A 72,089-nucleotide genomic window follows, 5' to 3' on the forward strand; every position below is an offset into this window, starting at 1 on the left:
ATCGGGGGGCCCCGGCGGCCTACCTTACGAGGTAGGCTGCCCGGCTTTTACCCGTGAGCTGAGGCAGTTCCAGTGGCCGTCCCACTGCACGTTCAAGCCTGACGTCGGCGAGAAGTACACCGGCAAGACCCATCCGTCCGAGTTCCTTAGCATTTATACCATCGCGATGCAGGCCGCTGGGGCTCGCGACGACAAGGTGCTTGCCAACTACTTCCCGCTGGCGTTCAAGCCCAATGTAATGTCTTGGTTGATGCACTTGCCGGCGGACTCCATCTCTTCCTGGTCAGATCTGTGCCATGAGTTCGTTGGCGCCTTCACAGGAGGCCACCAAGCTCATGGCCAGGCCATGATCTGCATATCATTCCCCAGAAGGAAGGGGAGACCCTACGCAAGTACATCCAGAGATTCAGCCGGGTGCAGTACAACATCCCCGACGTTCATCCCGCCGCTGTGATTAGCGCGTTCCATCAGAACATGCACAATCGCAAGATGCGCGAGGAGCTGGCGATGACCAAGGTTAAGGATGTGGCCAAGCTCTATGTTCTGGCCGACAGGTGCGCCCGGGATGAAGAGGGAAGGAAGTACCCTAGCGAAGATGCCGACGCGGAAACCGACTCTACCGATGAGGACGCCGCCGCCCCGACAAAGAAGGGCCGGCGTCGCAACAGGAAACGCAAAGGCAAGGCTGTGCTTGCCGTTGAGGGATCTGACGATACCGGTGCTGGCAAGAAGGTCAAGGCAGATACCCCCGGCAAGGAGATTGCCAAGTGCGCCACCTGCCGGGCCTTGGCGGCTACCGACAAGCCAGGAAGCTCTGGCAAGCAATACTGCAAGATCCACCGCACCAAGGGCCACGATCTCCAGAACTGCCGACAAGTCGAGTTGCTTGCTGAGAAGCAAAAGGCTGAGTACGAAAGGCGGGACAAGGAGAAGGACCAGGATGGTGCTGAGGGATCCGGCAAGAAGCGTGGCGGCCAAGGAGGCCGCCCCGACAAGGACAACCAGCAAGAGAGGCCCGCCCGGGGCCGCGACAAGAAACAAGAAGACGACGATCACGACAAGGACGACGAGTCCGGTGAGAAAGGGTTCCAGAAGGCTACGGAGGCCATGTGCGTCGATGGCGGTGCCTCGCTGCATGCCTGTCACCGCCAACTCAAGCAGTGGGCGCGAGAGGTTACAGTAACAGAGCCGTCGTTCGACGCTCATAAGCCACTAAAGTGCTCCAGCACGCCCCTCATCTTTGACGCCGAGGACCACCGTGATCGCACTAACGTGGTCGGGTGTTTGCCGTTGTTGGTTTCGCCAACAATACACAACCTCAGGGTGAACAAGATGTTGGTTGACGGCGGGGCCGGCCTGAACCTGATCTCGCCTGTCGTGGTCAGAAGGTTGCAAATCCCTGATGGAGACCTCGAGGAAACGGGCACGTTTCAGGGGGGTCAATCTGGGGAGAAGTCAGCCAAAGGGAAAGGTCACACTGCCCGTGACATTTGGAGGAGAGTTGAACTACCGGACAGAGAGGATCGTCTTCGACGTGGCCGAGATCCCCTTGCCCTACGACGGGATCCTTGGCCGCCCGGCACTAGCCAAGTTTATGGAGGCATCACACTACGCCTACAACGTGCTAAAGATGCCCGGGCTATTGACCATCATCTCCGTCGCCTCTGACAAGAAGGACGCGCTGATCTGCGCCGACCAACTCTACCGGGAAGCAGTTGCAACAGCTGCCGTCAAGGCACCTGCTCCTACCGCCGAAGGCCCGGGAGGAAAGAAGGAGCCCGGCAAGACCTCTCGCACCCACTTCGGCAAGTGCACCTCCTCGGGGTGTTGTGCTACCGTTGAGGACATGCCAGAGAGCTTTGCCGACAAGATCAAGAGGTCCAGAGCTGAACCGCCGCAGACCAAGAAGGTGCCCGTCGCGGAGGACGGCACAGGAGGGGCCTTCATCATAGGCTCCGCCCTCAACAACAAATAGGAAGGTGAGCTCGTCACCTTCCTGCGGGCAAATGTCGACGTGTTTGCATGGCAAGCGTCCGACATCCCCGGTGTTCCCAGGGAGGTGATTGAGCACCACCTAGCTGTTTGCCCCCACATGCGGCCCGTTAAACAGAAGGTCGGAAAGCAGGCTCTGGAGAGGCAGGAGTTCATCACAAAGGAGATCAGGAAGTTAGAAGCGGCAGGTTTGGTGAGAGGGGTGCTCCATCCGACATGGTTGGCCAATTCGGTAGTGGTGCGCAAGGCGAATGGGAAGTGGAGGTTGTGTATTGATTGCACAGATATCAATAAGGCTTGTCCTAAGGACCCCTTCCCATTGCCGCGCATCGACCAGATTGTTGACTCCACGGCCGGGTGTGATCGGTTATCATTCCTTGATGCCTACTCAGGCTACCACCAAATCTTCATGACAAGAGAGGATGAAGAGAAGACAGCATTCGTCACCCCATGTGGTACGTATTGCTTTTTATGGATGCCTTTCGGGTTGAAGAGTGCTGGCTCAATGTTTGCAAGAGCGGTCCAAATTGGTTTTGAACCTCAGCTCCATAGAAATATGGAAGCCTACATGGATGACATAGTGGTCAAAACCAAGGACGGGCCGACTCTTGTGCAAGATCTAGAAGAGACATTTGCCAACCTGCGCAAGATCAACCTCAAGTTGAACCCTGAGAAGTGCGTCTTCGGCATCCCGTCCGGCTAGCTTCTCAGGTTCTTCGTGTCACAGCGCGGGATCGAGGCAAACCCAGACAAGATCAAGGCTATTGAGAAGATCGAGGTGCCCAAGCGGATCAAGGATGTGCGTCGGCTCACCGGCTGCGTTGCCGCCATGAGCCGGTTCATCTCCAAGTCCGCCGAGCGCGCCCTTCCCTTTTTGAAGATCTTGAAAATGGCGGGCCCAATAGAGTGGACCCCAGAAGCCGAGGCCGCACTGTAGGACCTGAAGAAATACCTTTCCTCCATGCCAATACTAGTTGTGCCTAAGCCACAAGAGCCGTTACTGCTGCATCTGGCGGCGACGAATCAAGTGGTCAGCGCTGCAGAATCAAGTGGTCAGCGCCGCACTAGTGGCATAGAGGGAGATCGATGAGGAGGCAGCAATGGCGGCAGGACCAGTGGATGGCAAGCCAAAGATTCCCCCAGCAGCGCCTGGTGCCGACAAGGCGCGGCCCCCGACAGAGTCTGGTGCCACCAAAGCGATGCCCGCGCGGTCAAGTGAAGTGGTGCCCAAGAAAAAGATGATGCAGCACCCGGTTTACTTTGTCCGCTCCCTCTTGCAGGGGGCTAGGTCAAGGTATTCCGGTGTGCAAAAACTACTCTTCGGCCTCCTTATGGCCTCGAGGAAGCTGCGTCACTACTTCCAGGCCCACGAGATCACTGTCATCACCCGCCTCCTGTTACAACGGATACTTCACAACCCGGACGCAACCGGAAGGATTATGGAATGGGCCTTGTAGTTGCCAAGCTTTGGCTTAAAGTTTGAGAGTACCTCGACAATTCAGAGCAGAGTCTTGGCGGAGTTCATCGTGGAATGGACCTTGACGCCTGACAAAGAAATCGAGGAGACTACTCTCCCCGGCAAGGAAGCAGACCGCAACTGGATCATGTACTTTGATGGAGCCTTCTCGCTGCAAGGCGCCGGTGCCGGTGTGCTGCTCGTCGCACCCACCGGAGAGCACCTCAAGTACGTAATCTAGATGCACTTCCCTAGGGAGATGTCCACCAATAACACCGCCGAGTACGAGGGATTGCTTGCCGGTCTCAGGATCGCGGCAGACCTCGGGGTTAAGAAGCTCATCGTCAGGGGTGACTCGCAGCTCGTTGTCAGGCAAGTTAACAAAGATTATCAAAGCCCACTGATTGAAGCATACGTAGATGAGGTGAACAAGCTGGAGGAACGCTTTGACGGTATCCAGGCAGAGCACGTCCCCCGAGCGGAGAACGACATCGCCGATTACTGATATGTCTCCAACGTATCTATAATTTTTGATTGCTCCATGCTATATTATCTACTGTTTTGGACTATATTGGGCTTTATTTTCCACTTTTATATTATTTTTAGGACTAACCTATAAACCGGAGGCCCAGCCCAGAATTGCTGTTTTTTTGCCTATTTTAGTGTTTCGAAGAAACGGAATATCAAACGGAGTCCAAACAGAATAAACCTTTCTGGAACGTGATTTTCTTCCTGAATATGACCCAGGAGACTTGGACCCTACGCCAAGGAAGCTTCGAGGTGGGCACGAGGTAGGGGGGCGCGCCCCCCACCCTCGTGGGCCCACCGAAGCTCCACCGATGTACTTCTTCCTCCTATATATACCTACGTACCCCCAAACGAATAGATACGGAGCCAAAAACCTAATTCCACCGCCGCAACTTTCTGTATCCATGAGATCCCATCTTGGGGCCTGTTCCGGAGCTCCGCCGAAGAGGGCCATCATCATGGAGGGCTTCTACATCATCATAGCCTCTCCAATGAAGTGTGACTAGTTTACCTCAGACCTTCGGGTCCATAGTTATTAGCTAGATGGCTTCTTCTCTCTTTTTGGATCTCAATACAAAGTTCTCCTCCTCTCTTGTAGAGATCTATTCGATGTAATCTTCTTCTTTTTGCGGTGTGTTTGTTGAGACCGATGAATTGTGGGTTTATGATCAAGTCTATCTATGAATAATATTTGAATCTTCTCTGAATTCTTTTATGTATGATTGGTTATCTTTGCAAGTCTCTTCGAATTATCAGTTTGATTTGGCCTACTAGATTGGTTTTTCTTGCCATGGGAGAAGTGCTTAGCTTTGGGTTCGATCTTGCGGTGTCCTTTCCCAATGACAGAAGGGGCAGCAAGGCATGTATTGCATCGTTGCCATCAAGGATAACAAGATGGGGTTTATTTCATATTGCATGAATTTATATCTCTACATCATGTCATCTTGCTTAAAGCGTTACTCTGTTTTTAACTTAATACTCTAGATGCATGCTGGATAGCGGACGATGAGTGGAGTAATAGTAGTAGTTGCAGAATCGTTTCGATCTACTTGACACGCACGTGATGCCTATATACATGATCATGCCTAGATATTCTCATAACTATGCTCAATTCTGTCAATTGCTCAACAGTAATTTGTTCACCCACCGTAGAATACTTATGATCTTGAGAGAAGCCACTAGTGAAACCTATGGCCCCCGGGTCTATTCTCATCATATCAATCTCCATCACTTTAATCTTGCTTTGCTTTTTACTTTGCCTTTTACTTTTCACTTTGCATCTCTATACCAAAAATACCAAAAATATTATCTCTATTAGATCTCACTCTCGTAAGTGACCGTGAAGGGATTGACAACCCCTAATCGCGTTGGTTGCGAGTAGCTATCATTTTGTGCAGGTACGAGGGACTTGAGCATGGCCTCCTACTAGATTGATACATTGGTTCTCAAAAACCGAGGGAAATACTTACGCTACTCTGCTGCATCATCCTTTCCTCTTCGGGGAAATCCAACGCAAGCTCAAGAGGTAGCAATTACCTGTCAAAGCGTGCCGCATTCAATCTACCTGTGGAACCAGGTACCTTTTTGCTCCGGTTAACTCAACCATCCGTCGATCCATCAGCAGGGCAGAGCAAGCGGAGAAAATCAGGTCCTGGCAAGTACTTTCCTACCGAGCCCTCGGGGCTGCCGGCAAGGGTACTACCGTGGACACTGAGCCTGCCCAAGAGCAACTGACTCCGGCGGGGCGTCAGGCCCTGGCCGTAGAGACAGCCGCTCCCATGGCGGAAGAGATGCCTTTGGTCCTTGCCGTCGAGCCTCAGGCTCCGGCATGGGCGCAGCATACCGTCCAATTCCTCCAAACAGGGGAGCTTCCTGAGGAGCAGGAAGAAGCGGAGAAAGTAGCCTGTCGGTCCGCCCTGTACCAGTTCGTCGATGACGTCCTGTACCGGAGAAGGCCGAACGGTGTGAAACTCAAGTGCATCCCCCGAGAGGCAGGACTGGAGCTGTTGGCAGAGATACATGGAGGCATATGTGGCTCCCACATAGGTTCAAGGGCCCTTGCCAGGAAGGCATTCTGGCAAGGTTTCGTCTGGCCCACCGCCCTCCAGGATGCGATGACACTAGTCACCAAGTATGAAGCATGTCAGTTCCATTCAAAGAAGCTTCATCAACCAGCTCAAGCCCTTCAAACAATCCCTCTCTCTTGGCCATTCTCGGTCTGGGGGCTCGATATACTGGGCCCTTTCCCCCGCTCTGCCGGGGGCTTTGAGTACTTGTACGTTGCAATCGGCAAGTTAACAAAGTGGCCAGAGGTGGAAGCAGTGAGGAAGGTGACTACTCAGTCAGCCGTCAAATTCTTCAAAAGGACTGATATGCCGTTTTGGTGTGCCAAACAGAGTCATCACCGACAACGGCACGCAGTTCACAAGCCACACCTTCATGTGGTACATCCGAGACCTCGGCAGCAAGGTCTATTTTGCTTCCGTGGCACATCCACGGAGCAACGGCCAAGCGGAGAGGGAAAATGCTGAAGTGTTGCGAGGCTTGAGAATGAAGACCTTTGACAAGCCGCACAAGAGTGGAAGGCGCTGGATTGATGAGTTGTCGGTGGTTCTTTGGTCGATCAGGACGATGCCAAATCGAGCCACCGGCCATACACCTTTTGCCCTAGTATATACGGGGCGGAAGCAGTTCTCCCCATGGAACTCATACACGGGTCACCTCGAGTGCTCGCTTATGACGAGCTTGAGCAAGAGCCGTTGCGCCAAGATGACGCGACGCTCCTTGAGGAAGATCGTCTTCGGGCGGCTGTGAGAGCGGCACGCTACCAGCAAGCCTTGCGCCGCTACCATAGCCGCAAGGTTCATGCCTGAAGCTTTGAGGAAGGCGACCTTGTTCTTCGGCGCGTTTAGTCGGCCAAGAATTCCAAGAAGTTGACGCCAAAGTGGGAAGGCCCTTATCGGGTAATATGAGTCACCAGGCCTGGCGCAGTCCGCCTGGAGAGCGAGGATGCCGTACCAGTGAGCAACTCCTGGAATATCAAGCATCTTCGCAAGTTTTACCCATAAGGCGCGGCTTGCCGGGCCTCCCGGCAAGCCACCTTTTGTACGAGCTTTGCCGACAAGGCATGTGACCATTTGTACAAAGCTAGGCGCAGACCCTGGCATAAATAAATGAAGCGCTGGCGCCCTAAGTTATAGTATGCATGATAGGTCGAGTCTCCTCCTTGGTTAGGGTTGATAGTGCTTAGCGGCGGCAAACCCCTAGCTTAGAGGTTGAGTGTGCGTCTCTCTGTTCTTCTCTGTCTTCTTTGGTTCGCAGGGCACATGAATATCCTTGCCGAGCTACTTTAGAAGAAAGGGGACGAACCGGCGTCCGGGCCCCGGCAAGCCAGTATTGCCGGGGGCTACAAGAGCAAAGATCCACCCGCGGCGAGCCAAGGTTGCCGGGGGCTGCAGATTCAGATAAGTTCTCTATCCCTTATCATGCGTTTCGTTATGGACTGAGGTATGTGAAACCTCGTTTTATCCTTAGGCTACCATGCTCCCCTCATTCCGGACCCTAGGACTCGTTTACTGGGACCGGGTTTGGTCGTAGTCGCGGCGGCAAGGAAATGAAACGATGAGCCTAAGCCCACCTCATCCCTGCCTCCGCCAAGGGTGTGAGAAAGGTCGAATTAAGTGGGGGGACGACAAGGCCTGTTGCCGGGCGAGAAAACGTTTATCTTAAAGGTAACAAGGATTTACTCCTTGTCGTGGGTTTTACCTGCGAATGAAAAACCTGGCAAACATCCCTTTTTCTTTAAAAAAACATCCCGTACAGGTACAGTTCATACGAAATGAAAAACATGAACAAGGGGATTACAAGTTCTAAAGTTAACAAAGGCCCGCAGGCTTACAAGCAAAAAAAGAGATAAGATGCCCGTAATCCCTTTCTTGTCCCTCTCCTCAGGAGGCAGGTCAAGGAGGCGAAAAGGGCAAAAGGGGCGCCTAGGCGAGCCACGAGCAGCAGAAGACACCGAGAGAACACCTCGGCGGCCGCCCATGGGCAGGCCGGTGATGACGGTGCTGGGAAAAGAGCTGGAAGACGAGGCGGCAGGACAGGCGGTACGCGATGAAGGCGTCGGTGCCCGCGTACTCTGAGTTGACGGCCTTGCCGCCCGCCCTCTTCCTCTTCCACAGCCTCCCAACGCCAGCCGCCAAAGGAGACGGCCCCGAGAGGTTCAAGGAGCTGGCCCCGCCCCCGGCAAACTCCTGCCGGAGGAGAGGCCAGGTGCAGATGTTGCTGCTGCCGCACCCGCCCAGGCGCGGGGCGTCCGACGCCTAGTCGGACTCATCCCCGCTATCCGCCCCACTGTCCTCCTCGTCACTTTCACTTGAGGAAGAGCTTCCATCATCGGAATCTCCATCGGAGGAGCTCTCCACGCAGCACTTCAGGCGAGTCCCGAACTCCCCGAAGACCTTGACAGAGAGTAGGCCGTCCTCCATTAATTTGAAGTAGAGGATGAGCCCCGCCGTCAGGTTGCAGATGCGAGCGAACGTCTTCCACCCACGATGGAGGTACATGAATCGAGGAGCCGGGAAGTACACGTCGACCCGTGTGCCCCCGTTCCCGCAACCCCTCATGTGCAATCTGAGGGATTGGGGCCGGTCCCGCTCCTTCTCCCGAGCAAACGGGGCGGGAAGACAAAGACGGCGATGCGGAGGCCGGCGCAGCCTAATGAAGAACTCGCGGGGCTGGTCTCCTACATGGCCTTCCATCGGGAAAGGCACCATGGGCGGGGGTGAAGCTGGCACGCTGCCCCGCCCTCCTCTTCCCCGAGCACCGAGACCTCTGCCCCGGCCTCGCCCACGGCCTCGCCCCCTCCCCCTTCCCCTCACGTCCGGCTCTGCCACCACGGGCGCAGGAGGAGGCGGGACGCGTTGTCGAGCGGCGACCCTCGCCGCCACCGTCGAAGGACCGGGATTCCCTTTCTCCATGATGAATGAGAGGGAGGAGCAGAAGCAAAGGGAGGTAGAAGATGGAAGAATGTGGGATGCCATCTCCCCTTCCCGCTCTTTATAAAGGAACGGGGTTGGGGCTCGGCCGCCTCGCTCGGCCAATCAAGACACGGGAGGCGTAGGGAACCAGGACCGACCCGCTGCCCCAACCAGCGGCGGCCCGGTTTCCCGCCTCCACCGTTTGCCACCCCGAGCGCATGAAAGACGCGTAGCAGACGTGTAGAACCGAGGGGACAGGTGAGGTGACCTCTCCCTACCCCGTGATCATGGGGAGTGGATGCCTTAAAGACCGCGCCCCGGCCCCATTCAGTAAATGAGTTGCGCCTCCACGCCTCCCTCCCTTTACGGGGAAGGTGCGAGCCGCCTCTTTACTGCGATGTGACGCATGTGTGTGAAAACGCCCCACGCATGCCGCCCACGTCACGCACCCCACCCTGCCATGCCGCACACGCGGGTCGTGGGAAGCACAGCGCGCGAAAAATCTTACCACGGTAAAAACCGCCCCGCCTGCCCGCGCACCATTTTGGGCCTGACCCAACAACGTGTTGCGCTTATGTGTGGCCCAGGCCCGGGGGCTCCTGTCGGTGTACCAAACTAGGGGCACATTTTTGCACCCCTTTACCTGTGCACGGGCAGTCAGAGCCGCGCCCGCGACCACACCAAGTAGGGCGAGGGAGGTGAGCCAAGGTAAGACCGAAGCCCAAGATGGTCAGAGCAACGCCAAGGCCAAGGCCACAAAGAGCAAAGGGACAAAGCAGGTTCCCCCGGTAGGAGACCCTTGCTGGGGGCAGCCCCGGCAAGACCCTTGCCGGGGCAGCTCGCCCCACGCCAACGGAGCGAGCCACCCTTGAGCCCACGGCCCCCAGCGCCATCATTAGCGTGGGGCCAGGGCTCGGAAAGGCACCTCTGTGGTGGCATGCAGATCTTTGTGAGGACATATTCAAGATCAGATGAGGATTAGAAGACGACGACTCTCGATAAGATCCTTGCCGAGGAAGGCCACCAGACCCCTGGCAAGATCCTTGCCGGGGACGACAGCGTGCCGCGGCAAGACCCTTGCCGGGCCACACGACAAGACTCGGCCACCCGGCAAGGCCCTCGCCAAGGACACCAGCGGGACCCCCGCCAAGCCCACGGCAGCCAAGTCTCCGCCGCCGTTTGCATGCAGCTGTCGACCCAACCAGCTGGGCAGGCACCTGCGTGGCAACATGCAGCCCTTCGTGGAGGCTCCACCACCGTGCCACCTCAGCTGCATGCCTGCCTACACGGCACCACATGCATCGCTGGCCAGGGCACGTGTCGAAGCTTGGAGGAGCGGCGAGGGACGGGACGGGCCTCGCCCCCGTCCCCGATAAAGTGAAGGGACACCTAAGCCTCGCATTAAATGCGCCTTGTCCTGTAATACGAGGGATAACCTCGTGCCACTGTAGACCTTTCCACCTCCTTTCTGCCACGGTGGCAGCCCCTTTTCCTATAAAAGGAGGCCCGAGGCGACCAGGAGAAGGATTCGGCTTTTTGGAGCTCATTACACTCCATAGCTAGCTCAAGAACTCATAGTACATCCACCAAAGCAGGACTAGGGTTTTACGCATCCTTGCGGCCCGAACCTGGATAACCGAATCGCGTGCTCTCTGCTAGACCCGCTCTTCTCTCAACCCCGCGCCCCGCAACCGCAGTAGGGATTCTTGTGATCCCATAGGTGTCATTTCCCACCGACAAATTCATTGAACGCTGCACCCCTCGAGGGCATTGAAAACATTCCTGTCGTTCGCAAATTCCAAGGCGTCTTTCTCGAAGAACTTCCAGGGATTCCCCCTGCTAGAGCTGTCGAATTCATCATCGACTTGAAACCAGGCACCACTCCTATAGCCAAACGACCCTACAAGATGCCGCCGCAAGAACTCATTGAGCTTAAGGAGGAAATCGACAAATCTCTTCGCAGTGGTTTCATTCGCCCAAGTTGCTCTCCTTGGGGAGCACCTTCTCTCTTTGTCAAGAAGAAGGATGGGACAAACTGATTGGTCCAAGATTATCGTCCTATTAACCAAGCTACCATTCAGAACAAATATCCTCTTCCACGGATCAATGATCTGTATGATCAACTGGCTGGTTCATCAGTGTTCTCTAAACTTGACTTGAGGTTGGGTTACCACCAGATCCGTGTTCGTGAAGAGGATATCCCAAAGACCGCCTTCGTGACTCAATATGGATCATACGAGTACACTGTCATGTCATTTGGCTTAACCAATGCTCCAGCCACCTTCTCTCGTCTGATGAACTATATATTCATGGATTATCTCGACAAGTTCGTCATGGTTTATCTGGATGATATCCTGGTATTTTCCAAGAACGAAGAAGAAGATGTTGAACATCTTCGTCTTGTGCTGGAAAAGCTACAAGAGCATCAACTATATGCCAAGTTCTCTAAATGTGAATTCTGGCTACCCGAAGTAACCTATCTTGGGCATGTCATCTCTAAGGATGGTATTGCCGTCATCCCTGAACGAGTCTAGGCTATTCTTGATTGGATTCCTACGAAGAACGTTAAGCAAGTCAGAAGTTTTCTCGGTCTCACCAGCTATTGCCGTTGATTCGTCGAGAACTTCTCCAAGATCGCCAGGCCTCTGACTAACCTGTTGCATAAGGGTGTCAAGTTCCAATGGACAGACAAATGTCAAGAAAGTTTCCAGGCACTCAAAGACAAGTTGACTTCTGCTCCAGTGCTTGATCCACCTGATACTAAGAAGGACTTCGTCATTTACTGCGACGCTTCCCGTCAAGGATTAGGCTGTGTCCTAATGCAAGAGCGCAAAGTGATTATATGCTTCTCGTCAATTACGCCCTCATGAAGAGAACTACCTAGTTCACGACCTCGAGCTTGCTACTGTCATTCATGCACTAAAGCAGTGGCGACATTACCTTCTCGGTAATCGTTGCGAGATTTTCACTGACCACCAAAGTCTGAAATATATCTTTACTCAGCCAGACCTAAACCTTCGTCAACAGAGATGGATGGAGATTGTTGCAGACTTTGACTTGGGTATTTCCTATACACCAGGCAAGGCTAATGTAATGTCTGATGCCTTGAGCCGCAAGTCTTACTGCAACCACCTCCAGGTTCACAAAGTTCAGCCCTCGCTTGTTGAAGAATTTAGAAAGCTGAACCTCCATATTGTTCCTCCTGGTGCACTCGCTCCCCCCTAAGGATTTTCGCAAGATGAACCTCCGTGTTGTTACCCAGGGTTCCCTCAATACCCTGGCTGTCAAACCAGATCTCTTGGACTCCATCAAGAGAATTCAGAAGTATGACTCTCAAGTTGAGAAGATTAAACGCTACCTTGCAGAAGGAAAGCCTCATTCTTCACTGTTGCTGATGATGGCACTTTGTACTTCAAAGGCCGCCTAGTGGTGCCATGTTCAGAGAAAAACCTGGATATGACACAGGAGGTTATGAAAGAAGCTCATGATACGCCTTTGTCTATTCATCTCGGTAGTACAAAGATGTACCAAGACATTCGTCAGAGATTCTAGTGGTCTAATATGAAGCAAGACATTGCTCGTTATGTTGCCGAGTGTGATGTTTGCCATCGTATCAAAGCAGAACATCAAAGGCCAGCTGGAACTCTGCAACCTATCTCTATTCCTGAATGGAAATGGGACCATGTCGAGATGGACTTCGTCACTGGATTTCCCAAATCGCGGAAAGGTAATGATGCAATTCTTGTCGTCATTGACCGGCTTTCTAAGGTTGCACATTTTCTAGCAGTCAAAGAAACGATCACTGCTAGTCAGCTGGCAACGCTCTATATGTCCAGGATTGTTTCACTCCACGGTATTCCATTGGTTATCAGCTCAGACCGTGGCAGCTTATTCACTTCAAGATTCTGGGCAAGTCTCCAAGAAGCTATGGGGACTCACTTATCTTTCAGTACTGCATTTCATCCTCAGTCGCAAGGGCAAGTTGAACATGTCAACCAAGTTCTCGAAGGCATGCTTCGAGCTTGTGTTATTTCCTTCGGCAAGAAATGGGAGGAATCTCTCCCGTATGCTGAGTTCTCTTATAATAATAGCTATCAAGCTAGTCTGAAGATGGCCCCCTTCGAAGTGTTATATGGACGAAAGTGCCGAACCCCTCTGAACTGGTCAGAAACTGGGGAACGTCCACTCTTTGGTTCGGATATTATCCAACATGCAGAAGAATAAGTCTGCATTATTCGTGAGAATCTCAAGACTGCTCAGTTATGTCAGAAGAGTCAGTATGACCATAAACATAAAGACATGGTCTATCAACCTGGCGAAAAGGCCTATCTTCGAGTTACACCAATGAAGGGTGCTCACCGCTTTGGGATCAAGGGCGAGCTAGCTCCTCGCTATATTGGCCCATTCACTATTCTGGAAAGGCGTGGAAAAGTGGCATATCAATTGGAGCTTCCGTCGAACCTTTCTCAGGTTCACGATGTGTTCCACGTGTCACAGCTCCGCCGCTGCTTCAAGGACCCAATCCGAGTAGTGGATCATGAAGTGCTCGAATTACAACAGGACCTCTCCTATAAAGAGCATCCAGTCCGCATTCTCGACCAAGCTGAACGCCGCACACGTCAGAAGGCAATCAAGTTCCTCAAGGTCCAGTGGTCGCACCATTCTGAAGATGAGGCCACTTGGGAACGCGAGGATCGCCTACGTGATGAATACCCCGCACTGTTTCCTTCTACCTCCTAAATCCCTGGACGAGATTTCTTGTAGCGGGGGAGATTTGTAACGCCCGGATAATTAAGCGACAGTAAAACTCTGCTAATGATGCCATGTCACCTCCATTACTGTTGCTAATCTTTCGTTAGTTCAAAACCGATTCAAAAATCAATTCAAAATATGGCAAACTACAAAAGTTTTCAAACCTTGAAACAAAAATGTTCGGTGGGTGCCAAATATTGCACTGGTAATTATTGTGGAGAAAACAATTTTTTAGAAAGTGCCTAAATATTTTAAAATGAAATAAAACAGAAAATAAAATAAATAAAAAGAAAAAGTGAAAATAAAACAAAAGGAAAAGAAAACCCCCCACTGGACCAGGCGGCCCAGCTCACAGGCCCACCTGGCCCAGCTAGCCAACAGCCGACCCGGCCCCCTGCCTCGTCTCCCTTCCCTGTTCCCCCGACCGGGGTCGGAACAGGGGTGCGTCCCCTCCTGACCGCCTCGCCGGCACCAACGCCGGGAGGGGATAAGGCCGCCACGCCCTCGTCTCCTCGATCCCGCCTCCCACTCACCCCCGCTCTCCCTCTCGGTCCCTGCGCCTCCCCTTCCCTCAGATCCACCTCGCTGCTTCCCCTTCCCCACCGCGTCCGAACACCGTCATGGACCCGCCGCCATGAAACGCGCAGCCACAGCCATCGCCTCGCCTCGCCAGCATGTCCTCGTCTCCGCCATCGTCTTCCTCATCGACCGGTGGCCGCAACTGGAGCTCGGAGGCGCTGCTGCAATGGTCCCCTTCTTCCACATCTCTGGTCACCGGCGTTCTTCACCAACTACGGTGATGCCCCTTGCTGCTACTAAACCACCAAGGGCCATCTTGCGTGCCGCATGGTGAGCTCCTCCGCCTCCTGCTCCTCCTCGATAAGCCCCTCGCGCACCGTAGCTACCTCGTCGCCGTTGCCGTGAGCCCGTCGCCGCGGATCGCCTCGCCGCCGTGGCCATGCTCTCCGTCGTGCTCGCCTGAGCACGGCATCGTGTTCCTGGTGCTTCCTGGAACCCAATGCACCCACGCACGCGCTTCCCCATGGCCCCTAGCCCCTAGCTCGTTGAGCGCCCGAACGCGTCGCCGCACGCGCTCATCGCCGGCAACCGTCCAGTGACCTTTTGGTCCCGGGCTCGTGCCCGTTGTGCTCGTACGCACACGTAGAGGCCTCCTGGCCTTGTAGAGAGCTTGCTGTCGCGCCGCATCGCCGTTCCCTCGGGCTGCCGAACTACGGCGTCCGCCTCTCTGCTCGCTGACGCCGCTCCGGTGCGTCTCCGGCGTCGCCACCACCACCACGTGATGCGGCCCAGTTCCAGCTTTCAAACGCGACCAAAAACACGGCGAACGGACCACCACCGTGGATTTCCGGCCACCTCCCGAGCTGCGCCGCCGCGTTTTGCCTCGCCGGGGCAACTCCGGCGCCAGTGCTGACCTGGCCTGGGAGGGGCCCACCCCTGGGTCACTGCCTGTGGGCCTAGGGGCCCCAACTGGCCACGCTGACCAAAGTCAACAGCGCTGACGTGGCTCCCCTGTGTCTATGACATGCGGGCCCCACGCCAAAAACGAATAAAAATAAATAGATAAATTGCTAATTAATTAAATTAGTTAATTAAAAACTTAATCTCTCACTGACTACTGGGCCCCACCCACTAATTAACCCATTTAGTTAGTTTAAACCCCTTGTTAGTGCCCCTGACAATGACATGTGGGTCCCACAGGACCCACCCGTCTGGTTTGACTAGTCAACCGACCATTTGACTTGCTGACATCACTCTGATGTCATGCTTGCGTCACCGTTCATTGTTCTGGATAATGTTGGATTTAAATATATAATTAAAATCAGAAAATGATTAAAACTTTAGAAAATCATATAAAATAATCCGTAACTCGGATGAAAATACTTTCTACATGGAAGTTGCTCAGAACGACGAGACGAATCCGGATACGCAACCCGTTCGTCTGCCACACAACCCTAGCATAGCGAACACGCAACTTTCCCCTCCGGTTCATTTGTCCGAAAACGCGAAACACCGGGAATACTTTCCCGGATGTTTCCCCCCTTCGCCGGTATCACCTACTACCGTGATTGGGCACCCCTAGCAATGCTCATTGTCATGTCATGCATCGTCATGCATATGTTTGCATTAGATTTATTGTTTCTTCCCCCTCTTCTCTCGCTAGACTCTGAGACCGACGCCGCTGCTACCCAGTACGACTACGGTGTTGACGACCCCTCCTTCTTGCTAGAGCAACCAGGCAATCCCCCCCCTGATCACCAGATATCGCAGATTCTTATCTCTACTGCTTGCATTAGAGTAGTGTAGCATGTTACTGCTTTCCGTTTATCCTATCCTGATGCATAGCATGCCCTTGCTACTACTGTTGTTACCTTTACCTGCAATCCTACATGCTTAGTATAGGATGCTAGTATTCCATCTGTGGCCCTACATTCTTGTCCGTCTGCCATGCTATACTATCGGGCCGTGATCACTCGGGAGGTGATCACGGGTATATACTTATATACATAGTATATGATACCTGTGGTGACTAAAGTCGGGTTGGCTCGTAGAGTACCCACGAGTGGATCTTTGTGGCGGAGCAACAGGGCAGGTTGAGACCACCTAGGCAAGAGGTGGGCCTGGCCCTGGTCGGCTTTCGCGGTTACTTCATAATAACACGCTTAACGAGATCTTGGTATTTGATCTGAGTCTGGCCACTGGCCTATACGCACTAACCAACTACGCGGGAACAGTTATGGGCACTCAACGTCGTGGTATCAGCCGAAGCCTTCTTGACGTCAGCGACTGAGCGGCGTGCGCCAGATTGGACTGGAATGCCTGCTCTTGTATTAGGGAGGCTAGGTCTGCTTTCGGCCGCCCTCGCAACATGCAATTGTGCAATGGGCGATGGGCCCAGACCCTTGCGCCATAGGATTTAGACCGGCGTGCTGACCTCTCTGTTGTGCCTTGGTAGGGCTGCGACGTGTTGATCTTCCGAGGCCAGGCATGACCCCGGAAAGTGTGTCCGGCCAAATGGGATCGAGCGTGTTGGGTAATGTGGTGCACCCCTGCAGGGAAGTTTATCTATTCGAATAGCCGTGTCCCTCGGTAAAAGAACGACCCGGAGTTGTACCTTGACCTTATGACAACTAGAACCGGATACTTAATAAAACACACTCTTCCAAGTGCCAGATACAACCCGGTGATCGCTCTCTAACAGGGCGACAAGGAGAGGATCGCCGGGTAGGATTATGCTATACGATGCTACTTGGTGAACTTACCATCTACTCTCTTCTACATGCTACAAGATGGAGGCTGCCAGAAGCGTAGACTTCGATAGGATTAGCTATCCCCCTCTTATTCTGGCATTCTACAGTTCAGTCCACCGATATGGCCCCTTTACACATATACCCATGCATATGTAGTGTAGACCCTTGCTTGCGAGTACTTTGGATGAGTACTCACAATTGCTTTGCTCCCTCTTTCCCCCCTTTTCCTTTCTTCCTGGTTGTTGCAACCAGATGCTGGAGCCCAGGAGCCAGACGCCATCGTCGACGATGACTCCTACTACACCGGAGGTGCCTACTACTACGTACAGGCCGCTGACGACGACCAGCACGCCTATTTCGATCTGTATCCCAGTTTGTGCTAGCCTTCTTAAGGCAAACTTGTTTACTTATGTCTGTACTCAGATATTGTTGCTTCCACTGACTCGTCTATGATCGAGCACTTGTATTCGAGTCCTCGAGGCCCCTGGCTTGTATTATGATGCTTGTATGACTTATTTTATTTTTAGAGTTGTGTTGTGATATCTTCCCGTGAGTCTCTGATCTTGATCGTACACGTTTGCGTGTATGATTAGTGTACGATTGAATCGGGGGCATCACATCTTTGCACCCAACAAATATCGCTGGTGCATCCAGAAGCATACACCCGTAGGCAGGGAAAATATTGGTGCACCAGGACATTTGATGATATCGGTGCATCGATTGAGATTACTCATTCTAAGAATACTGAAAAAAATCTGAAAATAAATTATGTTGTAGTGGCAACAAAACCCTTCATACTATAAGATTTCATATCCAAATTTGAAATCATGGTATGAGAATAAAAAAATGACAAAATTCATTGATGATAAAGAAATGGGCTGAATTCAAGGCCTTGTTTACATTAGTTACTATTCACATTGTGATTGTCATTTTTGTTTTTCGATATGCACTTTTTATTTGGATCTGGAATTTTATACCATAATATATATGTACCATACTTTCATCCTCACAAAATTTCATGATTTTTCAACGCTTAAAATGTAATTATGGTGACTGGGTTCACCAGTAGCACCAAATGTCCGAGTGCACCAGATATGTCGTCGTAGGCATGCCTCGCATGTAGATATTTAAGACCCAAGGAGGACAACAGTGCCCACCAACATATATAAATAACCCATAAAAACAAATATGTTCTTGTTATTGTCGGCATGCTTGTTACATTTACTATGCCTATTGTTAGGAAAACATAACCATCAACGATACTCCCTCTGTTTCTAAATATGTCTTTTTAGATATTTTAATATAAACTACATACGGATGTATACATACATATATTAGGGTGTAGATTCATTCATTTTGCTCCCTATGTAGTTCATATTGAAATCTCCAAAAAGACTTATATTTAGGAATGGAGGGAGTACATGTCCTAGTCCTTGACTAGGTATCAGTTGGTGTTTATATTTCTACAAATATTATTAGTTTTTCCTTTGAGTCTCACATTCAAGAACAAATGCAATTATATCATACAAGTACATAATTTAATTATGAACATGAAAAATAGAATAATGACAACGTTATTATGTCATCTAGGTCATATTTCCAACACCCGTGTGCAGGAAATCACCTAGTAAAGGCTGACATCAGGGCCCATCGGACAAGCCCATTGGTAACCATAGCTGAGGCCTGGCGGGCTTCACCAAGGCTTCAAAGACCACCATGTCCACTCCAGGCTCAGGAACTGACCCACCAACAGGGGGCGAGCACATGGGGCGTAGGGGAGAATATCTGACGCACACATCCATAACATACTTATATCATGTCACAAAAAATCATATTTAAATTAGATGTACAACTCTAAAAATGAAAATGTCAAATCTTGTTATGATAGCGTTCTTTTTATATTGGGTCATAAATTTGGCCCATTAACACAACCAATGCTAAATTAGCCTAAACCACATGTGGGCTGGGTGGCATTATGAGTTTATGGGTCATGTGGGTTGGGTTGGCAGGTTCGGGCATGATTTGGAGAGACTTGGAGGGACCAGTCATCTTTCGAAATCACTATTTGAGGAGTACTCGTTGCAAAGATCATTCCAATTCCCCTGGTTGCGACAAGTGGCGCACATGCAGCGCGCCACTTGTCGCAACCTGAGAGTTTTCCCTTTTTTCGTAGATCCGATTATTCAAAAAGTCTTATCTCTCAAACTTTATGTCCAAATCTCGAACCACTTTCACCGTTGGATTCCTCGCGTCGATATCTTCAAAACTAGATCCCATGTTGATAGGTTTTGACGAACTTTTTTTTCACGAAAAAACCGGACGAAAAAACCGAACTGGGAGCACGAGTTTTCTCCCTTTCCGAAAGAGGCACGCCCGTTCCTCTCACGAAATTACAACCGTGCCTCTCGCGGAAGCAAAACCCTGACTCTCGCGGAAGGAAAAAAAAGAGAAAACGTGTTTTTTTTCGTTTTCGAGGAGGCACGGCGGTGACTCTCGCGAAAGCACAACCGTACCTCTTGTGGAAGCAAAACCGCGACTCTCGTGAAAGGAAAAAAAACAGTAAACGCGTTCTTTTCCCTTTCTGAGAGGCACGACCGTGACTCTCACGAAAGCACAACCGTGCCTCTCGCGGAAGCAAAACCATGACTCTCGGAAAAAAACAGAAAACGTGTTTATTTTTTCCCCTTTTCGAGAGGCAGGGCCGTGACTCTCGCGAAAGCACACCCGTGCCTCTCGCGGAAGCAAAACCATGACTCTCGCGAAAGAAAAAAAAACAGAAAACGCGTTTATTTTTTCCCTTTCCGAGAGGCATGGCCGTGACTCTCGCGAAAGCAAAATCGTGCCTCTCGCGGAAGCAAAACCGTGACTCCCGCGAAAGAAAAAAAAAGAAAATGAGTTTTTTGGCGCAAAAAAAATTATTTTTCAATAAATTATTTTTTATTGAAAAGCTAAGGAAGACCGGTGGAAAACCAAAACGTCGAAAAAACCCAAAAAAACCATTTAAAAAGTCAAAAATGCGTGCGGAAAAATTAAAAAACAAAATCCGGAGGAAGCGCCCAAAGCGCGACACGTGACAAATGGCTGAGAGCGCGCCAAGTGACGTTGATCGTTACGAGGCTCCCGAAGAAGCGCTTGTTAACTAGTTGCTCTCGTCATCTTCTCTGCATATCATTATCTTTTTCATTGCAAAGATGCCTTTGAATCTGCAGAGCAGTGTTGTTTTGCAAGGACTGTCATCGTTGGATCGATACAATATGGACACCTTATGATGGAAATCAAGAAGCTTCCGGGAGCAAGTGGGTTTATTCCGCAGAAAATTGAGTGTCACCAAAAATAGAGTTGCTTATAGCCCAACTAATATTGATGTACTGGAGGTAGCACTGTTTGTTGGTTGCGCCATGTTCCAGACAGTGTCCCTAACTTTGTATTAGCATACTGTAACACTATTACCGAGGAATAAAACCCACTATTTCCCTGGAAAAAATCAGGCCTTGTTTTTTTTATCTTGATATTTTCACAAAAATGGCTTGACCAAAGAAAAAACAAGTTGCCCCTTCACAGTAATATCTGGAATTGGTCCACTATCCTGGACGACGAATGCCCATGGCCCTTATTCACATTTCAACTATATATGGATACATGATGTCACCATTGAATTATTTTCTTCATATCAAACCTCCGGGTTCAGAACGATTCGAACTCTAGTCGACATGGGAGCTGAGCTCGTGATGGTTATGTCTATTGTCCTGCTTGATTGGCCCATGTATGTAGATGCCGTGCTTTCACCATCACTTACTTTACTCAGCACTGTAGGCTGCTTAGGCTCCATTGATAAGCTCATGCTTTCAAAGTTCAGCATGGTGGCAACATCTGTCATGGTGAGCCGATCTGCTGGATCTTCCTGGGCACAAAGGAGTGCCATCTGAGCACAACGTGTTATCTCGGCGATTTCATATCCGTTCCCTAGAGACGGATCAACAAGCTCATGCAATCTTTGGTCCTTCCACATATGCCAGGCCTGAAATAGTTTTCCAATAAACTTGGCATGAGAGAACAGCAGTAATTTATAAAAAAAAAGGTATGGTTGAGAGATAACATTCAATGTATAACTATGATAAGTCTATATTTGTTCAGTTCACTCACGTAGCGTACAAGGTCACCAACAGTATCCCCTTGTTTCTCGAGTATGGTATTCTTCCGTCCGCTTATGATTGCCAGAACCAAGACGCCAAAGCTGAACACATCCGTCTTCACTGAGTAAACTCCTCGAGATGCATACTCCGGAGCTTTGTAACCACTGAAAAGTGCAAACAAAAGAGATCAAAACTGCAATGGTGGAATCTGTAACGAATTGTTTGAGCTCATACCAAGTGCCCACAACCATGTTTGTATGTTCTTCTGCTACATCTGAACTCAGTGCTCTAGCTGATCCAAAATCAGCAATCCTTGGGTTCATGTTATAATCCAAGAGGATATTATTTGGTTTCAAGTCCCTATTGACAATCCATAACATGGAGCCTTTGTGCATGTAAACAAGCCCCTCTATTAACCCTTTGATTATCTTGAGTCGCTTAGACCAGTCTAGCAATGGCCCTTTTGTTCTGTCTGCAAAATGTTGAAATGAAGATTATCTTTTAGACAAAACTAATTGCAATTTATATTCGTATGTAAACCAAACTAGAATAGTTATAAGTTGATTATGATGCTGAATGAGAGCTATCGTAGCATTGCATGTAACTGTGAATGTTTTGAATCTACCCACATATACTTAAAATAAAATGAAGTGTGCTTGAAAAAAATAACTGTGATGTCTGATCATAATGAAAACATACCGTATATGTGACGGTCCAAGGAACCATTGTGCATGAACTCATAGACTAGAATCCTTTCTTTCTCATGAATGCACCACCCAAGTAACCTAATCAGATTGGTATGTTGAAGCTTTGCAAGCTGCAATTCACTGCCGAGTGTTGCGTACTCATGAGCTCTCTTGATGGCAACCGTAACTCCATCGGACAACTCACACTGCAACGGTTCCTGACGGAGTTTAGATAACATTCTCCCAAAAGAAATCAGTGCTTTATTGGGGAGAAAAGAAGACGGAAATCCTGATTTTCTAATGGAGCTTCCATGTGGCCGAGTGGAATCTGGCCTCCATTAGCACATCAGGATCCATGCCTACTTTTGCCCGTATAACTCATTAACCCACACAACTCTTCAATACTTGCAGACGGAAGTATAGAAATACTAAGTGAGCTTTTGTCGGCCTGTGTTCGTCGAAGTGAGAGAGTGCAGAGAGAAGGACAATTGCACGCCTCCATATTCTCTCTCCCCATACAAAAGGCATGCATTTTATTTCATTGTGATTTTTTTGGATGATTGGTATCTCCCTAACCAAAAGTCAATCGGATTTCACATTTTTTTTATATTTGAATTCCTAGCGACAAAACCTTAAAAAATATCAATCTTGGATACAATTTGACTAGTTTAGATTTCAATTTTTAACCATATTTCAAGTTCAGTTATTCCGGTTGTTTAATTTCACTCATTTCATACTAATTTCACACACGTCACTTATTTCAATCCGAGTAATCTCAGTTACAACATTTATTTTACTAACTTCATCATGTATTTCAGTTCTATTGTTTCATATATTTCATTTATACTAATGATATATGGTCAAAATTAGTTTTGTAACAATTTCAAATTTAGACTTAATCCAGTTGTGCAATTTCTAGTTTCTATTTCATACATGTTTCGGTTTTGTCACTAAATTTTAAATCTATTTGAAACATCTCAAATAGATTTCAATTATTTTAGCAAAATTAATAAGCCTGAAAATGAGTGAAATAACTTCAAAATCATAAATAAGCACTGACATTTTAGTGAAATAACTGAAATTCAGGTGAAGTGTTTCTGAATTTGATTTGAAACTTGATCAAAATATTTTGTCAACTTTCATTTGTTTCAGCTTTCAAATTTAATAGTTGAAATATGAAATATGATTGGCATAATTTAAATTGATTTGAAATATGATTGAAATAATTTGTCAGCATTCAAATGATAAATGATCACACGAATTTGAATTATTACCTATTTTTGAATCAACATCAGAAAAGATTTAACACATATTTTAGTTGATTGAATCGATCAAATTTAAATTTGTTTAAAATGTATCCAAGATTAGTCTTGTTCTACAGGTCTTGTCACCGGGATTCAGATATAAAAAAATCAAAAACGGAAAGTTAAAAGATATCAATCATCTAAATTAAAAGGAAATAAAATGCATGGATTTTGTTTGGGGAGAGAGGCGAGAGAATTGGATAGGTATGCATGCAAATGTCCTTCCCTCTGAGCATGATCCAACACTAATACCGGTACATAGAAAACAATCAGACCAAGGAATCTAATACCAAAGTATACAGGTTGCTATTCAACGATGCATGTTGTGCTGGAAAAAAACCGGACTAGTCAATCCCACTCCGCGACATAGCAGAGCCGTTAGGAATGCTTTTCGGAGGAAGACACACACTCACTTTCTTAGTTTATTCCTACGTTCGCATATATTTACCTTGTAAACCGTGGCAAATCCACCCCGTCCAATTATTGCCTTTTCTGAGAAATTTCCTGTACCATCCATGATCTGAAAGAAGTTGAACTTTGAGAATCCCATGCAAGTCGCTTCTATATGGGCACAAAGCTCCATAAGTTCTTCAACGTTGGAGATTTTCTGCTCTTGCAGGTCCACTTTGCCTGACTCGTGGATAAGCTATCCTTGTCAGTTGTCACCAAATTGGATCGCAAAGAAACATGGACATGGCCAAGAGAATGCAAAATGTAAAGAGCACACTCCAATTTGTCTATAGCATAGATCATCAACTCATCCTAAGTAGGGACTTCCATCTTACAAAAAAAAAATGGAGATTGTAATGCAAGTCATGCAATATGCCGATCAAGTTTCTGCCACTCACATCGCATTTTTCATGTGGTAACTACTTGAGTGAACATGTGCTAAAACCGATTTTTTTAGACAATGAATTCCTCAACTATAGAATTGTATGTTCAGTAGTTTGAAGTTCGAAGTTCATAGTCTATCCGAAGCATATGTTGCTTCCACTAACTAGTTCTTTTCCATGAGATGTGTTTATTAACTAAAGTTTGGCCACGGTAGATTCTATGCAGTGACACAATGTCTGCTCATGATAAAGTATGCACATATGACAAAAAATAATATCAAAATCATCCATATGGACATTTTAATTCTCTCTGTTGTAATATGCCCAAGAGCATGAGCAGCAGGGTATAACAACTGTCAACCGCACACAGACGTAATAAAGCTATTCTGAAATACTTGAAGAAAATAAGGCTGTCATGAAACTTCAGTCTATTACTTCCCATATCCGAGTCCATGATTAACCGCATTAGGAAATTCATAGAAGTAACTACTTACCTACAAATGGCTGTTCTTGAACATTGCGAAGTTCTGTAGCTCCTTGAACGCGTATTTTGGTGAACTCCAAATCTCTTGCTGGAAATCTAAACGTAGGTAAATCTCATCACTACTATATCTATATACCACCCACCAATGGCTTCACCACAGTCCTAAAAAGTGGCAAAATTCATACATTTGAGGCTATAACTGAGAAACTTATGACATGGTTACATAATTTGAGCTTCATGCCCATTAAATTTAAAAAGAAAAAAATACGCTTATTGACAAAGATAATAGAAATTTGTCAAGACACTGTATATTTTAAGACAAGCAAATTAACTCATCGACTAATGCACATCTTATATTACAGACATAAATCTACAGATATGTTGCAAGTATGTAACATGTACTGTAACTCCCAAATATAACTGCTTCTATGATCTAAAGCAAGCGGTAGCCACTAGTCAACCAAATATAATCAACAATCATCTGGTTGTCCCTTGTCACTTTTTCAGCATACCAAGTGGTTAACCTTCTTTTTTTGGCCGGGGAAGTGACTAACCTTCCATGTTGTTACTTGGTCAAAAGACACCACAAGACTTCAGATTAAACATCAATACATGATGAATAAATTCTCAGAATAATAATAAACTACATAATGAAAAATTATCTGGCCTGATGTGATGATTTGAACTATCTGTGACTACACTGAGCACCCCCTCCTCGACCTGCTAGACAAGGATAGCAAAGTGACAAATATTATTTATGTTCAATTGACCAGCATAGGCTGTATAATTCAGGTTAGGCATAGCCTTATTAAAGAGCAGAAACACCTTGTCAAATCAGAAATTGCTAAACTGAAATCGAATTGTTGAACTGATACTGCCAATTTGCAATCGGAGTCAGACGCAGTCATGCAAAGGATCACTTGAACAGATATGCTCAATCGAATTATAAACAAACTGCCCGAAAATCAGTGTTTTTCCTCAAATCACCAAATTTCAATACTATTAACCATGGCACGGCGAGTATTTGTCGAATTGTCAACGAGGGCGATGAGCGGGATGAGGCGGATGAACATGTCGATCTCGTGCTGCGCGGCGCAGAGCTCGTCGGCCATCCGTCCGCCCAGGAGCAGACGGCGGAGGTAGCCGCAGTCCTGGCACGCCGTAGCGAGCGCATAGCACCGCCGCAACGCGGCTCCGAGCTGCTCCAGCGGCCGCCTGGTGGCCTCCCGCCGCATCAGCTCGTCGAGCTCCAGCTCCCCGAGCAGGCCCCCGACGAGCTCGACGTGCTGTGCGAGCTGCACGCAGGCGTCCCGGTGGCGCCGCGCCGCCAGGGCGGCCTGCACCACCATGGAGACCAGCCCGAGCGCGTCCACGCCGACCAGCTGTGCCACGCTGGAGGCCTGCCCCAGGGCGCCCCACAGGCGGCTCGAGGAGCTGTCCCACGGCGTCGCCATGCTCGCTGCCTCCCGTTTCTGCGCGCTGCGGCCTCTCCTGCCCCAGGCGACCGGGCTTTGTTGTTGCCGCCATTGACGGGCAAGGGCTCGACAGGTGTGTGTTGGTGAGCTTGTGTTTGACGGAGACTTTGACTAAGCGTGGACGCGTGATAGTAATATTATGCGAGTGGCCTCTTTGATTCAAATTCAAAGCATTTTAATACTCGTAGAATTCTTACTAAGAGCGTCTTCAAGGACAAAGTGTCTTCTCCATATAGTATTCCGCAAGGCGTTTTGGAGCTCGGCATCTATGGAGGCTGAAATTTTCGAGAAAAAAAAATCAATATTCAAACTTCTTAGCTTTTCAAGGACAAGTATACAGGGATGTGATGTATAAGTGTGTAAATTTTCAGGATGAAATATCTTGAAATGTGAGTTGTGCAAAAAAAGTCATGGATTTTGAGGATGAACAGTGCATGTACATAACCGTTGTTATCATCATCATTGCAGCAATCCCTTTCCAAGTTACTTAAACTTGTAGTCAGTGTATCGCATCCGGCACTATTGTAGGACATATTATCAATCAGTCGATTATCTTTATATTGTCTTCAGTGAGTTTGTCTTTGCTATCCGATCGCTATGTGTGAGTAGTTCGGTAGGACAATGGGTTGAGGCAATGCCTTGCAACCCATGTATTCGTGCAAAGGATCATTGGAATGACTTTGTATGTTTGATGTTATTTGCGTGTCCGATTGCAATGTAGTTTCCTCTTGTCTTATTTTCGATCTAAGACCCCACAGGTACCTAGGATCCCCTAGATCAATCCAGGAGGAGGTAAGGAGCGAGGAGGATGCGGAACGCTAACCCGAACATCAGTGAGAGAAGGGGCTAGTACCGTAGCAAGAAACTATTCTTTGTGGACGAATGAGGTGTAGTTATTAAACCGCCAATGCTTTTGTCTGGATGTTTATTCTTAGTAACCGAGGTAACCCCGCGAGACGGTATGGGGCCACAGTTAGACAACTGACTCTTGATGCAGGTCGCGCATCGATCAAGACGTGCTTCGTACACCCCCCCCCCCCCCCCCCGGCATCGTCGTGTGGGAAGCACGTCATAGCAGTTGTCTTATAAAGCACAAATTAATATCATTAAGATCTCGAGCACAAATATAAGGTTGTGAGAGTAAGGCCTCATATCCATGCATGTTTTAATACTAATGTTTACATCCTTAAGGTTGTTAAAGGTCCGGCTGAAAAACTAGAATTTAATTCATTAGCAAGAACTTGTCAGAGCCTTTATCGTAATGCACATCCTCTCGGGGTTTGATAACTCAGGGTCATCACTCCTTCGGGAAAAGGTACGGGAACCTTCTGCTATCCAAATCGGATCTCAAACGGTACTATGCATCTTTTTTTATTAAGAATATGAGGAGCATACGACATTTTATACAAGTGGTGCAATCATAGGTGTCAAGCACTCCTCTACAGAGACCTGGTTACAAGTACTAAACTATTCTTCCTGGAACTCCACAGGCTCTCGCGATCTTCCACAAGATGAATTCCTCGTTAAGTCTCCTAATTACCGGAGGAGGCATCGTTGCTACTTTATCAAGACGTGATTGATCCTTTCAAGCCAAATAGCACATAGAGAGTTCAGCTCACTGTGATTGCGCACTGGCATTGCATTTCTCACGAGAGGCCACCACTCTGACAACGATGTTGGCCTGCTAGGCGTGAACTAATGAAGCCGAAGGGGCAACATCGCATTATACTAGATGTTGCGGGAAAGAGCACCCCAAGAGCATGTGGCTGGCGGTCTCCTCCTCCTAGTAACAGAGCACACAAACATGGCACATGCTATATCTACCGCCGAGCTAGTTTGTCTCCCAGTAATTTGTTGTTCTAACCATGGGTTTGAGTCTATAAGAGCAGCTCCAATAGGTGCCCTATTTTAGGGAACCAAAAACTGCTCAAAGCAAATTTTACAACACCAAAAAATCCTTTCCAGGGCACCAAAAAATGTCCAACTCCAACAGAGCCCCCTAAAGTGTTTTGGCAATCAGACTAAAGGAAAGCGAGCTAATCAACTGAATGGGAATATGTGACACTTACTCTGGTACTTACTTGGATATTCGACTTTAGATCTCCCGTGGTTTTAAGCAATTCTCCTAGCCAAGGCTCCATCAGCTCAGTTTGTAGCATGGCTTCTTTGCTTGAGGTCACCTTATGCTATGGAGTTCTGGCAACCGAAAATAATGTTGAGGTTCGGGGAAGTTGGATTCTAGTTGGTTGGCACAATGGCTGAGACACTTGCTATAGCTTGATCTTGTTCATACAGGTTGTGCTTTTGCCCACTTGGGTTGATCTCGGGGAGGCTTGGAGCAAGGGAATGCATTAATTGAGGCATTTCCAAGTCTTGAAACTGGCATTACTACTAGCCACTAGAATGTATGTTACATGTAGTAGTGGATTTGTATTAAACACTCTTCAACTCAAGTGGCAGCCGAAGAGGTAGCGAACTCCATATAAGCATACCCATGTCATTTGGTTATAGGTTCGGAACCTCGGTAACATGAAAACAACATGCAAGAAACACCTCTTTGGAGAACATGACTAGGGCTTTTACCTCCACCATAGAGAGGCCTGAACCTGTATAATCATTGTGTCACCCACCTGCGCATCACTAGACCAAGCCTCGTTTTCTCCCCTCTTTTACTATCAGATTTTATCCCACGACAACCGAGGCATCCTATTGGGGCTCCTCAACCCCCTGGGCATCCACCCCAGGTGCCCTGGTCTGGTTGTCTATGTCCTTCCCGACATAAAAATGACTTCTATAATTTTGGGATTTTTCCTGTTGCTGCAAGTTTTTTTCCTCTGAAACCAAAACCATGAGCTGGCACTAAGAACTTTAATATGTTAATCCAAGTAAAACTCAAAAAAAGTTGCCTAATATTATGATGATATGGCATGAACAATACTAACATTGTATAGATACATTTCAAGACATATCAGATGCACTGAACCAATTTCTTGAAAATACCAGGGATGTCAAAGATGTTATAAACTAGAAAGCTTGCATAAATGTTCAAGTCACGCTCCAGGTACCAATTGGAGTGTTGATTGAAAGTTTTGGACCTATGCTGAGAGTCTCGTTCTGAATCCGGTCAAACAAACTCGAAAATGTTGGGAGAAAAGTTATGCATCGGAGTTTGGTCCATAGCCTTCACCTATGCTCCAGGCCTCCAGCCACTTCGGTGTCAATCTCATTGGAAAGGAGGAAGGGTACATGGAGCAAAAAGAAGAAAAAACACAAGTTTGATGGACACTAATTCAGTGGTGAACACATGTTATGCCGAGTAAAAGAGTAAGGAGCCCTAGCCTCCCACTCAAATTCCCAAGTTGTCTATATATTCAGAAGATACACCGAACTCTTATATATATGTGTGTGTAAGGATCGTCACCAGAATTTTTGTAAACCCGCAAAAGCCAACGAACGTTCGCTAGGAGTGGATGGCATTTTGCAATGATTTTGATGACAATTTGTGTTGGCCGAGCAACGACAACCCCGTTCGACTCGTGTTTTTGCCAGAAGATTGCTTTTCCCGTGACAACTAAAGTTGGTAGCAAAACATTTGCAGTTGCCATCCCTCCCAGCGAACGTTCGCTGATTATCATTTATTTTTTCTCAGCTCGAAACCACCCCGAGCCAGTGTCTGACTTGAGTATTTCTTTCACTGTACACAGTAAATGATGACGAGCAAATTAGACACGCCACTGTAAACCCCGTGCTCGGTCGGTCGGTCGGTCCTCCAGGGCTTAAACGAACACGTACGGCCTGGCCGGAAAACTCTGGCCGTGCGAAAGCAGCAAGCATTTGCGCGACGACAGAGAGAAAGAAAAAAGCAGCAGTAGTAGTACCACTAGCAGCAGGGAGTGAAGTCTGTTTTAAACCTTAAAATTGTAGAACTAGTCGGGAATAGACCCTCACCTTTAAATCCCTGAAGTTTGTACCTCGTACTCATGATCTCGATCTGATCCAGACCCTTTCACTTAGCTTACAACAATTTGACACACCGGGAAAAAGACAATCCCACTGGAAAAACTTTCTACTCTCACTGATTAAGTGGGCCCACGCGTCATCATATCCATCTTCGCGCTCGGAAATGGATCAGAAGCGCCCCGATGCTGTGCATGCGTACATGTACGCGTCTAGCCGGCGGCCAGAATCGGTCGAGCAACGTGCTGCGTTGTACATACATGTGTGTTCGTACTTGTGCATGAATTACCTCGGAAAGGTACTTGGCTCGTGTATTATTTGTGTCTCGTCGTAATGGCCGCTGCGGCGGCCGACGCCGTTCGGGCGCTGCACCGGCAAGACTAGCATGCGCACGCTGCGGTGAATTCCATTCCTCGCATTGGCAAGACCTGCATCGTTCACATGCAATCCATGCTCGTGCACAAGTGACAACGGCGGCCCGGAGAGCAACTCCTGGCTGGACATCTCGGCCACACACACGCCCGGTGACGCGACTCTCAGGTCTCAGCTTGCCGCCAGTGTCTTTGTCTGGATTGGGCAACTCTCGTGCGAGCGCACTCCCAATTTGTAAGACAATAAGTTTTGGGGAATCAGCACAACCCTCTAGGGATGGCTTATCTCATTATATATAATGGTTGTGTTACAATATGTACCATATACGTACATAGGTACAGAAGCTATACATAGTCTAACACCCTCCCTCAATCTTAGCCACTTTCTAAAGAACTGAGAAGGGTAAGATTGCGCCTACAAGCCTCAAACTGTGGCAGCGGTAAAGGCTTAGTGAAGATGTCTGCAAGTTGATCCTTAGATGAGATAAACTTGATCTGGAGTTGCTTCTGTGATACACGTTCCCGTACAAAGTGATAGTCAACTTCAATGTGTTTCATTCGGGCATGAAATACTGGATTTGCAGAAAGGTATGTAGCACCGATGTTATCACACCAAAGAATAGGAGGCTGTGGTTGAGACAAACCCAACTCCTGAAGCAAAGACTGCACCCAAATAATCTCTGCAGTAGCATTAGCCACAGCCTTGTACTCAGCTTCAGTACTGCTACGTGACACAGTAGCCTGTTTCCGAGCACTCCAGGCGATCAAATTAGAGCCAAAAAATACTGCATAACCCCCCGTGGATCGCCTGTCATCTGGGCTACCAGCCCAATCTGCATCAGAGAAGGCCGAAAGGACCCGAGAGGAAGTCGGCCGAATATGCATACCAAATGTCAGGGTGAACTGAACATAACGAAGAATGCGTTTAACAGCAGCCCAATGAGTATCTCTGGGAGCCTGAAGGTACTGACAAACCCTGTTAACAGCATAAGAGATATCTGGTCTCGTGATCGTCAAGTACTGAAGTCCACCAACAATACTCCTGTACTCTGTGGCATCCGCAGGAGACAAAAGCTCACCATCAATAGCTGTTATCTTGTCGGTAGACGACATGGGTGTGGTGGTCGGTTTGCACTTCAGCATGCCAGCTCTCTGTAACAACTCCAAGGAGTACTTCTTCTGCGTAAGGACAAGACCAGTAGCACGAGAAGTGACCTCAACTCCAAGAAAGTAGTGAAGCTTTCCAAGATCTTTGACCGCAAAATCAGCACCAAGAGAGCAGACAAGAGCATCAGCAGCATACTGAGAAGAGCTGACAAGGATAATATCATCGACATATACCAAAAGATACATAGTGACTTATGGCTTCTGTAGAAGAAATAACGAAGTGTCAGCAGTAGACGACACAAACCCATGAGCACGAAGGGCAGAGGCAAGGCGGGCATGCCAGGCACGAGGAGCTTGCTTCAAACCATATAGTGCTTTGGAAAGACGACAGATATAGTCAGGACGATCAGGATCAGAGAAACCAGGCGGCTGTTTCATATAAACCTCTTCCTCCAAAAATCCATGTAGAAAAGCATTCTGCACATCAAGTTGACGAAGTGACCAACCACGAGAAACAGCAATGGAGAGAAGAAGCCGAATAGTGGTAGGCTTGACGACAGGACTGAAGGTGTCCTCATAGTCAAGACCATGACGCTGCCGAAAACCGCGAGCAACAAGTCGCGCTTTGTAACGCTCAATAGATCCATCCGAATGCTTCTTCACTTTGAATACCCATTTTGAGTCAATAACATTTACCCGTGGTGGTGGAGGAACGAGAGTCCATGTCTTGTTACGAAGAAGAGCATGAAACTCCTGCTCCATAGCCTCTCGCCAATGTGGAATGCGCAGGGCAGCCTGATATGAGCGAGGCTCAGAAGATGGATCCGCAACAGCAGCAGCCAAACAAGCAGCCAACCAAGAAACCGTACCATCCTTACGTTCCTTAGGTTTGAAAATGCCACTGCGACTGCGTGTTTGTGGTCGGGACACAGGAACCACCGAGGTCGACGGAGCAGCCTGCAACGGGCTGGAGGACGGCGACGTTGACGAGTCAGCCGGTGACGAGGAGCCAGTCACGGTAGCCTCGGACTCGGTTGGCGAAGAAGGCCGACCCACCGGCGAAACCGGCAGAGCAGACGAAGCAGCTGGCGACTCCGGCATCACAGACCGGGCCGATGGCGAGCTCGGCATAGTGGGCCGTGGCGCGGCCGGTGTCGCGGGCTGATCCGCTGATGAAGGCGACGTGAGGACCCGAGCCGCGGGCGAAGACGGCGTGACGGGCCGAGCCGCAGGCGAAGACGGCGTGACGGGCCGAGCCGCGGGCGACTCGGCGGCCGCTGGCGAAACGGACCGAGCAGTGGAGATGCTCGGCGCGACGGGCTCGTCGGGTGACCATGCATGGGCACGCGAATCGATGCCATGCAACATAGGGCGATCGACGTGCCCACCAGAAGACGACGATGATGATGGTGAATCCTCCAACAGCTCCAAACGAGCTCCACGTCCGGTTCCTGCACCATGGTTAGGTAACAGCAAAGGAGAGTATGCAACATCATCAAATTGGTCAGAAGCAACAGAGGATGAATGCAGGGATGGTGGTTCGACAGTGGACACAGGAAGGTTGGCAAAGGGAAAAACATGCTCATCAAACACGACGTCCCGAGATATATAGACACGATTAGTGGGAACATGAAGACATTTGTAACCTTTATGAAGAGAGCTATAGCCAAGAAAAACACACTTCTTAGAACGAAACTCAAGCTTGCGCTTGTTATATGGACGAAGATGCGGCCAGCAAGCACACCCAAATACCTTGAGAAAGGTATAATCAGGTTGTTCATTAAGGAGAACCTCAATGGGAGTCTTCATGTTTAAAACACGAGTAGGAGTACGGTTGATGAGAAAGCATGCAGTGGTGAAAGCATCACTCCAAAACCGAAACGGAACAGATGCATGGGCCAAAAGAGTAAGACCAGCTTCAACAATATGACGATGCTTACGTTCGACTGAACCATTCTGCTGATGTGTATGTGGACATGCTAAACGATGAGTTATCCCAAGCGACTGAAAGAAAGAGTTGAGGTTGCGATACTCGCCCCCCCAGTCTGACTGGACATGAACAATTTTGTGCTTGAGAAGACGTTCAACATGTTTTTGAAACTGAACAAAAATATCAAACACATCAGATTTGCGTTTAATAAGGTAAAGCCAGGTAAAGCGACTATAAGCATCAACGAAACTGATATAGTAATTATGACCACTGACAGAAGTCTGAGCAGGACCCCATACATCTGAAAACACAAGTTCTAAAGAATGTTTCACCTCACGACTGGACTCCGAAAAAGGAAGTTGATGACTCTTCCCCTGCTGACAAGCATCACACACTGCTACATCTTTATGACTAGACAAACTAGGAAGCTCATGACGACGCAAAATATGACGGACAATAGGTGTGGCCGGGTGACCAAGACGAGCATGCCACTGTGACGGAGAGACCCGAACTCCACTGAAAACACGAGCGACACCAGGATGCTCCAGACGGTAGAGGCCCTGGCACAACCGCCCACTAAGAAGAATGTCCCTCGTGCCCCGATCCTTAATAAAAAGATCAAAAGGGTGAAATTCACAAAGCACATTATTATCACGTGTGAGTTTAGGAACTGAAAGAAGATTACGGGTCACAGATGGAACTCGAAGAACATTGCGAAGCTGAAGACTCCTATTGGCATGTCTAGTGAGAAGAGATGCTTGACCAATATGAGAGATGTGCATACCTGCTCCATTGGCGGTGTGGATCTTGTCGGAGCCATGATAGGGTTCACGAGTGTGAAGCTTCCCCATCTCGCTGGTTAGATGCTCTGTCGCCCCAGAGTCCATGTACCAGTGTGGATCGATGGAGTAGGACTGAGTGTGTCCCTGTTGCTTCTGCGGCGCGGGACGATCAGCCATGGCGACCTGACGGGCATTGTTGCGTGTATCTTTGCCGTCATTGCCAAGACCAAGGAAGCTTCGCTGGAAGCGCTTATGACACTTGGAGGCCCAGTGCCCATCGCGGCCACAAAGCTGACACACACGTGGACCGCCAGCCCCCGGTAAGGTCGCAGTAGGTAGGGGGGCCAAGGCGGGCGACGGTGGCAGCCCCAAGGGAGACCGGGGTGATGAAGAAGAGCGGCCACCCTTGGTGGCGGCGTTGGCCGAGAGGGAGCCAGTGCCCCTGGTGCGGCGAGTCTCGACCCGTTGCTTAGTGAGAAGGAGCCGAGAGAAAACCTCGTGTGCCAGCATGGGTGTCGAGTTGCCCCGCTCGTTGATGATCTCGACTAAGGCATCATACTCCTCATCAAGACCATTGACAATAAACGAGTTGAACTCGGAGTCGGTGAGGGGCTGTCCAATGGAGGCCAATGTGTCGGCGAGGCCCTTGACCTTGTTGTAGAACTCAGTGGCAGTGCAGTCAAGCTTCTGACACTCTCCAAGCTGACGACGGAGTGCAGAGACACGAGCCTGGGACTGCGCTGCAAAGGTGCGCTCAAGGATGGTCCAGGCCTCATGAGACGTCTTCGCGAAGACAACAAGGCCGGCAACTGCCGGCGAGAGCGACCCCTGGATGGAGGAGAGGTTCGCCTGGTCCTGCCCCGTCCAGACGCGATGGGCCGGATTGTAGACCGGACCGTGCATGCTGTCTACCAGCGCGGGTGGGCAGGGAAGCGATCCGTCGACGTAGCCTAGCAGGTAGTGACTCCCCAAGAGCGGGAGAACCTGCGCACGCCAGAAGATGTAGTTGTCGGCGGAGAGCTTGATGGTGATGAGATGACCGAAGTGAAACGGCGGCGGCGAAGACAATCCCATCGAGGAGGCTGCCTGGGGTGCAAACACCATGGAGGCAGCCGGAGGCACCGAAGCCGATGCGGGAGGAGGCGGGACCGCAGCCAGGGCGGGCGCCGCAAAGCTCGCGGCCGGTGCGGACGCCGCAAGGCCCGCGGCCGGGGCGGACGCCGCCAACCCCGCCAGCGGGGCAGTGTGATCCGCTTGCGGCAGGAGCGGCGGGACGACGCCTGCGGAGTCCGCAGCGGACGGCGGCGCCGCGGTGTGGACCACAAGGTCACGCCCAAGCGAGGGCGCCGGCGGCGTGGAGAAGACGGAGCCGATGCTCCTTGTCCCGATCGGAGCCGGAACAGAGACGGCATCGAGCGGGAGGTTGAGCAGAGCCGCAAGAGAGGCCGGGAGGAAGCCCGCAGCAGTGGAACCGGTGGTGGCGGCGCTCGACATGGCGGCGGCGCGATCGGTGGCGCGGCGGCGGCGGTGAAGGCTGCGGCGGCTGCGGCGGCGGTGCGGGTATTAGGGTTTAGAAGCGGAAGCGATCGTAACCTAGCGTGATACCATGTAAGACAATAAGTTTTGGGGAACCAGCACAACCCTCTAGGGATGGCTTATCTCATTATATATAATGGTTGTGTTACAATATGTACCATATACGTACATAGATACAGAAGCTATACATAGTCTAACATAATTGGTTGCCGTTGCGCGCGATGCCATGGTGCTCTAGTGCTCTATGGAGGACTCTAGATGAAGCACTCATCATCGTGCGCAGCCCAGGGCGTTACTCGTTAGTGTCGCCAGCGGCGTATCGCTATCAGTTGCAACCCATGCATGCACTCTAGTTATCGAGGCAAAGCCAGTAGACCTTGTGGCGGCAGGCAACTCTGAACTGCTCGGTGCATACTGTAGAAGCCTGAAAAGCTTTGAGATGCAACTCATTCAGTATTCACATCAACCGGTTACATATACATGGGGTGTACACAACACACTAGCTCAACTAACTCTTATAATCAAACTAATCAGCTGAGAGAGATTAGGAGACGTTCCTGAACGTCGCATGCAGAACAAACTGTCTCAACACATACGAAGCAGAAGCCGTGGTCGCACACGCAGCTCGATGCGATGCTACCCCACGAACTTCACGTCTTCACGACGAGGGGCGCACTGATGTGCGGGTAGCACTTCATCATCTTGCTCTCCTCCGCTCATGACCAGAGCACGAACTCCTCGGCAGGAGGTGTCCTACCGGCGCACGGCCCGGGTCCTGGCATAGACTGGAGCGCACGACGTTGTTGGCAACGGGCGGCCCGACGGCGCATGGGGTGCATAACGTTGGCAAAGCGGAGCAGTGCGGCACAAGCACGGCTACGTTGATTTCAATAGAGAAAGAGAAAGGCATTAGGAATAGACAATGGATATGACACGTGGGATAGGGATGTAAGTGAGATTAGACTCTGATCTTGGGCGGGATGAAATTTTTCCCGGTTTGCCAAACAGGTTCAGGGTCGGGATCAGACCAGGATCATGAGTACAGGGTACAGACTTAAGGGATTTTAAGATAAGGGTTTGTTCTTGACGAGTTCTACAATCTTCAGGTTTAAAATAGACTTCACTCAGCAGCAGGCCAGCAGTTGTTGCCGGACATGCGTGAACAGTAGGCTGCCACCACGGTGCAAACCGTGGACCACGCACGCCGCGCACAGTGGACCGCGCCTCAGAATAGACCCCCGTCGCATTCCTCCGTGCCGTGCGGCGTGCCGGCCGCACTGAGTCGGGTTAAAAAAAAATGCGCCCTAGCCTCCGACGCTCGACGAGCGAGGCTGCACGCGCGGGCGGATTAATTCTACGAGCGCTGGCCAGTCGTCACCGTGGAGTAGAAAACGGCTCTGCTTTTGACGGACGGACACGGAGTCGCCCGGCGCGCGCGCGCGAAAAAGGCTGCTGCCGGCCGCCCCGCGCGCGCGCGCGCTCGCTGGCTCGGCTCCGCTCGACCACCCTCCCCTCCCGGCGGAGATCCCGATCCGATGCTGCTGCCGCCGCTTGGGTGGTACGGACGCAACAAGTTTCACGCGCGACGTCAACGAACGGATCCTTCTCTCTTTCACCAAAGCGACAAGATCACGATCTACAACAACTACTACTATTAGAGCAACTCCAATGGAGCGATCCATTTCATCCGCCCGCGTTTATTTGGGTCGGCGTGGATCCAACACGCCGACCCAAACTCAAATCGTGCCCGTCTGTCGTCCGCGCCGACCCATTTCCGGCCCAAATTTGCCCCTAAAATGCGTCGGCGCGGAAGAAGCAGACGCGCCGCGCGTCTCCTCGCCGTCCGCCGCGTCCCAATCTGGCGGTCACCCAACCGCTATCGGTCATCTTATTTATGACGACCATCGACAGCGGGCTCACGCGTCAGCCAGTGGAAGCGTCTTTTTTTAACCACGCTTGCGGCGGGGTCGGTCTCATCCACATCTGCCCCCCCCCCCCACTCCCTTTGCTTCCTCGCCGGCGTCCGCAAACCCTAGCCATGGGCCTCTTTGGCAGCAGCAAGGGCAAGGGCAAGGGCACCCCCGGCGCCTCGTCCTCCCGTGCTCCCCTTCTCCTCCTCCTCCTCCTCCTTCGGTGGCGACGCGTTTCCGCCCTGGTCGCCAGCGCCTGCACATCCCGATGCACCAAGCGTGGTGGCACTGGGAGTACAGGCAACCATTGCCGTCCCCCGATGTCACGCTGTCGCACCGTTGGCATCTGGATCCGCAGCGGATCCCGGTGCCGGCGGTTCCTCGTACCCAACGGGCGCACGACGACGAGATGCGCAGGCGCCGCGCGCAGCTCATGCCGGAGCAGCGTCGGCTGCCAAAGTAGTACGCCGACTATCCCAACTGGGAGGCGTGGTTCGCCCTCGAACACGAGGAGCAACGACGCTCGGGTGTCGACGTCGTTCTCACCGCCGGCCCCACAGGTAGAGCCCGAGGACATGGAGGCGGAGTACCAAGCCGTCCTCGAGGAGGCCCTGCAGCACGCGCTGGAGGCTAGCCACCTCGAGGAGGACGCCCACTGGGATGGGCTGGAGCAAGCCCTTGCCCTGTCGGCAGCGGGGGACTCTGTCCACACCATGCTCTTCGTGCCGCCACCGCCACCGTCGCCGCCCGTCCAGTCCAAGCCGGAGCCGGAGCCGATGCGTAAGCGCTGCCCGCCTCCACCCACTTGGCCGGAGGAGGCCTACTCGTGGACGGGTCAGTACCGCGAGTGGGTGAGCGCGTCTCCCGTCCACTTCGCCACGATGTCGGAGGAGGAGGCGGCCCACCTCGAGCGATGGAAGGAGCACTTGCTCCGCCAGGAGCAGGCCGACGACGAGGAGTAGATGCGCTACGACGCCATGCTCCAACACGACAGGGAGGCGCTCCGGCTCGAGGAGGAGGAGGAGGAGGAGCGCGCGCGGCTTGCCGCAATGCCGCCGCCCCAGCAGACGCCGGAGGAGGCTGCCCTGGCAGCGTACCAGGCGGCGTTCGGGTGGGCTGGCCCTGCTCCGGTCTTCATCAACCTCACCGACGACGACGGCGTCGACGGCAAGTGCAAGAGCAAGGCCGACGACGTCAAGGACAGCGTGCCGGGCGGCAGCAGGCGGACGCAGACTTTTTTTAATGTTTATTAGATTTAGGTGGAATTTGGCCGGCGTTTGACCGGCCATTTTATGTTTATTTATGTTTATTTCGTGCAATTTTTTTCCACGGCGGCACATTTGGGTCGGCCTCCTCATTGAACGGTCAAGCCGACCCAATTTACTATGCGGACGCACACGTCTATCTAGCCGACCCAAACAGACAAAGCGCGCGTCCATTTGGGTCGTTGAAGTTGATCTTACTGCAGTAGCTCAAGCTCACTTCACTGGCCCGGAACGAAGTTACGCAGCAGCAGCAGCAGAGGAGAAGGAGCCCCACCACCTGGCAAAGGCGCAATTCTCACGAGTTGAGTCCAGATCAGAAGAGAGCGTGACCACCTGGCCTGGCCACCATTTTTCATCCATGGACACAAACATAAACCGCACACCTACTCTACTCCTCCTCCTAGGAGTACGTACAGTACCACCAACAGTCCAACACAATCAATCAGCACAGCACGCAACGCGACACGGCACGAGCCGCGTCTCCTTTCCCAGACCGGCCGTAGCGCAGCCGGCCAAGCCAAAGACCCGATCCATCCCACCACGCCACGCCGTCCCCCTCACCAACTCCACCAACAAACCGGTCCGCGGCCAAAATCAAATCTGGGAACCTCGTCGACCGACCGACCGATCGACGAGACGCCCCTGGCCTGCGGCGCCGTGCCTCGTCCCCGAGACCATTATTTGCGGCGCGGCGTCGTGGGCTCACTCGCTACGAGCTCACCAGTGTGATAGCGTGTGTGAGCTAAGCCGGTCGTCACGGCGCCATGATCGCCAGCACAAAGCGCATCGCCGCCACGGTCATTAGCGAGCGACGGGTAGATAGGCTTTGCTGCCAGCCACCCTTGTCGTTTGCCCCGTTCCCTTGCCGGTGTCCGGCTCTCCGGAGGCGCTTAGTTTAGTGCCGCGGCCAGTACGTACCGCGCGTCGCTGAGCCGCGGTGGGAGGGCTCTCTCGCTGTCTGTGTCTGGAGCCGGGAGGAGGGCGGTGGTGGATGCTGTGCGTCCGCGCGGAGGACGCGCTGGCGGCAGCGGCGGCCGTGGCCGCGGCGTCCGACAAGATGCGCGCCTCCGTGACCCTGTCAGCCCCTGCCCCTCCCCCGTTCGTATGCTTCCGCGCTCTTGATTTGGGTGTTTTCCTGCTCGCTCACCAAAGCTGCTGCTGCTTTTCTTGGCCCGCGCGCGCAGGGGCGGCTCGATCCAGAGGGCGATGCAGCGGATGGGCCGCGGCGGCCGGAGGTCGGGCGGCGACGCGTGCCCCACGCCGCCGCCGCCGCCGGAGCAGGAGCAGGAGCGCCCGGCGCGTCTCGCGGCGGGGAGCGGCGAGGCGTCGGTGTCGGCGAGCTGCTCCGCGGTTGGTCTCTCCTCTTCTACCCCAACTCCTTTCTTCTCTGGTGAATGAATGCGTCGCGCCCGTACAGTCAACGTCCGATTTCTTGCTTCCCCGCACCGAGAATTAGAATTTCCGCTCCGGGAATTCTGCAAACAAGGTGTTGTTTTTGTGCATTCCCCGCCATTGGCAGCAGCAGCGCGAATCATCAGCTTCAGACAAGCTGTCTGCCCGCGTGCTGAATTCGAGGGCCCCCAAGACGAGATGCCACTTTCCCCTTTGCTTGCTACTAGTACTCCAGTAGTTTTTCACCTGCTCTCGCTAGGAAATTTGTGAGTTTCCACTCTGTTCGCCGCGCCAACTGTCTGCATTCTCCTCCCCGGCCGATTGGTTTCACCCGGCGGCAATCCTGTTCACTGGAATGTTTCAGGTGATCCATGAACCTGATTAACTGGTGTGGTGTTCCCATTGCAGGATGATAGCAGCAATGGTGGCGGCAAGAGGGAAGGGGCCTGGAGGGGCGGCATGCGGCGGTACAGATCGCAGCTCGAGCAGGAAGTGAGTTGCCTTCCATAATTGCTTCATCTTCTCTACAATTTCGATGTCTGTGCTACTGTGATGCTGTTTACAGCTGAAAGGATCATGCTTTCATTTGTGTTGTGAGTTGTGACAGCATGTTGTGGTCCTTTGTTTGGCTGAAAATTCCTTCTGGGAAATGGGAATGGGAATGATCCTCAAAATGAACTGGTTATGCTTGACATTTACTGGAGCTAATTTGCTGAATTTATACATATATTACACGTAACTTTGGTTTTGGGACATATATTGTGCAACTTCAAAGGAATGAGATCCAGTATTCTCAGATGTGATTACATGCCACAGGTCAGGAATTTGCAGAGGCAGCTCCAGGAAGAGATCGACATGCATCTGGCGTTGACAGATGCCATCACACACGATGCCGAGCTGATACTTAAATCTTCCACAAAGCTACCAAACAAGGTCTGCACACATCAGTGTATTCTTTTTTTTTTTTGCCACAAATACATGGTACATATGTTTGTAATTTACTTGTGATTGTAGATGGCCACCATCGAATATTATTTTTTAACATCTTATTTCCAGGCGCAGGAGCTCGTAGATAGCATATCCTCTTTAGAAATCACTATCTCAAAGCTCGAGACGGATCTAAGCGATTTACGCTACCAGCTGTGTCATGTAAGGACTGAAAGGTTACTAGTAGAAAGTAATCCAGAATGCTTACTATCGACACCATCAACTAGTAAATGCACAGGGGATGAAGTAAGTTCTCTTTGTAGCAATAATCTCATTGGGAAGTCCTTATTTCTGTCCGGAATTGCTGACGGTTTGTTTGTTTTACTTTCAAAGCACACATCGGCGTTAAGAGATTTTAAGTTGGAGGAATATGAGTCAGTTCAGTCAATGGAAGAATATCTATACCCTGAACTTGAAGAACGGCACGATGTTGAAAAAGAGAGTGAAAATAGGGAGAAGATGTCTACAAGTGGGCAGCTAGAAGAGCACCAAGACGTCAGTTTAAATATATTTCTAGAAAAACACCAAGATGAAGAGGTCCTACTTCATGCCTATTTACCAGTAGTTTATGTTCTATGCAAAATATTTAAAGTTGTCAGTGAAGTAAAATCTTCTTGTTCCTGCAGATGCAAGAGCCAAGCTCTACAGAGAAGGATGGCAAAGAGTATCTTGGAATAGATGCATTGTCATTTAGGGAACCTGATCCGAAGAAACACAGCATGAATGGAAACATGTGCAACAATCCAAATCAGCTCTCTGGAGAGATGGTGCGCTGCATGAGAGATATCTTCCTTCATTTATCTCGATCGTCGAAGATATCACCAAAGTTGTCTTCTGATAATTCGTCTTCATCAGCGGGATGTTTATCTGGCTCTACATTTACGTCTGTGTCAGATTCATCTTTAATGGCCTCAGTGCTGCGAAGCCCTTCAGTTGATTCAGATCACGATGAAGATATTATAGATGAAGTGGGGAACTTTGATCCATACAGTGTTAATGGGAAGGAAGCTCGAAGAGACATTGGGAAGTACTGTTCAGTAGCCGAAGTATCTTGGATGAATGTATGCAAGGAACAGCTTGAATATGCATCTGATGCTCTCCAAAAATTCAGGTTTCTTGTTGAACCCTTGCCTAAAGAAATTAATACTAATGAACTAATTGCATGCTTACATAAATAGTCAAACAGAATTTAGATGAACTGGAGGGAAAATTATTTGAGACAGCCTGGAGTAACAATAGAGCACATGACATGATGTAGTATCATTTACTGAAAAAATGTGACCACAAAAGCTACATTTTGTAAATGAAGGTCTCAAAAGTGCTTGTTTTTACCTTATAAGTCCAATAGAGCACTATGGTGTTGGTTATCTGAACAAAGGATGTTCTTCATGTCATGGCATGATCTAACTGTTTAATTATTCTTTATCTGCAGGTCCCTTGTGGAGCAACTATCAAAGGTTGATCCTGCCCGTATGAACTGTGACGAGCGGTTAGCGTTTTGGATCAACCTTTACAATGCCCTAATAATGCATGTAAGTACCATCCATTGCTTAGCATACATGGAAAGATGAAAAGTATTTCTTCTTTGTTCGCAAATCGTGTTCATTTTTTTTGTCAGTAGGAGTTTTGAAGGCAATAGTTAGTGTTATGTCACAATAGTTGTTGTGGTGATTTTAAATACTCAGCAGTTCCACTGAATTATGTGTTAAAAAACAAGTTGCTGCTTTATGCCCCACTGTCAATTATTCACGGGCCATGTGTTGCTGTTATATATTCTTGGCTGCTCACATGCCAAATTATGTGCATATTTTCTTGCAGGCATATTTAGCTTATGGAGTCCCCGGGAACGACATTAAGCTTTTCTCGCTAATGCAGAAGGTTTGTCTAATGGAGCACTTATTTGGTTATAGCCAGGTTTATTTCATTACATATCAATAACAAACTTAAGCTAATGTTGCAGGCCTGTTACAAGGTTGGTGGGCAGTCCTTCAGTGCAGCTGAAATAGAGTTTATAATCCTAAAGATGAAGAACCCAGCACACCGGCCACAGATCGTACTATCCATTCCTCATTTGTCGATCTCATTTCTTTGTCATGCAAGTCAACATTCATTCATCTTACCGTTTTCCCTCCCTTTGCAGTCTTTGATGTTAGCCCTTCACAAGTTCAGAGTCACCGAGGAGCACAAGAGGTATTCGGTCGACGACGTGGAGCCCCTGGCGTTGTTTGCACTGAGCAGCGGGATGTTCTCCTCACCTGCTGTAAGTGGATGAGCTCATCTTGTCAACAACAAGTATACACCGGCAATGTGTTAGTTAAATAAACCAGAGCTACAAGCACAACCGACCGTTGCTGCAAAGCATTTTTTAACCTGATGAAACAACTTGCTACGTACGTGACAGGTGAGGATTTTCTCGGCCGAGAACGTTCGGCAGCAGCTGCAGGAGTCGATGAGGGACTACATCCGGGCGTCGGTCGGGATCAACGACAAGGGGAAGCTCACTGTCCCGGCGCTGCTGCAGAGCTACGGCAAGGGCGCGGTGGAGGACTCGCTGCTGGCCGACTGGATCTGCCGGCAGCTGACGCCGGCCCAGGTCGCGGCGGTGCAGGACACCACGTCGTCGCGCAAGCAGCGGCTCCTCGGCTTCCGCAGCTTCACCGTCGTCCCGTTCGACTCGACGTTCCGGTACCTCTTCCTGCCCGACGACCACCACTAGGCAGACGCAGGTCGGCACCGAAGAGAGACCAAGGGTGGGCATTTTGACAGAAAGATTAGCTCTGTACATGTTGTGTAAGCTCCGGGGGAGGCCGATTCTTTTGGTTGCTCTGTAAAGGCCATTGATTGGTTGGTTTGCTTGCGTCCTGTGTATGTGTGTAGTAATAAAGGGAGCTGCGTGTAATTTTGCTTGAGCTCCCTTTAGCATGTAGTGGTAGAATATAATAGCTTGTATAACAAAACATGGAAGGATAAACTTTTACGAGTGTTGTTGATGTTGTTTTACAAGTTTTATTGCTGCTAGTTGGAAAGAGAGGATGGCAACACCATGTTACCTGACTGCCGGCTTTCCATGGTGAGGCAGGCAGCACGCGCAAGCCACCACCGGTTCTCATGGCATCATTTCCAACGGCACTGACTGTCTGGAACTGGGCTCTGAACCTGTGGTGTGCTCCCTGGAACAGGATCGCGCTTGTACATGGAAGATACTCCGTAGCCGCTAAAGAAGGTGCCCCCGGTTTGACCTGCAGCGTACAGGCCGTTGAAGGGTATGAACTATTGTCAGTAGCGTTACACTTACACCGATGGCTAGTGTTCCTGAATGTCTTGCTGGAAGTTTTGCCTTGAGAATTGGAGACAAATGACTGGGCATGGCCAGTCAAAGATGGATGGGATGGTGTCGCTGCCTAAGTTTTGACCATTCAAGATGACCATACTACTTACTACAGTATCTTTTTAACTGGTGGTTCGTTTCCCTGATGATGACAAGTGCTGTTTAGGGAAGGAAACATCCATATTAACCCAGAAGTTCAGAGCTGCTGCAAGTCAGACAACCAGGAACAGGACTGTCTTGTGTCTGCATCATCTTGACGCTGCAAACTTGCAAGCTTATGCTAAAAGGAGGTCCAGCTCTTACACACAAGCCCCTTAATTAGCACACAAGATACAAACAAACTACTGGCCTTTACAGAGGAGGAAGAATTGCAATACCTCTGGATGTTGCCAATGTTTCTCATTGTAGTTGAGTTGATTTTGAATTCAGATGATGCATTGTAATTCCCTTAACTCAGTGGGTCAATGTAAATGAATATGATAATCAATGAAGTAAACACCATTGCCGTCGTCAAGTATTGATTTTCTCTGCAGTGTGCACATGAAACTGGTCTGGCATATACAGCAACTGTACTGAACGAAAATTGCAGCAGTTGCAAAATTCAGAGAGGAAGCACGCGAGCTGTACATACATCAGATGCACACATCAGATGAAAACATGGAAAGAGATCTAGTGGCAGATGCTTGCATACATCAGACTGATCATAATTGTGATCCAATCCAATGGTTTTACATAAACCGAATCCCTTGCATAAATCATCATTTGTGATCGTAATTCAAACTGATTCACGGTCAAATTAAGAATCTCACTCGCATTACTGGAAAACATGCCAGTGAAATTCTCCTACGCATTTGCAACTTGTATCTTATCCTTTGCCTCCTCTGATTTTCTCAGCTACTGAAAAACTGCTGACTTGAAGGTTCACCCACACGGACTCAAGAAAGGAATTGGTTGCTTGTTTGGTGAAGCAACAACAATACGGTTTTGCTTCGGGATTTTGCAGCTGAGATCCCGCATTCCCCTTAGCACGCAGAGTTGAAACTGGAGTCACCTTCTTCATGCTAGGTGAAGCAGCAGTGACAGGCAATGTTGTAGAGCCAAAGGAACACCAAGCGACTGAACGAGAGACCTTCTTCAAGGATGGTGTAGAGTTTGACAGATGGCTGCAATATGATGCCACCTTTTTCACATTCTTGACTAGTTACTCTTTTTCAAACATGTTGCATCACCACTCAAACGAAGTATTGTGAAATCAGAGATGAATCCATTGGATCTGTGCCTCAGTACACACTTTTCCGACTAGAGCAGCAGAATGCTTTAAGAAGCCACAGAAGCATACAAGAATAAATAGATACGAAAAGATTACTCAAATGCTCTGCAAAATTCAGACCGACAATTCTCTCATTCATATCCAAAATTGATTACAGTATGACTTGATAGTCGGTACATCAAGGACTTTCTTAGCTCAAAGCTTCACTCACACATACACACAAGAGTTCACCAACCAATGCTACTCGTCAGAAACTGCAACTTTAACTCACCACGACGCCAATGCCTAAGAATCCAAGTCAGCCAAGATTAATTTTACAGGAGAGTCAGCATAGTCTCCAGACGCTAGGCAGCTCACATGATTACTGTGTGTATCGACAAGTTCAATTCTACTCTTTTTTCCTGCTACAAGCCGGGTAGCAAACGGGCGTTTTTGATTTTGCGGCGAGTGCGTTTTACGCTCTGTCTCGTGCCGGAATTGCAGTACATGAGCTTCCTTTTTAGGCTCATCTGCTTTACTTTGATTTATTGAAAATGCCCTTTATTTACTTAAACCCTTACTTAGGACCAGGTGTGGATGTAGTGTAACTATGCCGTACACATCTTAACAAGGTTTTTGCTGCCTAGCTAGATGGAGACTCTGCTGACACTCTTGTAAAATTACTAATGACTGAAAGGGATTGAAAGAACACTAGAAATCTTGGTGATTAAGTGCAGAATCTAGAGATGCAAAGATTAAATGAAACTCACATGTGAATGGTTTAGGAAGGACTAGCTTAACTCGAAGTTGCTTCCTCTGATGCAAGACTACCACCAGCAAGCCTGCACTGCTGATGATTTCTTCCTCTGCTTCCATCACCCGAGCGCTCATCCTGGATTTGCATCGCTTGAGCAAAGTCCCGTCGACGAGCCATCTCGAGGAGGTGAGCTTGATAACGCCATGCGTGCTGTCTTGCTTTGAGCAGCTCCTCAGGGGACTTGGTCACGTCGGAGTAATGGATCCAGGGGTCGTTGAACTGCACCGTGTCCGCCATCTGCTCCATCTTTCGCCGGGCCTCTGCTCTGCTGCGCTCGATGTCCTGCCGACGGCTGGCCTCTTCTTTGGCGGCAGGGTGAGCCCAATCCATGACGAGGCGAGCATTCTCAATCAGTTGGCGCATGCTGATCGGCGGCTTCGACAGCGTCGCGCTCGCCGGAGATTCGGCGACCTGGTTCTTGATCCCGGAGGAGTGGAGCGGATCCTTGCCGCTGCTGGGAGACGGAAGCTTGCTGCCGTTATTGATGTTGGCGGGGACGGCGACATGGAACTCGCCCCCGGAGCAGGCACCGCGTACGCGCTTCGCCGGCGGCGGTTGCTCGCCGCGCACGGATCCGGGGCGCTTTGGCTTCTTGGCAGCCGTGGGGTTCGCCATCAAGGCGGGGTTCACGCGCACGCGGGAGGAGCAGGAGTGCAGGTCAGCGGAGGCGGCGGCGCTACGACGCGGGAGCAGAGACGGCGGGAGCACCGTGGTGCCGGCCATGGTCGCGGCAGCGGAGTTGATCGAGGAGCGACGATCCGGCGTTGGGAGGGAGAGGAAGATGGATCGAGGGAGGCTGATCGGGGGGCAAGATCAGATGGATCGGGAATTTGGGAAACAGGGCGACCAAGAAAACGGGGACGCGGAAGACGCGGCAAGCAATTTGAATCCGAGTCGAAGTCGGCCCAGGCAGGCAAACGGGGACGCGGGAAACGCGCACTTTGGTTTTTGAATCCGAGTCGGCCCAGGCATGCATAGCTAAAACTGGCGGCAAGAGACTCGGATTCAAATTGCTTGCATAAAGCCCAGAAGAGCAAGATTAAACATGATGGCATGAATGTCTGAATCAATTTTGGCACGAATGTCTGAATCAGAGTTAACATCAGAAGAATGCCTGCTTGTTAACTTTCAGAGTTAACATCTTAACCACCATTGTGCATTCAGAACATTTCTTTTTATCTTGAACAACACTTATTTTGATATCCTGATGTGTTCGTAGTGTGTGCAGCTACAGATCTGAACTCCGAGCTCTGTGGTTGCTGCTTGTCAAGCTGAAGTTTGATGATTTCTCATTCTCAAATTGAATGTGCCTATGTCCCTATAAAAGAACATGCGAATAACTGAACATGAGCAAACCTGGCTAAACTTCACTAAGAAGTGGCTAGAGTAGTAGCAGAAAAACATGAAACATTATACGTTTGGATTACAATGTAGCTGATGGAAAATCAGTCTGGTAGCTGGTACCAACCACACACACACATGTTTATTTTCACTCCACAAAACTGATCTTTGATATCTCGAATATGTACGCTACCTGAGCCATAAAAAGCCCATAATCCTCACCTCACATTTTTTTAATTATATATGCTACTGAATGTTTGCCATCATATCAAACCTCGGGGTCAAGAATGATTCGAACTCTAGTCGACATTGGAGCTGAACTCGTTATTGTTATGTCTATTGTCCTGCTTGATTGGCCCATATATGTCGATGACGTGCCTCTGTCGGCACACCCATGGATCAGCGCGGTGGGTTGCTTAGGCTCCATTGGTAAGCTTATGCATTCAGAGTTCAGCATTGCAGCAACATCTGTCATGGTAGGCCGGTCTGCTGGATCTTCCTGAGCACAAAGCAGTGCCACCTGAGTGCATTTCGTTATCTCAGCGACTTCATATCCGTCCCCTAACAACGGATCCACAAGTTCTTCCACATACGCCAGGCCTGAAATAGTTTTTCAACACTTGACATGAGATAACTGTAGCGCAAAAGAAGGAAAATAATCTGGCAACAATAGTAAACATCTCGTGAATGCGAACTATATGAAATCTTGCTTCAAATAGATGTTCAGTTCATTCACATCTCGTACAAGATCACCAACAGTATCCCCTCGCTTGTCGAGTATGGTATTCTTTCGGCCACTAATAATCACCAGAACCAAAACGCCAAAGCTGAACACATCTGTCTTCATCGAGTAAACACCTCGAGATGCATACTCTGGAGCTTTGTAATCACTGAAAAAGTGAAACAAAGGATGTCAAAACTGTAAGATTAGAACATTTGAACACAAATGATGGGAATTTGTGATTATTGATATAGCAAGCAGATGATACCTGGTTCCCGCGACCCTACTCGTGCGGTCTTCTGCTAGTTCCTCCGTAAAGAAAGATTTCATATAGAGGGAGTACATCTGAACTCAGTGTTCTAGCTGATCCAAATTCAGTAAGCTTCAGGTTCATGTTATAATCCAAGAGGATATTATGCGGTTTCAAGTCTCTGTGGACAAGCCAGAAAATGGAGCCTTTATGCAGGTAAACAAGGCCCTCTGTTAACCCTATAATTATCTTGAATCGCTTAGCCCAGTCTAGCAATCGTCCTTTTGTTTTGTCTGGAAAAGATAATGCAATTGCAGTTCCTATCAACTGTTGACGTATTGCTCTAAACTAAACTAGAATAGTTTTTATGATTCGAGCAACAAAGAATCAGGTCAGGTGAAAACTAGATCTGTTGTAGTCTTCCATTTAACTGTAGATGTTTTGAATTCGTGCACATATTTATTAGGAATTAAACAAGGTGTGAGGATTTAGTGGTTGCTACTATGGTCGTCAATGAGCACATTTCTAGGCGGCGGCCCAGGTTTATGGGGTCTGTGAATAAAATTTTGAACCAAAACAAAATTTGACAAAGGCGAACATTTCTAAAAAATCATGATCATTTTTTGAATTTGTGAACAAAAATTGAAAACAATAACAATTTTTGAAAGGCATGAACATTTTTTGAAGTCCCAAATATTTTTGAAAAAACATTTTTTTGAATTTGTGAACAAAATTTGAAAATGAAAACATTTTTGATGTTTTGATTTTTGAACAACTTCTGAAAAACATAAACATTTTTTGAATTTGTGAACAAAAATTGAAAAATATTTTTGAAAAAACATTTTTTTGAATTTGTGAACAAAATTTGAAAATGTGATGTTTTGAACAATTTCTGAAAAACATAAACATTTTTTTGGCATAAAGAAAAGTAAATTTGAAAAAAAAACTGTAAAAAGGAAACATAAGAAAAGAAAAAATAAAGAAACAGAAACAAGAACAAGAAACGAAAAAAGGAAAAAAATTGGTTCAGGAACCTCATAGAAGGTTCCCAAATAAAAGAACTGGCTGGGAACCTTTATTAGCACACAAGATGCATATATACAAACTAATGGCTTTTACAGAGGAAAAAGAATCGGTCACCCCAGAGGATCTACAAGCATGTGCATGTACAGTGCAGAGCTAATCTTTCCATTTCCCAGCGTGTCAAAATATGCAACTCCTAATTTCTCTTCAGGAGGAAGCCGGGAAGCTGTGGATGGCGCTCAAGGTACCTGTGGATGTTGCCAACGTTTCTCATTGTAATTGACTTGATTTTGAATGAAGCTAATTCAGATGATGTAATTCCCTCACCTCAGTGGATCCATGCCAATGAATATGAAATTCAGACAACATATCTGTTCTTCTCCAGGAAAATAGCATATACACCAATTGTCTGAATGAAACAGGCTTTTCGGCGCCTTCCTGATGCGACAAGTAAATTCTGCATCAGGACTCAAAAGTTCAGCAAGCAGACATATCTGTTCTTCTCCAGGAAAATAGAAGTTATCTGGAATAGTAGTTCAAGCACAGAAGTGATCTTCTTGGTGGGATCATCACATCCAATGCTTTTACATAAAACATACTACAACAGACTGATCCAATGCTTTTACATAGAACAATCCCTTGCATTAATTAATTGATCAATTGTGATCATAATGCACACTAAAAACATGCCAGTGAAATACTCCTACACACTTGCAACTAGCACTAGTGACTCTGCTTTGCAACACTAGCACTGCAGATTGCCGACTCTGCTTCCTCTGCTTTGGTCAGCTAAGCAAGACTACCACCAACAAGGCTGCGCTGCTGATGATTTCTTCCTCTGCTTCGATCACTTGACCACACATCCGTGGATTTGCATCGCTTGAGCAAAGTCCCGTCGACGAGCCATCTCGATGCGGTGAGCTTGATAACGCCAAGCTTGCTGTCTTGCTTGGAGCAGCTCCTCAGGGGACTTGGTCACGTCGGAGTGATGTATCCAGGGGTCGTTGAACTGCACGGTGTCCACCATCTGCTCCACCTTTCGCCGGGCCTCCTCTCTGCTATGCTCGATGTCCCGCTGACGGCTGGCCTCTTCTTCGGAGGCAGGGTGCGCCCAATCCATGGCGAGGCGAGCGTTCTCGATCAGTTGGCGCATGCTGATCGGCGGCTTCGATTGCGTCGAGCTCGCCGGAGATTGGGCGACCTGGTTCTTGATCACAGAGGAGTGGAGATTCTTCGGATCCTTGCCGTTGCTGGGACATGGAAGCTTGCTGTTCTTGATGTTGGCAGCCACCGCGACATGGAGCTCGCCCCCCGAGCAGACACCGCGTACGCGCTTCGCCGGCGGCTGCCCGTCGCACACGGACATGGGCCGCTTCGGCCTCTTGGCAGCGGCGGGATTAGCCATCAAGGCAGGGTTTACGCGCACGCGGGAGGAGCAGGAGTGCAGATTGGCGGCGGCGGCGGCGCTAGGGCGCGGGAGCAGAGACGGGGGAAGCACCGTGGTGTCGGCCATGGTCGCGGCCGCGGAGTCGCGAGAGCAACGATCAAACGACGATCGCGAGATCACGGATCCGGCGGCGGGAGGGAGGAAGAGGATGCGGTGGAGGGCGAGGTGAGATAGATCGGGAATTTGGGAGAGCAAGAAAGAAGGGACGCGGAGACGGGGCAATTGGCGGCAATCAGCGGTATGTCTGTCTACGGTTTGAATCCGAGTATAGCTCGAAAGCGCGGGGATTTGTACATTTACTGTAGTGACGCTATCTTTCCAACTTGTTTCAGAAAGAAAACAATGACAACAACACTTGTACGTCCCGCAACAAAAAAATTGGAGAATAACTTGAGTATCCACATTACTCAGCGTTATAATTACATTCTGAAGGAAATCTAGCGCCGCCGCCGCCACCCAAAGAAACACCCCTCTTCTCCGCCACCGCCGGAGGAAGCTGCAGGGCGAAGCCGCTGCGGCCGACGGCGGCGGCGAGGACCTTGCTTGCGTTGTGGGGGTGTCCTCGGGCAAGGCGGAGTCTCCCTCGGCGACGACGGTGGCTGCGATGTTTTGGGCTGGAATTTGGTGGGGCTTCGATGAATGGAGAAAGAATCATTGACAAGGTTTGGAGGTCAAACTCAAAGTATAAAAGGCATGGGGATTACATTGCAAGTGTGGGTGATTCCAAATCAATGGAATAATTATTTTAGCTCCCTATAAGTATTGGGAGGATATATGTTTTAAAGAGAAATCATCACGTGAATTTCCCTCAATTTAAATGGATAAAAAATCCATGCAATTTGAGTTGCAATAATTATTGACATGGTGGCATGATGAAATGATGCAATGCAAAAAAAAACATCGAGCAACCCATATAATAATAATTACGGAAATAATCGGTCTCGGGCTGTTACAACTTTTTGTTGTTTAATTTTCGCACATATGGATAGTATTGTGGTCATGCTTTCTGTAAATAGGAAAATATGAGGGTGTTTTGTTCAAAAATGCGTCTCTCTGGTTGACTTTTTGACGGTGTTTTGTGTAAAAACACATCACTTGCAAGTGATGCATACACATGGATACGCCACATACGCGTAGTGTGACCATGTTTGCACGCTTGAGTCAAGTTAGTTGATCCCGAAGGTACGACACCCCCAGTCAATCTCTCAATATAGACCTATAGCTCTCTGTCCGGTTTTGTACAAAATTGCTGCCAAATGCATTACTAATCGGATGAGATTATTTATGGGTCTGATTATCAGTGAAGAGCAAAGCACTTTTGTCCCTGGTCGCCTGATCACTGACAATGTTTTAGTGGCATATGAAAGTGTGCACACAATGAGAAGGCGGAAAAAGGGAAAAATTATGCTTGTGCTGTCAAGTTAGACAAGATGAAAGCTTACGGCCGAGTGGAATGGAATTTTCTGGAGGCAATCCTTATTCGGCTAGGTTTCAGCATGGTCTTTGTTCGACTTATCATGAAGTGTGTATCTTCAGTACGGTTCTCTGTACGTGTTAATGGAGAATTGTTACCCTATTTTACTCCATCCCGCGAATTCAGACAAGGCGACCTGGTTTCGCCGTATCTGTTTCTTATTTGTGTTGAGGGTTTCTCCTGTCTTCTTAAGTACTATAATGGTGGATTTACAGACAGAGGAATTAGAGTCAGCTACAAATCACCTTGGGTTACACACCTTTTATTTGCAGATGATAGTCTCATTTTCATCAGTGCTACATCCCAAAGTGCTGTAAGGCTGAACGACATTCTTCGAATTTATGGGGAAGCGTCGGGGCAGTGTGTGAATGGGGAGAAGAGCTCAATATATTTCAGCTCAAACACACCAGCTCAGTTGCAAGAACAGTTGAAAGCTATTCTGAATATTGCAGTAGAGGCTTTCAGCGAGCGATACTTGGGCCTTCCTACTGCTGTTGGACGTATAACTAGTGGAACCTTTAATCACATCGGAGCTCCTCCTCGGCGTTTTTGGGAGCCTGGAGCAAACCATTCGTGGGTATCTCAGACCCACTGATCATCGAAGCCTTGTCACTCCGAGAAGGAGCTCGGTTTGCGGCACTTCGAGGTTTTTCGCATGTGATCATGGAGGTGGACTGTCTGGAGTTGGTGACACTCTGGAACACTCGTCACAATTCCCGTTCAATTGTGGCACCTATCTTACAAGAAATAGGAGAGCTAGTTCATAATTTTCCGTTTTTTGATATTCAGCATGTAAATCGGGCGGCCAACTTACCGATACATCTTTGTGCAAAACGTGCTTGCACTTTGTCTGTGACCGAAAGTTGGCTCGACGAGACTCCTCAATTTCTGGTAACCAGCCTTCTGGCTGATTGTCCAGGAAACACATTCATGCAATAAAGCTCTCTGATTTGATGGCAAAAAAAGGTGACTACAAAACCGTATTTTAAAATTTGTAGCACCAAACTGAATATATGATGCAAGTTCTATGACTCCCGGTGATATTACCTGTTAAGCTTAACAACTAGGGATGGAGCACACCAATGATTTGGAGGAGGCTATGATGGTTGGCAATTGGCATGGCTTGTCAGGATACATGAATTAGATAGCTTTGCCCTTCTGCACGTGAAAATTTACAAAGCATTTAATGAAGGAGAGACGGAGGCAAAAGGCTGATGAGGGGAGGAAGAACCCTTCTCTCTTAAATCTGATAATGATAGATAGATAAATTGCAAAGTAAAATAAAAGAAGAAAAATTACAACAAAGTATTTTCTATTTTACTAATATGATTTAAATAGATCCGAGGGCCATAAATTTTCATTAGAGACTTCCCGCAAAAAGTTTTCATTAGAGACTTATCTCTCACAAAAATAGCATACGCTGGGTAGACAAATTACTGTTGGGCAATTGATAGAAAAGTGCATAGTTACGATGATATTCATGGCAATCATCATGTATATAGGCATTACGTTCATCACAAGTAGGCATAAATGATTCTGCATCTACTACTATTACTCCACCAATTGACCACTATCTAGCATGCATCTATCATACTCTCTCCGTTTTTATTTACTCCGCATATTAGGTTTGTCGAAAGTTGAACTTTATATACTTTCAACAAGTTTGTAGAAAAATATATTAACATATACATCGCCAAATATATATCATTGAATTCACCATTGCATATATTTTCACATATATAAATCTGTTATTGTAAATGTTCATATTATTTTCTACAAAATCGGTTAAACTCTTAAAGTTTGACTTTAGTCAAAGATAATATGTTGAGTAAATAAAAACGGGACGTGTATTAAGTTAATGACAAACAGAGTAACACTTTAAATAAGAAGACATGATGTAGATAGAATAAAACCAAGCAATATGATTAAACCATGTCGCTTTATCCTTAGTGGCAACAATACAAATACGTGCCTCGCTATCCTTGCTGTCAGTGGGTGAGGACATCGCAAGATTGAACCAACTACAAAACACCTCTCCTACTAAAGATAAATCAATCTAGTTGACCAAATGAAACGGATAGGTCGGAGGGAAATACAAAGCTATAATAATCATGCATAATAAAGTTCAAAAAAGACCCAATTACTTTCAATGAATATTCCAATCATAAACCCACAACTCATCAAATCCCAATAAACATACCGCAAAAGAAGGTTACATCGAATTGATCTCCGAGAAGAACATTGTATTGATGATCAAAGAGAGAGAAGAAGCCATCTAGATAATCATTGTGGACCCGTAGGTCTGTCGTGAACTACTAACACATCATCGGAAGGGCGACAAGGTTGACGTAGAAGCCCTCCGTGATCGATTCCCCCTCCGACAAAGTACCTGAAAAGGACTTCAGATGGGATCACGGGAGAACAGAAGCTTGCGGCGGCGGGAAAAATGTTTCGGGTGGCTCTCTGTTGGTTTGGGATTTATGGGGATTTATAGAAGTGGAATTAGGTCAACAGGAGCTGCGTGGTCCCACAAGCTCAGGTGCCCCCTGGGCACGCCATGTGAGCTTGTGGCTCTCCTATAGATCTTCTGACCTCCTCCTGAACCTTCTAGGATTTCTTCTGGTTCAGAAAAAAATCATCATAAAGTTTCATCGTGTTTGGACTTTGTTTGGTGTTGATTCTCTGAAAAGCAAAAAAACATGCAGAAAACAGGAACTAGCATTGGGCACTGAGTTAATAGTTTAGTTTCCAAAAATAATATAAAATTGCATATAAAATATCCAAGATTGATAATATAATAGTATGAAACGCTAAAAAAATTACAGATACGTTGGAGTCGTATTTTAGAGATATTCTTAGGGACCTCTCGGTGTGACAACATCCATGCCGGAACACTTCAACGAGAAATAAGAACAATACCTGCAGCGGGATCGACAATATAGTGAGCATGTGCATGACGCATGAGGATACCAATGCACCTCGGGTGTTGTAAAGTATCACAGAGCAAAGGTAACATCACATAATTACCAAAGGTTCACTTGAAATGTCATTCGTATAATCATATTGATCGATATGGACATCCACGATTCCGCTTTCAGTCATTGAACAAAGGGGTTTCGTTCATGTATATGATTTACCGAACCTACTAGGTCACAAGTTTAAGGTAATCATGATTTGCTGAGTGTTAATAGGATGAGAGTATCAAGGATTTATTTGTGGAATTGTTTCATTAATTTTCGGAATAGTTCCGACAGGAAGTGAAGCATTTCGGGGTCACCGGAAGAGTTTCAGAGTTTATGGGTTGTACCTGGTATTCTCGATGTGACGCTCTCGATTCAATCCTACACTAATCATACACGCAAATGTGTACGATCAAGATCAAGGACTCACGGGAAGATATCACAACACAACTCTAGACACAAATTAAAATAATACAAGCTTTATATTACAAGCCAGGGGCCTCGAGGGCTCGAATACATAAGCTCGAACACAAAAGAGTCAGCGAAAGCAACAATATCTGAGTACAGACATAAGTTAAACAAGTTTGCCTTAAGAAGGCTAGCACAAAAGCAACAACGATTGAAAAGGCAAGGCCTCCTGCCTGGGAGCCTCCTAACTACTCCAAGTCGCCAGCGGCCGTCACATAGTAGTAGGCACCCTCGGGGTAGCAATAGTCATCAGTGGTATCATCTGGCTCCTGAGATCCGTCATCTGGTCGCAACAATCGGGTATGGGGGGAAAAGAGGTAGCAAAGCAGTCGTGAGTACTCATCCAAAGTACTCGCAAGACTTACATCAGTTCTAAACTAAGTATGCATCTATATCAAAGGAAATGGGTTGTATCTGTGGACTAAACTGCAGAATGCCAGAATAGAGGAAAGGCTTAGTCCTATCGATGACTAGCATCTTCTGGAAACCACCATCTTGCAGCAACAGAAGGGAGTAGAGTAGCATAAAGTAAAGTAGCAGTAGTGTTATCAATCTCGGTCAGAGATCCTTTCTCGACTCCATGCGAGAAAGCAATCCCAGAGCCATACTATCCATTTCTCATCCACAATTCATTTCTCATGCACAATTCTCTTCTCATCACAAGTACCCAGTTCTAGTTGTATCGATCGGGATACAACTCCAAGTGTCCGTTACCGTAGGACAAGCTATCGATAGATGTTTTCTTCCCTGCAGGGGTGAACCAACTTACCCACCACGCTCAATTAACTCCGATCGGACATGCTTTCCTGGGTCATGCCCGGCCTCGGCCAAACAATACGCCGCAACCCGACCTAGGCTTAATAGAGAGGTCAACACGCCGGACTAGACCTATGCCCCCAGGGGTCATGGGCCATCTCCCCAGGAACTCCTGCACATTGCGTACGCGGCCGGTGAGCAGACCTAGCTACCTCCTTCATCAAGGCAGGAGCTTACGCAGTCCAACCCGGCACACGCCGCTCAGTCGCTGACGTCTATTAAGCTTCGGCTGATGCATACGACGCAGAACGCCCATACTATGCCCACGTGATGGTTAGTGTTATCAGGCCAGAGGCCCCTCGGATCAAATATCCAAATTGTAGTGGATTAGGAGCACGCGGTAACGAGCAGAGACTCACGATCGATGTGACCCCGTCGCCCTGTCTCGAGTACTTGCGGCAAGGGCTAAGAATGCCCGGCCGCACCTCGTAAGTATCTCGCGGGCACCTTTCAGGTTAACCCGACTCCACATCACTCGCTATTAAGCTCGCGCGGGTACCCCTCGGGGCCGACCCGTCTTTAGTAACATGATTCAGTGTAAAGTCATAGTAACCATAGTAGTTGTGTGTCTAACACCAAGGGGAAAACCCGAGGAATCACCCCCGGTGAATTCCACTCGATGTTATCATCAAGGTGAACGTAAGAGGATCCATTCTCGAGGTTCATGCTTGAGGGGTTGCACGACAGAGCCGTAACGGAAGTGGTTAAGGAGGAAACCACCCTCGATGACCATGACCGGATAGCTACACTACAGAGATCTCATCAGGAGTGATGTATGAGGTTCCACCCTCGGCACTCGATGGTAACTCTACAGAGTCGAGCAACACAAGGGGAAAGTGATGTGCGGTGTCGGGGCCTGGACGTCGATCATGTTGATCGAGTCATCAAACATAAAGCGAGGCAACTGGGACAAGGTGGGGGTCACTGATGGATCACTAACCAACCTATACTAAGCAGTTTAGGATAAGCAGGTAAGGTATGAAAACGGGTACAAAACAGGCTATGCATCAGAGTAGGATCATACAGAAAGCAGTAGCAGTTCTAATGCAAGCATGAGATGGAAAAAAATGGGCGATATCGGAATGCTCAAGAAGGGTTTGCTTACCTGGAAGCTTTGCTGAAAAAGAAGAAGTGTCGTCGTCGACGTAGTCGATCACAGGGGCATCAGCAGCGGTCTCGGGGTCTACCGGAGAGGAGAGGGGGAAGAAATAGTAAATACAAGCAAACATATGCATGACAAGACAATAAGCGGTGCTAGGGGTGTTCTAACGCAGTGTTATACGATACCAACGAAGGAGAAAACATCCGGGAAAGTTTTCCCGAAGTTTAGCATTTTCGGACAGATGAAACGGAGGGGGACGGTTGCAGGTTTGCTATGCTAGGACGTGTGGCGGACGAATGAGTTGTGTATCCGGGTTCGTCTCGTCGTTTTGAGCAACTTTCATATATAAATTTTTTTCATCCGAGCTATGGATTATTTACTACTAATTTTCAACGATTCAAACATTATTCTAAAAATTCTGGATATTAAATTAAATTCGAAAATAAAACAGTAAAATACTCTTTTTTTTACCTTGTGGAGTGCCAGCCACAGTCAAAGACATGTGGGGCCAAGTCAAAGTCAACAACAGAGCAATCTATTGACTGGGTCAAGCAGTGAATAGTGCATGGGTCCCGCGTGTCATTGTCTCGGGATAAACTAGGGCTAAATAAACTGGTTAATTAAAGGAGGAGGTCCCACTTGCCAAAGGTTAGTAACTAACCTATCCAATCTAATCTAATCCTAATTAATCTAAACTAACCGGCCAGCCCATCTAGCAGTGGCCGAGCTGGGCATTTGCATGCACACGCTCACGCTGTCACGCACGTAACCATGGCCGAGCCATGGCCATGGCACGGCCGGCCAGCAGCAGCTGCGACGAGCGCAGCAGCAGGCAGCAGTAAAGCAGCAGGAGCAGCGGCAAATGGTGGCAGCGACAGCAGGCCGAAGCAGCGTGGAGTAGGGGCGAGCGGCGGCAGCAGGAGGGCACGGGGCCATGGACGGCAGCAGCATACGGGTGCGCGCACGCGTACACGACCAAGGCGAACTCGTGGACCGAGACCTACGGCGCGGATCGAGTGTACAAGGAGGGGGGATGGAGGAGGACCTCACCGTGGTGCGGATGACGAGATCGGGGAGGCCGGATGTGGACGGGAACGGTGGGAATCGACGATGGCCGCCAACAATGTACGTGATGAAGACGACGGCGATGCCGAGCGTACGAGCCGCGCCGGCTTGAGCTGATGCCCGGGACGGACGAAGCCGGCCGCCGCGGATCTCCTGGATGTCCTCCCACGCGAAGGCGACGACGGTGGCCGTGACGGTGACGATGGCGCGGCGACGATAGCTTCGGTTGTGTGCGGGGGAGCGTGCGACGGCGCGAGGGAGGAAGAAGTGGCGGCTAGGGTTTGTCTAAGGCGACGAGGTGGTCTTGTAGGACGTCTGGGGTGCACCGGATGGTCGACACAGCGACATCGGCTGATGTGGGCATCCATATCATAGCTGAGAGTTTCAAAACAACTACATGTTCATCTGATCATGCGAACAAGAAGCAGATTATTTGTGTTGGAAAAATCCCTATTGAGCTTGTTGCACCAGATGAAGTTAAGCCAACATTTAGAACTTCATGTGTTGTACACACGTTGTGGTAGGAAATATATGAGTCAAGTTTGATTCGGTTTGGTATAAGTGCAGTATACGTGAGTCAAGTCTTTTGTCTAGTACTAGTTACGTGGTTATCTTAGTCTCCTAGGTGATTAAGATGGCCGGATAATTAATTAGTTAAATTCCTTGGTTAGTTTGAATATGAGATAGAGTCCGTATCTATCTTGGGTGCTTTAGTCGGTTTGGTTAGATTGGTGTCGCCTATATAACAGGTAGGCTTCGGCCGTGTATCCAGTTTTTTTTTGTTTTTGGTTTTTCTGAGATTGAAATAAAGCAGAAAATTCCCAGTCAGGGGACACCATGTACTGCGTTTCTGCGATCTTTTGAGGGATCGACTGTTGCTGCGTTGAGGCTGCTGATCTTGCCGCAGATTGGTTATTGTTCTTGTTAGATAATAGCAAGGGCTGAAATCTCTTTCTACCTGATTATTTACTTTGAGTACGTTATTTTTCTAGTTATCACAGATTGTTCTGCTACGCCGTGACGACTACAGTACTGTGAAAGATCGGGCCGCGACACGCACGAATTAGTGTCTTGCTAGTTCGGTCATTATCAAGTGGTATTCAGAGCTAAGGTTGTTCACGGTACTGTGTTGATCAAGATGTCAACCTCGGTCAACAAGGGTGATGAGGTTGCTGCTGATTCTGAGGAAATAGTACGACCGGTGTATGCGGATGATATTCCGCAAAATATTCGGGTTGGGTTTGACCACACATGCAACTACATCAAGCAATGTCATGATGCGCTCGGCAAAAGGATAGATGTCCTGATCACTCGATTCGATGGTTTGACAGACATCATCAATATGCCGGCAACGAATTCTACACCACCACAGACTGCTCCGGCTGCTCCACTGCATTATGCACCACCGGCTCGCGACGGACATGCCGGCGTGCATGATCGCCGTTTGGCGGCACACGCTCATGCTGGAGAGGATGGTTTCGATGATGGCGTTGACCAGACGGGATACACGCCACGACCACGACACTATGAACCTCGTCCTGAAACTTCCGTTTGTGGTGGAGTGCATGACCGAGTTGGTCAAGCTGTGCGTGTGCCTTTGGATGATGGAATTGGGCGCATAAAAATTTCAATCCCTTCGTTCTCCGGCAAGTGCGAACCAGAAGGCTATTTGAAGTGGGAGATGCATGTTGATCAAATTTTTGATGCCCATCATTACAGCAAGGAGAAGAAAGTTCAACTTGCTGAATTGAGTTCACCGGTTACGTGCTAATTTGGTGGAATCAAATTTTTCGTTCAAGACATCGGCCGACGACTTGACGAGGTATGAAAGAATTCATGAGGCGACGTTTTGTTCCTGAGCACTATAAAAGAGATATGTACAACAAGTTGCAGCGGCTCTCTCAGGGTAATATGAGTGTTGATGAATATTACAAGGAGATGGAATTGCTTATGATACGTACAGGGACAACGGAGGATCCGGAGGCGACTATGGCACTTTTCTTTAATGGTCTAAATATTGAGGTGCAGGATCGTGTTGAGATGGTGGTCTATTACAACATACAAGATCTTGTGCACCAAGCTGTGCGGGCGGAACAACAGATTATGCGACGCCAAGTCAGCACAGTTCCTAGTACCACTTTGAACACATGGCGATGCTCGCAACATAAGAGTGAGGATGTCGGTCCTAGCTCTAGGATAGCGACATCTAATCGCCCTCAAGCTTCCGTGCAAAATGATGCTTTAAAATCAGGATTGCCGAGAGTTGATTCTAGTGCGCAGTCAGCCACACGTACTAGTAATATAGAGTGTTTCAAGTGTGGAGGAAGGGGGCATATGAGACGTGAATGTCCTAATGAGAAAAGAGTGTTGCTCACAAGAGATGGCTATGCATCCGCTAGTGATGAAGAGGCAGTTTCTGACACTTCTAGTGCAAAATCTGAAGATGTTGAAAATGTGGTTGCGAGTTTTGAAGCTGTTGAATCATATCCGTCTTTGATGGTGCAGCGAGTGCAAGAGGATCGCATTGAGGACAAGGGTAAACGTTGGAATATTTTCAAACTCAATGCCAAATCAACAACACCAATTGTAAGTTAATTATAGATGGAGGAAGCTACACCAATGCGGTCAGCAAGGGATTGGTGGAAGCTTTGGGGTTACCTGCATGGAAGCACCCACAACCACACTGCATTGAATGGTTATATCAGTCCGGCAGACTAAAAATTACTCATAAGGCGCGTCTTAATTTTTCGGTTGGTGACTATACCGACACAGTGATTTGTGATGTTTTACCGATGGATGCACGTCATTTGTTGCTGGGGAGACCTTGACAATATGATCATCATGCCACACATGATGGAAGGTCCAACACTTATTGTTTTCGGAATGCCGGAAGACGATATGTGCTACAACCGATGTTTGCTAATGCTATTAAGGAGGATGATATTCTTTCAGTAAAGAAGGAGGTCTCTAAAACCACCACGCAACCGAGGATGGCTTCGTTTCAAGGAGGAGGGGATGATGTGGGCATCCATGTCATAGCTGAGAGTTTCAAAACAACTACATGCTCATTTGATCATGCGAACAAGAAGCAGATTATTTGTGTTGGAAAAATCCCTATTGAGCTTGTTGCACCAGATGAAGTTAAGCCAACATTTAAAACTCCATGTGCTGTACACACTATGTGGTAGGAAATATACGAGTCAAGTTTGATTTGGTTTGGTATAGGTGCAATATACGCGAGTCAAGTCTTTGGTCTAGTACTAGTTACGTGGTTATTTTAGTCTCTTAAGTGATTAAGATGGCCGGATAATTAATTAGTTAAATTCCTTGGTTAGTTTGAATAGGAGATAGAGTCCGTATCTATCTTGGATGCTTTAGTCGGTTTGGTCAGATTGGTGTCGCCTATATAACAGGCAGGCTTCGGCCGTGTATCCAGTTTTTTTAGTTTTTGGTTTTTCTGAGATTGAAATAAAGTAGAAAATTCCCAGTCGGGGGACACCATGTACTGTGTTCTGCGATCTTTTGAGGGATCGACTGCTGCTGCGTTGAGGCTACTGATCTTGCCGCAGATTGGTTATTGTTCTTGTTAGATAATAGCAAGGGCTGAAATCTCTTTCTACCTGATCATTTACTTTGAGTACGTTATTTTTCTAGTTATCACAGATTGTTCTGCTACGCCGTGACGACTACAGTACTGTGAAAGATCGGGCCGCGACACGCACGAATTAGTGTCTTGCTAGTTCAGTCATTATCATCGGGAGCCTCGGCGGGGTGGATGGCCGCCACGCCATAGTCTCTGTTTCCTGTGTACTCCCTCTGTCCGTAAATAAGTGTACATCTAGCTTTTGTACTAAGTCAAAGTTTTAAAACTTTGACCAACTTTATAGAAAAAAGTAGCAGCATTTATGACACCGAATTAGTATCCGTAGATTCGTTTTGAAATGTACTTTTATAATATACCAATTTGTTGTCATATATGCTACTACTCTTTTTTATAAATTTGGTCAAAATTTTAAAACTTTGACTTGGAACAAAAGCTAGATGTACACTTATTCACGGACGGAGGGAGTATGCAGAAAGGGGATAATTTCTCCCATTGGGCTGGGTCCAATGTACTATAGCACTAGAGCCCACTAGCACAGTACTAGTTAGGCCATTTTCTTTCTTTTCTTATGTTTTGAAATTTCTTTTAGCAATAATTCATTTTTTTTAAGAATGTGTGGCTGGTCTCAAAAATCAAAATGCAATATACCTCACTGCCACAAAAAGTTTGGGAGTGATTGGAATTAGTTTGGAATTTTCATAAATTAGAAAAGGATTTTAGATGTTGTTTTGGGCATTGTTTAACCAGGTAAAGCATTTAATCACTTTATAAAATGTTGGTTTCTCCATGACAAATACTCAATGAATATTTGCAATGTTGTCAACTATTTTTCTTGCATGACAGAAAAAGTAAATATTTGACTTGTATTTCGAATGGAATTTGGATTTGATTTTTATCAAGTGGCAATTTGGCTTAGTTAAACTTGATGAGATGGCATCGTTAGTGTGAGGTCACTGTAGCATGACACTCGGGGTGTTACAAATCTCCTCCACTACAAGAAATCTCGTCCCGAGATTTAAGCGGTGGAGTAAGGGGAAAATACTCAGGAAGGACGGAGCTCAACACAAGATAGGTACATGTGGGCTATCTTGCGAACGTGGCATAGAGGCATCTCTCGAGTTAAAAATCAAGAAAGTCATCGAGATCAAGGTAAGAAGGTGCAATAAGAAGCTTCAAGCGGATAGACAATTGTCCAATGTGTGAAACAGAGTGTGAAAAGGGGTTCAGAGCAACGAGAATAAGTATTGCGTCTGAAACCAGAATAGATCACTAGGAATGTGGTTCGTGAATTACAGACGAAGCCAAGCGTGAGGAATAACACTAGAAACAGGGGTGTACAGAAGAGTCAGGTTTCGATCCTGTGGAACTGTGGGTTATGGGCCCACCATGTGGGTTAAAAGCGGGAAGGGTGCTAACATTTTACACGGTCATGGTACCAAGGCATGTTAGAGGATAGCCTGTCAGTTATGTTGGTAACAACGTTGGTACCAGGGGCGAGGGGCAAAGAGAACCATTTTCCTGCTTGTTAAGACGAGGCGGACAAATAGGCAAAGTTCTCGTCCATCGGTGGTTACCGGAATGTCAACAACAATAATAACAGGGTCTGACTGCCAAATTGTGCACCAAGGTGTTTACATAAGCAGGGAACTATTACTGCTTAGATCTCATGAATCATAAGAAAGGTTAAACAAAACAATGGAAGGGGAAAATATGATTGTTAGTTTAATCAGAACAATAGAAAGGAAAATGTGTTCAAACACAATTGTAAGGAGTATTCCCTTCCCAAGGACAAGCAGAGGGCGATATCCATGGCAGGATAGCAGTATAAAACCATTTAGGTAAGAGAAAAGGAATTTCATGACATTACCCATACAACAGTGTTTGGATAATTGATAAAGAAAATTTAGTATCGTGCTTCAAATGTTCTTATTGAAGATCGGATTACCACAGACATGCCTCGAGATAGCATTGACATGGTTTTCAAGCAAAGGTCAGACTTTGGATACACAAAGGATCCATCGGAAACAACTTAGAAAATAATTCATACAATTTCAGCAAGGAAAAGATGAGGGTGTGGCCGACGGGCTCAGCAACAATCCATCGACATGTCAAAAAGGATGTATTTCCAAAATTATATGAACAAGTTGGCGTTGGGGAAAACAAGAATGTTGTCGATGATAACACAAATCATCGAGGGGCAAGGATGGTATTTCTCATCATGAATTCGACTGATATCCTGGAAGAGCTCAGAATGTTGACGATGATCATGACACATTTGTCGAGAGATTTCATGAAGATGTAATCAATCGGCGATGACATCAAGTCAAAGGAATGTTGAAGTGAAAGGTTATTGGAACCACGGATACGACACAAGCTCGAAATCAAGCTTATTGTTCGAGGTGAAATGATAAGAAGATCGACGTAAGCTTAGCTCGTCGTCAAAAGTTTCTCCGGGAAGAAGGACTGGGTAGCACAGTTAAAATTTGCTCGATAATGATATAGCCGATCAGGATAGGAATGATGTGATGGAGTATCATTCCAATGAGAAGTCACAATAGGTAGTGCAATGACACAATATCCTTGAGATAATAGGGGGCAATACTCGAGGTAGATCAAAATAGAGGTTGGACAGATGAAATGATCTGCAGAAGACAAGTATTTTAACTTGTCCGGGAAATGGAATCAAGGAGAAAATATGGTCGGAACCACTTTTGCAAAGAATCGATTTAAAGATGCAAGATGAGCTTATACCAAGGGAACATTTGATTATAAGATAAGCTTCCATGATAAGATCTACATCGTGTCTATGGGCATGAACACAAAGTTGAAGGTCGACTCCCACTTCTTCAATGCATAACCTCTCATTTACTTCTCGCTTTTGACGAAGTTGTAGTGTAGAAATTTTTATCCGGCGTAACACCAGTAGAGTATGAACCATAGAAATTTCCGGGTTCACACAAATTAGGGAAAGCATTAGTTCAAACCGTCAGGGAATCTTAAGAACATTTGCAAAAACTTTAGAGGTAATTAACTCAAGCTCGGAAGCAGAGCATGGTTGACAAAAGCAGATGATAGAATTTACCAAGGCATTATGTGTCAGGGCAAAACTCACAAGTTTAATGAATATGAAGGACATCGTCGGATAATAATCCAACCAAGGATATGGCGATCCATAAAAGATCTTATGTGAGTATCGATACTCACCCAGAAGAAGAAAGAATGCAAAGGCATCGGGTTATAGATATAACTGGATAACTTCAAAGCTTGAATACAAAGGAATTACGATTTTCAAATCAGAAGATTGAAGCAGAGGCTCTGATCAAAAGATAATTGAGTTGAATCGATACAGATCCACAATCAATCAAGGTTTGATTTGACAAGAACAAGCTCATGTTTGGAGTGACGTCTGAGCCGGAAGGATGAATGCTAGGATCTGATTGAGGATTACGAGCATTCGCGACATATTGGATCAAGGGACTCGAAACGATAGTGACAGAGGATGTCAACAAAGATTACTAGAAATATGGAATTAACCATAATGCAAGCAAACAAGAATTTCAAGAAAAATAGGCTGCTAAGGATTTTTGAAAGATCGAATGGTATTTCGAAGACTTTTGTGAAATACCTAAACAATTGGGGATGAACGAATGCCGGTAATTGTGAGGAATTATCCGTACACGTATTCATGAGGAAAAGGAGCTGCAACACAGCCGGCACAAAGGATTCTCGGAACAACGGAGAGTACTAGTGGTAGCTTGTAATAACAGGAGCAACTAGGGATGAAGGTACAAGCAGCAAGGATGTTATTCAGGGGGATTATCGGTGGTCAGGAACTGCAAGGCAGTTGGCACAGGGTCTCAAGAAACATCGAGGAGTATCCGCAGAATCTTCTAGCGAAGCAAACAATCATCGATAATGTCGGTGCTCTTCGGGAGGAAGTGGGTACGAGAGCCTAATGTCAGAGTTAGTAAAATGTTTAACCCGAAAGACGAGAGTTCTTCTCTTCAGTGGTCGACGTGTCTAACTCATCGCCCCTCTCTTGTCTTGTCGTCCTGCTGCCTCGTATCTTGCAGCTATGCTCGTTGGCTTTCTCGATGTGCTATGCTGTCCAAGATCTTTGGCGACATGGTTGAATTGGTGTGTTCTCTATCAAGGTGATCATGCTCTAGTGCTACTTCGTGTCATGAGTTCAACACCTTTCTTGTTCTTGGGTGAGCGTTCCTCATGTCCGACAGTTCGACGCCTTTTGAGCGAGCAGGCAGGGTCCGTCTGCGACATAAGTACATGAAGGTGTCACCGATCTTTTTGTTCTGGATATTGATACGTCCATTTTGCATCATGCTTTTATATCGATATTTATTGCATTATGGGTTGTTATTACACATTATGTCACAATACTTATGCCTTTTCTCTCTTATTTTACAAGGTTTACATGAAGAGGAGGAATGCCGGCAGCTGGAATTCTGGGCTGGAAAAGGAGCAAATATTAGAGACCTATTCTGCACATCTCCAAAAGTCCTGAAACTCCACGGGATTTTTTTTCCAGAATATATAAAAAATATTGGGCGGAAGAAGTACCAGAGGGGGCCCACCCACCGTCCACGAGGGTGGGGGGCGCGCCCCCTGCCTCGTGGGCCCCCTGGTGGCCCACTGATGCCCATCTTTGGCTATATGGAGTCTTTCTCGAGGAAAAAATCATAAGCAAGCTCACGGGACGAAACTCCGCCGCCACGAGGCGGAACCTTGGCGGAACCAATCTAGGGCTCCGGCGGAGCTGTTCTGTCGGGGAAACTTCCCTCTGGGAGGGGGAAATCATCATCATCGTCATCATCAATGATCCTCTCATCGGGAGGGGGTCAATCTCCATCAACATCTTCACCAGCACCATCTCCTCTCAAACCCTAATTCATCTCTTGTATCCAATCTTTGTATCCAAACCTCAGATTGGTACCTATGGGTTGCTAGTAGTGTTAATTACTCCTTGTAGTTGATGCTAGTTGGTTTACTTGGTGGAAGATCATATGTTCAGATCCATTATGCATATTAATACCCCTCTGATTATGAACATGAATATGATTTGTGAGTAGTTACGTTTGTTCCTGAGGACAAGGGAGAAGTCTTGCTATAAGTAGTCATGTGAATTTGGTATTCGTTCGATATTTTGATGAGATGTATGTTGTCTTTCCTCTAGTGGTGTCATGTGAACATCGACTACATGACACTTCACCATTGTTTGGGCCTAGAGGAAGGCATTGGGATGTGATAAGCAGATTATGGGTTGCTAGAGTGACAGAAGCTTAAACCCAAGTTTATGTGTTGCTTCGTAAGGGGCTGATTTGGATCCATATGTTTCATGCTATGTGAGGGAGTCCTGGATTAGGGGGTCTCCGGACAGCCGGACTATATCCTTTGGCCGGACTGTTGGACTATGAAGATACAAGATTGAAGACTACGTCCCGTGTCCGGATGGGACTTTCCTTGGCATGGAAGGCAAGCTTGGCAATATGGATATGTGGATCTCCTCCCTTGTAACCGACTCTGTGTAACCCTAGCCCCTTCCGGTGTCTATATAAACCGGAGGGTTTAGTCCGTAGGACAACAGACAATCATACCATAGGCTAGCTTCTAGGGCTTAGCCTCTACGATCTCGTGGTAGATCAACTCTTGTAATACTCATATCATCAATATCAATCAAGCAGGACGTAGGGTATTACCTCCATCAAGAGGGGCTGAACCTAGGTAAACATCGTGTCCCCTGCCTCATGTTACCATCCGCCTTAGACGCACAGTTCGGGACCCCCTACCCGAGATCCGCCAGTTTTGACACCGACATTGGTGCTTTCATTGAGAGTTCCACTATGCCGTCACCGTAAGGCTCGATGGCCCCTTCGATCATCGGTAACGATGCGGTCCAGGGTGAGGTTTTCCTCCCCGGACAGATCTTTGCATTCGGCGGCTTTGCACTACGGGCCAATTCGCTTGGCCATCTGGAGCAGATCGAGAGCTACGCCCCTGGCCATCAGGTCAGGTTCGGAAACTTAAGCTACACTGCCGACATCCGCGGAGACTTGATGTTCGAGGGATTCGAGCCCATGTCAGGTGCGCCGCACAATCATGACAAGCATGACGTAGCTCTGCTGTCGGACAGTGTTCGGGAGATCGCATCTGCAACTACTCCGGCTTTCAATCTGGAGCAAATTGCACCATCCGAGGATGGAGGAATAGACCCCGCCATGGAGGCCACACTCTCAGTGGCGATGGAGCCGGATACTGACTTCACCCCTTACGAGAGCCGTGTTGCTGAACCACTGGATTCGCCTCCGGCCACGAACTCCGAGCCGCCTGCATCCGTGCCTATCGAATCCGATTGGGCGCCAATCATGGAGTTCACCTCCGCGGATATCTTTCAGCACTCGCCTTTCGGCGATGTGTGCTACCTCTTGAGCACTGCGTTGGTTTTTCCCGAAGAGGAAGGGATGATGCAGCAAAGTAGCGTAAGTATTTCCCTCAGTTTTTGAGAACCAAGGTATCAATCCAGTAGGAGGCTACGCGCAAGTCCCTCATACCTGCACAAAACAAATAAATCCTCGTAACCAACGCAAATAGGGGTTGTCAATCCCTATGAGGCCACTTACAAGAGTGAGATCTGATAAATATAATATTTTTGGTATTTTTATGATAAAGATGCAAAGTAAAATAAAGGCAAAGTAAATAGCAAAGTAGTAGGAGAACAATATGATGAAGATAGACCCGGGGGCCATAGGTTTCACTAGTGGCTTCTCTTGAGAGCATAAGTATTCTACGGTGGGTGAACAAATTACTGTTGAGCAATTGACATAATTGAGCATAATTATGAGAATATCTAGGCATAATCATGTATATAGGCATCACGTCCGAGACAAGTAGACCGACTCCTGCCTGCATCTACTACTATTACTCCACTCATCGACCGCTATCCAGCATGCATCTAGAGTATTAAGTTAAAAACAATGTAACGCCTTAAGCAAGATGACATGATGTAGAGGGATAGACTCATGCAATATGAAGAAAACCCCATCTTGTTATCCTCGATGTCAACAATACAATACGTGCCTTGCTGCCCTTACTGTCACCGGGAAAGGACACCACAAGATTGAACCCAAAGTTAAGCACTTCTCCCATTGCAAGAAAGATCAATCTAGTAGACCAAACCAAACTGATAATTCGAAGAGACTTGCAAAGATAACCAATCATACATAAAAGAATTCAGAGAAGATTCAAATATTGTTCATAGATAGACTTGATCATAAACCCACAATTCATCGGTCTCAACAAACACACCGCAAAAAGAAGATTACATCGAATAGATCTCCACAAGAGAGGGGGAGAACATTGTATTGAGATCCAAAAAGAGAAAAGAAGCCATCTAGCTACTAACTATGGACCTGTAGGTCTGAGATAAACTACTCACACTTCATCGGAGGGGCTATGGTGTTGATGTAGAAGCCCTCCGTGATCGATGCCCCCTCCGGCGGAGCTCCGGAACAGGCCCCAAGATGGGATCTCGTGGATACATAAAGTTACGGCGGCGGAATTAGGGTTTTGGCTCTTGTTCTGATCGTTTGGGGGCATGTGGATATATATAGGAGGAAGAAGTACGTCGGTGGAGCAACAGGGGGGCCACGAGGGTGGGGGCGCGCCTGGTAGGGTAGGGCGCGCCCCCCTACCTCGTGGCCTCCTGTTACGTGCCTTGGCGTAGGGTCCAAGTCTCCCGGGTCTTATCTATTGAGAAAATCACGTTCCCGAAGGTTTCATTCCGTTTGGACTCCGTTTGATATTCCTTTTCTTCGAAACCCTAGAACAGGCAAGAAACAACAATTCTGGGTTGGGCCTCCGGTTAATAGGTTAGTCCCAAAAATAATATAAAAGTGGATAATAAAGCCCAATAATGTTTAAAATAGTAGAAAACATACCATGGAGCAATCAAAAATTATAGATACGTTGGAGACGTATCAAGCATCCCCAAGTTTAATTCCTTCTCGTCCTTGAGTAGGTAAATGATAAAAACAGAATTTTTGATGCGGAGTGCTACTTGGCATAATTTTTAATGTAATTCTTCTTAATTGTGGTATGAATATTCAGATCCAAAAGATTCAAGACAAAAGTTCATATTGACATAAAAATAATAATACTTCAAGCATACTAACTAAGCAATTATGTCTTCTCAAAATAACATGGCCAAAGAAAGTTATCCCTACAAAATCATATAGTCTGGCTATGCTCCATCTTCACCACACAAAATATTTAAATCATGCACAACCCCGATGACAAGCCAAGCAATTGTTTCATACTTTTGACATTCTCAAAACTTTTTCAATTTTCACGCAATACATGAGCGTGAGCCATGGATATAGCACTATAGGTGGAATAGAGTGGTGGTTGTGGAGAAGACAAAAAGGGAGAAGATAGTCTCACATCAACTAGGCGTATCAACGGGCTATGGAGATGCGCATCAATAGATATCAATGTGAGTGAGTAGGGATTGCCATGCAACGGATGCACTAGAGCTATAAGTATATGAAAGCTCAAAAAGAAACTAAGTGGGTGTGCATCCAACTTGCTTGCTCATGAAGACCTAGGGCATTCTGAGGAAGCCCATCATTGGAATATACAAGCCAAGTTATATAATGAAAAAAATTCCCACTAGTATATGAAAGTAATAACATGAGAGACTCTCTACTATGAAGATCATGGTGCTACTTTGAAGCACAAGTGTGGTAAAAGGATAGTAGCATTGCCCCTTCTCTCTTTTTCTCTCATTTTTTTATTTGGGTCTTTTCTCTTTTTTATGGCCTCTTTTCTTTTCTTTTTTTATTTTTCGTCCGGAGTCTCATCCCGACTTGTGGGGGAATCATAGTCTCCATCATCCTTTCCTCACTGGGACAATGCTCTAATAATGATGATCATCACACTTTTATTTTTCTTACAACTCAACAATTACAACTCGATACTTAGAACAAAATATGACTCTATATGAATGCCTCCGACGGTGTACCAGGATATGCAATGATGCATGAGTGACATGTATGCAAGAATTATGAACGGTGGCTTTGCCACAAATACGATGTCAACTACATGATCATGCTAAGCAATATGACAATGATGGAGTGTGTCATAATAAACGGAACGGTGGAAAGTTGCATGGCAATATATCTCGGAATGGCTATGGAAATGCCATAATAGGTAGGTATGGTGGCTGTTTTGAGGAAGGTATATGGTGGGTCTATGATACCGGTGAAAGGTGCGCGGTATTAGAG

The 72,089-nt window shown here is 47.8% G+C and overlaps 2 protein-coding genes and 1 pseudogene across 2 annotated transcripts; 1 reads left to right on the forward strand and 2 right to left on the reverse strand.

Annotated features, from left to right (window-relative positions):
- Window positions 1–20,371: 20,371 nt before the first annotated feature.
- LOC123148806 (putative cysteine-rich receptor-like protein kinase 23) lies at window positions 20,372–25,979 on the reverse strand. Its single transcript, XM_044568298.1, has 8 exons — window positions 25,424–25,979; window positions 25,084–25,136; window positions 24,427–24,512; window positions 23,548–23,729; window positions 21,809–22,001; window positions 21,344–21,581; window positions 21,120–21,273; window positions 20,372–20,994 (listed from the first exon to the last, which is right to left on the reverse strand). Exons 1-8 carry the CDS (start codon window positions 25,868–25,870, stop codon window positions 20,647–20,649), a joined length of 1,701 nt encoding a protein of 566 aa, XP_044424233.1. The 5' UTR covers window positions 25,871–25,979; the 3' UTR covers window positions 20,372–20,646.
- A 13,321-nt stretch (window positions 25,980–39,300) lies between these two features.
- LOC123148807 (uncharacterized) lies at window positions 39,301–44,128 on the forward strand. Its single transcript, XM_044568299.1, has 12 exons — window positions 39,301–39,826; window positions 39,934–40,099; window positions 40,550–40,633; window positions 40,958–41,074; window positions 41,198–41,374; window positions 41,462–41,665; window positions 41,755–42,239; window positions 42,561–42,660; window positions 42,947–43,006; window positions 43,089–43,181; window positions 43,269–43,388; window positions 43,530–44,128. The coding sequence occupies exons 1-12, from the start codon at window positions 39,741–39,743 to the stop codon at window positions 43,842–43,844; spliced, it is 2,007 nt and encodes a 668-aa protein (XP_044424234.1). The 5' UTR covers window positions 39,301–39,740; the 3' UTR covers window positions 43,845–44,128.
- Window positions 44,129–48,131: 4,003 nt separating this feature from the next.
- LOC123153608 (cysteine-rich receptor-like protein kinase 8) lies at window positions 48,132–51,262 on the reverse strand (annotated as a pseudogene).
- Between the last annotated feature and the right edge of the window lie 20,827 nt (window positions 51,263–72,089).

The sequence above is a fragment of the Triticum aestivum genome, chromosome 7A (assembly GCF_018294505.1).
Source record: "Triticum aestivum cultivar Chinese Spring chromosome 7A, IWGSC CS RefSeq v2.1, whole genome shotgun sequence".
Classification (NCBI taxonomy): domain Eukaryota; kingdom Viridiplantae; phylum Streptophyta; class Magnoliopsida; order Poales; family Poaceae; genus Triticum; species Triticum aestivum.

Coding starts and splice junctions, on each gene's coding strand:
- LOC123148807 (XM_044568299.1), top strand. CDS start 39,741: ATGCTGTGCGTCCGCGCGGAGGACGCGCTGGCGGCAGCGGCGGCCGTG. Junction 39,827..39,933: donor ATGCGCGCCTCCGTGACCCT/GTCAGCCCCTGC, acceptor CCGCGCGCGCAG/GGGCGGCTCGATCCAGAGGG. Junction 43,182..43,268: donor CAGCACACCGGCCACAGATC/GTACTATCCATT, acceptor CTCCCTTTGCAG/TCTTTGATGTTAGCCCTTCA.
- LOC123148806 (XM_044568298.1), bottom strand. CDS start 25,870: ATGGCGACGCCGTGGGACAGCTCCTCGAGCCGCCTGTGGGGCGCCCTG. Junction 25,137..25,423: donor CAAATACTCGCCGTGCCATG/GTTAATAGTATT, acceptor CTTGTCTAGCAG/GTCGAGGAGGGGGTGCTCAG. Junction 22,002..23,547: donor GATTTGCCACGGTTTACAAG/GTAAATATATGC, acceptor GAACCGTTGCAG/TGTGAGTTGTCCGATGGAGT.